Source organism: Pituophis catenifer, unplaced genomic scaffold (genome assembly GCF_029215685.1).
Source record: "Pituophis catenifer annectens isolate HBS135680 unplaced genomic scaffold, rPitCat1.0.hap2 SCAF_1, whole genome shotgun sequence".
Lineage (NCBI taxonomy): Eukaryota > Metazoa > Chordata > Lepidosauria > Squamata > Colubridae > Pituophis > Pituophis catenifer.
This window is the reverse complement of record NW_027256881.1, coordinates 156,201,884-156,273,972: the sequence shown is the minus strand read 5'-3', so window position 1 is coordinate 156,273,972 and position 72,089 is coordinate 156,201,884. Positions and strand designations below refer to the sequence as shown.

The 72,089-nt window shown below is 39.8% G+C and overlaps 2 protein-coding genes across 2 annotated transcripts; one reads left to right on the top strand and one right to left on the bottom strand.

Moving 5' to 3' along the window:
* Nucleotides 1–6,226: 6,226 nt before the first annotated feature.
* On the top strand, nucleotides 6,227–16,881 carry LGALSL (galectin like). Its single transcript, XM_070956538.1, has 5 exons — nucleotides 6,227–6,264; nucleotides 6,871–6,942; nucleotides 7,064–7,152; nucleotides 7,664–7,841; nucleotides 16,738–16,881. The coding sequence occupies exons 1-5, from the start codon at nucleotides 6,232–6,234 to the stop codon at nucleotides 16,879–16,881; spliced, it is 516 nt and encodes a 171-aa protein (XP_070812639.1). The 5' UTR covers nucleotides 6,227–6,231.
* A 29,263-nt stretch (nucleotides 16,882–46,144) lies between these two features.
* Nucleotides 46,145–49,068, bottom strand: MLNR (motilin receptor). The gene is made up of 2 exons (XM_070932936.1): nucleotides 48,258–49,068; nucleotides 46,145–46,428 (listed from the first exon to the last, which is right to left on the bottom strand). Exons 1-2 carry the CDS (start codon nucleotides 49,066–49,068, stop codon nucleotides 46,145–46,147), a joined length of 1,095 nt encoding a protein of 364 aa, XP_070789037.1.
* Nucleotides 49,069–72,089: the final 23,021 nt, after the last annotated feature.

Below are 72,089 nucleotides of genomic sequence, written 5' to 3'. Positions count from 1 at the left end.
ACACAAACTCCAAACCACACACCCCCAGATTCCTATTGTTTCACAATATACAAATTCACAGCTCATCCTGATGCAGGATCATGACTGACTAGAGAGAATATTTCTCTCTTTTAAACAGTAAAACAAGACAGGAGACCAGGAGAAAGCCCACTATGAATCTTGAGGGACCAGATAGGATGGATATAGGTGACCTATTTGGCCAAAGCTCAGCTTTTAGGAAAGAACATTCACAATGCCAATTATGACTCAATAATGGGACCCAGAGGAATACGTAGATTTGATGCTATTTCTTAAAGCAAAAGCAACATTATTCTTTTAAAAAAAATGTACTTTTTTATGAATGAAACAAATGCTTATAGCACTTTTAATTTTGAATAGAATAGAACAGAACAGAACAGAACAGAACAGAACAGAACAGAATAGAATTTGAAAAGAACCTTGGAAATCTTCTAGTGGGTTGGACTCTCCTCCTTGAGCAGGAGACCTTATACCATTTCAGATAAATGGCAACTTCTGAAGATAAGCAATTCCACTGATTAATTATTCTCACTATCAGGAAATTTCTAGATTGGATCTCTACTTAATGTTTTTGTTTGTTTTTGTTTTTGTTTTTTTATTTGTATTCCGCCCTACTCCCGAAGGACTCGGTGGTGAACAGCCACAGGATAAAAAACATAAATACAAAATTTAAAACTGAATAAAATCGAATTAAACAATTTGGCTGAAGACAGATTTAAAACACCCCAATAAATTAAAAACAAATTAAAATTTACATTTTAAAAAGGGAAAAAAGGGAAACAGGCCAGGCCAGCCTGATGGAATAAAAAAGTCTTGAGAGCGCAGCGGAAGGTGCGTAGATCCGGGATCCTCCATATCTCCAGGGGGAGCTCATTCCAGATAGTAGGTGCCCCCACAGAGAAGGCTCTCCCGCTGGGGGCCACCAGTCGACATTGATTGGCCGACGGCACCCGGAGGAGCCCCTCTCTATGAGAGCGTACTGGCCGGTGGGAGGCTACTGGTGGCAGCAGGCGGTTCCGTAAGTAACCAGGTCCTAAGCCATGGAGCGCTCTAAAGGTGGTAACCAAGACCTTGAAGCACACACAGAAGACCACCGGGAGCCAGTGCAGCTCACGCAGGAGAGGTGTTACATGGGAACGCCATGTCGCTTCCATAACCACCCGCGTGGCTGCACTCTGCGCCAGTTGGAGCCTCCGAGTGCACCTAAGGGGAGCACCTGCAGATGGAATAAGTTTCCATCTGTTAATTCTTGTCTTCCTTAGGTGCTTTGGAGAATAGGCTGAGTCCTCTTCTTTATGACAGCCCCTTAGATATTGGAACACTGTTATCGTGTCACCCTGGTCCTTCATTAGATTAGAGTCGAGTGATGGCTAACCTTTTTCGAACTGAGTGCCCAAAGTGCACTCCTCTCCCGTATGCACCCCACACATGCACCCCCTGGGCATGCATGTGCACCACCCACAAGTGCCCCACCCCTGCGCATCCACAGCAGAGACCTGAAGACTAGCTGGCTGGCGGGAGGCATGTGCACATGCGCAGCAGAGCTGAACTGGGGCAACAGAACACGTACCATAGGTTCGCCATCACAGGACTAGACCAGTGGTGAAATCCGAACCGGTTTGCTACCAGTTTGCTGGTCGCGCATGTGGGCTGTGTACCAAACATGCACTGTGTGCACAGTGCGCACAGTGCGCACCAAACATGCGCTGTGCATGTGCGCGCATGCACAGTACTCACCAAAAGGAGGCTTGGGAAGATAAGTAGAAGTGAGGGGGGGATCAGCTGTGGTGCGTGATTTAGCTTCGCTAGAAAGCAGGATTTCCTGCTTTCTAGCAAAACTAAACCCCGCTGCACAGCAGATCGTCGGAAATACCGGTTCGCCCAAACCGAAGCGAACTGGTAGCATTTCATCCCTGGACTAGACATACCCAGTTCCTGCAACTGTTCATCATGAGTTTTAGCCTCCAGTCCCCTAATTATTTTTGTTGCTCTTCTCTGCACTTTGCATTTCTTCTCTGCCCTTATTTGCTTTTATTCTGTTGTAAGCTGCTCAGTTACTTTGATAGTGAGATGGGCAGCATATAAATTTGATGGATGAATGAATGAATTTCACACTCTACTTCATCAGATGGTCTTCCCAACATTAACAGGAATGTTTCTTAGAGGACTATATAACTCTTCATATCTCTATACATAAAATACTGAGAACATATTAAGCACAATATGTTAGCTAAACTTTCTTAAATTTTGTGGACAGGTGACTACATTTTAAAATATGTAGTTTATGTAGGGTTGCCAGGTCTGCTTCCAAAAAATAGCGGACAAGTGGGGGGGGGGGGGTTAAGTAGTAAAATTTTTTTTAAAAAATTACAATTAAATTATATATTTTCTTACAAACATTTTAACACATTAAAATAATCACTTCAAAACTTTACTTAAAATTCAAAACATCAAATATATTATAATAATATGTAAAATATTAAATTACATTTTACTTTACTGTCGTGTGTATTTTTTATTTGACTGCGCAGCTTTGATCAATTCTTTGTGTTTAAGGAATAATTCTTTAATTTCAGTACAACGTTGAGAACTATTAAAAAATATACATAGTTCACTTCGAACTGATGGTACAAGCAGTCGGTTACGTTCATCAGTCCACAAATTTCCCATGACACTGAAAATTCGTTCAACGTTTGCATTTGATACCGGAATTGATGCACAATACTGGAACAGTTTCAATAAACTCGGAGCTGGCTCTTTCTTGAAAAAGTACGTCCACTTATCAAGGGATGAATCGCCCTGCAGATGAACATAAACTTGAACGATTTCTGACACAATTTACAGTAGCCCATCGTATTTGTTCTGTCGGTTTCGTTGTTGGTAATCCATGCAAAAGTAGCTTCCCAGTCTTTGGTGTATTTGCACACTCCTCTCCTTCGTTTTAAAGAATTCGAAATCTCGCCTGTCACTGTCATCACTCGACGCCATTTTAGGTCAGTCGACACAAGCTACAATACATTTTGAAAATGTGAACTGTACATAATTTTATAATATATTTTTATTTTAATCTCATTAATTTTTTGGGAGAATCGAGTTCAATGGATATTCGATCTTTGTCTCATTCTAACTTATGAAAAAAAAGACAAAACGCGATTCTCCTATCCTTATTCTCTTAGACTGTACAGCTTTAGATTACGTACCATTTCATCATAAAGCTTTTGAATAAAAAAAATGTCCACTATTTTGTGAAAAAAAATAGTGAACATAATGTGAAAAAAGCGGACTGTCCGCTCAAATAGTGGACACCTGGCAACCCTAAATTTATGTACCAATTTAAGGTTAATTTGAACTAAGATTAACAAGATTTTCAAGATATGCAAAACAGTTGCACTATTTATTTAAACTCTAAATCAAGGTTTATTGATTCAAATCTTCATCTATTGATCTTAGAATGGATGTTTTATTTTTCTTTCTTAACGTATATGCATAGTAATAGTTGTACAGTTGTTGCAAATTGTACTGGAACAATGCTAATTTGAGTCACAATCTCCACACCATTTTTCAACTCAAAATACCTCCAAAACTACACAGTAATGAAGATACCCAAGTGGGATTTTTTTTTTGTTGATCCTTATAATGTAGATGATTTCTTAGAAATTAATAAATAGTAGCTGTATAAATGTCTCAGATTAAAATATTTTAAAGTTCTCAATAAGACACAGAACAGGCTCTCTGGCATAGGTGACTTTCTCAGACATGGAGTTGGGGAGGGATTAGCAACCTTTTGAGGCCAATGGCCACACCTGAAACATTGGAAACAAATCCCAAATGTTCTCCCCAAAACATCTAGCACAATAAGCATGGCCAACTATCAGTTTTCTATGAGCCAATGTTGTGAGGGTCATTGATGATTTAAAACATTTTTAATCATCTGCATCTTGCTATAACGATTGATCTATCCCTTCTAGCGTCCCAGAAGGTTGTCTATCTACCCCAATTTATTTGTGACTTTCTGCTAGACAAACAGGCACACTTCCAAAGCAATGGGCTACAACCATTACCATCTTTAATTTTGCCTATTTAGTCTGTGTGGGCCTCAGTAAATAAAGTTAATACCACTGCCTGGCACACTGGAACATTCCAGTTTCTCATTTCATTTTTTTAAAAATAAATTCAGGTGGGCAGGGAGGTTGGCAGGTATCTGTGGTCACCAAGTTACCTCTCCATATAGTTTTCCCCAAAGGTCTCACTAGACAGTGAAGTTGAAGGCCCTTTAAATATCCTTATCTTCGAGACCGCCTTCTGCCGCATAGCTCTCAGCGACCGGTAAGATCCCACAGAGTTGGTCTCCTCCGGGTCCCGTCAGCTAAACAATGTCAGCTGGCGGCCTGCGGGGGAGGCCCTTCTCTGTGGCTGCCCCAGCTCTCTGGAACCAGTTACCTCCTGAGATCCGGACCATCCCCACCCTATTGGCCTTCCGAAAAGCGGTGAAGACCTGGCTTTTCCGGCAGGCCTGGGGCCGTTGATCTCACTCTTGTGATCTTGCGAGATCCGGCCATGAATGGTGTGAATGAGTTTTTAATGTTTTTAATGTTTTTTTTTTAATTTTTCAATGTCTTTTTATAATGATTTTTTAAATGTATTGTGAGCTGCCCTGAGTCTTCGGAGAGGGGCGGCATATAAATTTAATTAATTAAATTAAAATTAAATCCTGTTGCTGAGCTATACAAAATGATTGTATAGCTTAAATTGCACAACCAAGGCACGCACTAATGCAAGAATAACCTGCTTTGAGGTGGCAGTATCATTATTTTTACGGTAGTTTCCAAATGTTTGCCAAAGGCGGCAAAAAGTTTGTTCCAGTCTGTCTTCTTGAATGAAAGTTAACCAAAAGGAGTTGTAAAGGTTTTAAACATTTGAAGGGAAAATGAGGTGATTTTAGCAAAAAAAAAAAAAAAAAAGAATTTCCCATAAGAAGCTACTGTGGATAATGCTATCTTTTTTTTAAGGAGCTGAAGTCATTAAATGGCTAATGACTGCATTATCAACAAAGAAAAATAAAACCCCAACAAGTGTGTGTGTGGGGGGAATAAGTACAAATTGCGAAAATAGTATTATATATATATATATTGATATGTAAAAGAATGTATTATAGTTATAATGAACATATTAAGATTAGAAGTTGGAAGATAAAAACTATGTGTAATTGTATTATTATTGTCAGCACTGTGTAAAAATGTATTGATCCCGTCATTACACTGTCCTCAAAATATGTTGGTTGTTAAAAGAAAACTGCAAATAAAACACATACCCCCCCCAAAAAAAAACAAAGAAAAATAAAAGCAATGATTTATTGCCTACTAGTTCTAATTAGTATTCTTTATTATAGTGTATTGTAGTATTCTTACACACATATACTGGCTATTCGTGTGGGATTTTTTTTTAAAGCATAAATTCCAAAACACCCCAGCATTTGAATACGGCGGTAAATCAAATGGAAACTGTAAGGAGGAGAGGAGGAGGAGGTAGATTGACTAGGCATTTCACAGCGATCATCCCAGTGCGTCTTGCAGGCAGGCCCACCCCGTTCTACCAACGGCGGAGCCCAAACTGCGCCCCGCCCGCTCCACCTCCCAGCCAAGCCGGCTCGCTTCCTTAACCGGGTCTATTTAGAACCGCCGCCACCGCTGCCACCTCCGGAGGCCGGCCGGGCTGCATTGTGCCCCCTTCCAGAGCCGGCGGCTTTCCTTTCTCTTCCTGCTTTCCCGCAGCAAAACAGCTCGGAGGCAAAGTACGAACGGAAGAAGCTGCACCAGCCTGAGCTACTGCCGACCCCGCCCGGTTCCTTTCAGCCTTATGCCCTGCACTGGGCTTCCTGAAATCCGGGCCAGGGCTCTCTAAAGTGCCCTTCCACTGCACCGCTTCTGCTGCTGCTGCTGCATCCCCAACTCCGCGCGGCGTGGCCCGCTGGGGGATTTACGGAGAATGCCTCCTGGATCCCGGACTCGGGACAGCCGAGATTAGCTCCCGCCCCCGTCCCTCCCTCTCTGGCTCCCTCCCTCCCTCTCTCCGCTTCCCTGCCAGTTCAGCTCCGGATGCGCCTTGGCCAGCGCTCGGCAGGCACGTCTAAGCCGGGTTCTGCCCTCCTGCAGCTCCCCCTCTTCTTCCTCCTCCAGCCGATCCAGGCTTAGCTCGCTGCACCGTCTCAACAAGATGGCGGGGTCGGTGGCGGAGAGGGACGCGGTGGTAAGTAGCCCTTTCCTAAATTCTTCGCGGCTCCCGGGCGGCAAGGTGAGAGCCGGGCGGTTTCAGGTGGGTCGGTGGCGCCTGGTTCTTGTGGGCTCTCGCCGTGATCCCGCCTAGCGACGGATTCGACCTGGGAGAGGGGAGCTGCGGACTGGGATCTCGAGAGAAGGAGGGGACCTGTTTGCAGCGGCGTCAAGAAAAACGCCTCGGGGACTGAAAGGCGGTGGGGAGGGCTGGATTTCTTATTCCTTCTCCCTGCCGGTATGTTTGTGTGTTTGGGGGGGGATAAGTCTATTTTGCGTTTTTGTACCTGGATGATCAGGTGTGTGAGATGCCTTGATGGGGAGCGGGGGAGGGGTTCATGGATCTGAGCAGTCAGACATGAATTGTACCTGGAAGACTTTGCTGGGGAATTGGGAGGCAACACCCTTTGTTTTGCGCTGGAGGAAAAAGATGGATTCTCTCTTCAAGACTTGAAATGAAATTGGCGCTCTGTTGCTCAGTCCCCCCCCCCTTTCCCTCTTTCTTCCCCTTTCCATCCGTCCCTGGGCTGAACACAAAGGGTGCCTTCTGTGTCTGAATGTGTTGTTTTGTTTTTGCTTTTAGAAAATAGAGGACAGACTTTTAAACAACTCCTTGGGATCCCCAGTTCAAGCTGAAGTGTATTTTCCACGACTGGTAAAGGATTTGCTTTCCCTCTCTCCCTCTCTTTATTATAATCGGGCCTGATCTGGCCCCCTTCTCCTTCCACTCTGTAATCAGAGGCTACTCATTTTGACTCCCTGCAATCCTTTTCCAGATTGTCCCTTTCTGTGGGCACATCAAAGGAGGAATGAGGCCAGGCAAGAAAGTCGTGGTAATGGGCATCGTGGATCTCAACCCAGAGAGGTAACAAGACACAGGCTCAGCCTGCTTTCCTCTCCTGGCAGGGCTTTTCCATCCCTGTCCATGCATTCCTTCTCTGTCCAAGAACCACGAGAAAAAACTGCGTTCCCACAAGAAGAATGTATCTGCCCAACATCCATCATTCCCGAGGACAGTTATTTTTATCTGTAGTTGTAAATATAGAATGTTGGTTTCTCATTTGACCTATAGGGAGGAGGCAGATATAGATGTAATATTTATTTATAAGGGAAGATTTCTTATAAATGGGTACAAGGAGGGATGCTTCACACATGGTCTCTGGGTAGAGAGTATGTCCTTGGTAGGGGTGAAGGAACTAAATATGTTGAGAAATGGCAGTACAGAAGATACAAGTGGTGTACTTGAAACCTAAACAACATCAACTATAATTACTGTTGGCAACGCTATCTAGAAAGACATTTGTTTATACATAGGCTGCATCTTGGATTTCATTGCTGCTTTTGGGTGAGTGAGGAGATATTCTTGCTTTTTACAGTTTTGACATCAGTCTTACATGTGGAGATTCAGAAGACCCTCCTGCGGATATAGCAATCGAACTGAAAGCCTTATTTTCAGATAAACAGTTCCTCAGGAATTCCTGCATATCTGGAGAATGGGGAGAAGAACAGTCATCTCTTCCATATTTCCCATTTATCCCTGACCAGCCCTTCAGGGTGAGTACTGAGAGTTTATTGACTAACCACTGACACTGTTGACACTGATGTAACTTTGATGGTTTTGTTCTGGGTGTGTTTCAGTGCTAATTTTTGCCCTCTAAATAACACTGTATGTAGACTTCATATCTGTAGGAATGTAATATTAGGCAAAGACCAAGAATACATTCATTCTGATGGCAATTTGTTCAATCCAGATAGAGGAACATGACAAAAAATAAAAGATGACAATATTTAGAAGCACAAAAAACTTTATTGACATGGTTATTATAAGCATAAATTTAAAACACTGTACAACATGCCATTATTTGAAGTGGTTGCCATATGATTTCTATACTCATTGGTACTGTCTCCATGGCTTTTTGTTTTATTGGGTACGTCTCCCTATTCTCGGTTGAAGTACTTTTCATATATTGCGACTCACTCTCCTAGAGTGAGTTTAGCTTCTTATATCTATAACAGTTATAGCAATAGTGTTTTTTTTAAACATGCTTAATGTATTTTGGTCTTATTCTGTTCTTTTACATCATCTCCTTATAATAAGAGAAAAGGGATGTGATGCAGGTAGTCCTCGACTTAAGACTACAATGGAGCCCAACATTTCTGTTAAGTGAGGCATTTGTTACGTGAGTTTTGCCCCATTTTACGACATTTCTTGCCTACAGTTGTTAAGTGAATCACTGGAGTTGATAAGTTAGTACCACAGTTGTTAAGTGAATCTGGCTTCCCCATTGATTTTGCTTATCAAAAGGTTGCAAAAGGGGATCACATGACTTTGGGACACCGCAACAGTCATAAGTATGAACCAGTTGCAAAAGCATCTGAATTTGGATCACATGATTCTACGGCTGTTACAAAGATTTTAAGTGTGAAAAATGGTCATAAGCCACTTTTTTCAGTGCTATTGTAACTTTGAATGGTCACTAAATGAATTGTAAGTTGACCTATAATATAATCAGATGCACATTCAAATGAAAAGCACTCTTAGACTCTTGACGTAAAGATAATCAACAAAACAAACTATGCTGTCATAGCATTAGATTCAAATGGAAAGATAGATTTTAGAGCTGTCTGTACTTTAAAAAACATTCTCCATTATTCATTCAGTCCTTCCATGATTCTTAGAAAAAGGATGCTTTTGATACAAGAGCAGCATTAAAGTTGCATTGTGAAAATAATTTGACTCATTAAAACAGCTATTTTTTTTCAGGCTCACGCAGAAGCCTTAAAAAATGGAAATAATAAATAGCTTTAATAAATAGCAGGAAAAAAGTCCTATATTCCAATATAAGTCCAATAAATAATAATAATAATAATAATAATAATAATAATAATAATAATAATAATAATAATAATAATAATAATAATATTCATGGTTGTGTGAGGTTATGGAGTTACTAGATTCCTCTCCTCTTTTGACTCCATATATATTCATTGAAGATACCTATAAAACACCAAGAGGAAGAGCATTGGATTCCTCAGATGACACTTCAAAATATTTCAATCAGGTGGTCCAGGAGAATGTTGGGAAATAATCAAGACCATCTGCAGTGGTCCCTTTGTTTTTTTTTGTCCCTGAAAATGTTTGCATTTGTGATTTTCATAAAATAAAGTGCTCCCTTGTAGGGATCTTAAATTAAAACTTAATTTAATGAAACATGCAGTTTGATTACTTACTTACTTTACTTATTTACTTAATTTATTTACTTACCTTAGTTTATTTCTAAAGACCCTGAATGACTTATAGGATATTGTAGGGGAGGGTTAAAGACTTGTAATATAAATTCAGTCCGTAACAATTTGCAAACAATCTGATAAGCCATCATTTAAAACAGGGTGTTAAACTGGCGGCCCGCGGGCTGGATGCATCACACACAGGCCACGCCCACCCCAGTTCAGCAAATGGGGAAAATGTCCCGTGACGGCAATGTGACGCTGCGAGTTTGACACCCGTGATTTAAAGGTCTTATTCATCCCCCAGAGCCCTCCTGTCATATTTTCACAGCTATTCCAAAATAAGGACAGTGTGGTTCAGATATCAGGGGGGAGAGTTTTCCAAAGGAAGGTGTCGTAATGGGACTGGATTCTTTTAAACTGGAGGTGTATTTAGATTTGCAAGGATGGCAATTGATAGAGAAAAAGACAGTGGCGATGTCTATGCTTTCTTTTACTATGTATAGTGAAACTATTTACATAGTAAACATATTTATAACAGGTACATACAACACAGTCCTGGCTTTTGCTGGTTGTCAAATCCTAATCTGTCTCCCAGAGATTATTCTCTAATTCTCCTGCTAACTGTTTCACTTCCTCCCTCTTCATTCTATATCCCTCCCTCCCATTTCTGGTCTTATTAAAGAAAGTGAAAAGAAAAGAATGGGCGTGAATCCTTCTGCATCCATCTGGCTGATCACCTTCTCCCCTCTTGTGGGGAGAACCCCATCAGGGTGTTTTGCCCAGTCCTTCCCCAGAAATCAGAATTTTTCAAACAGTAGCTGCTTCCCTGCTTCTTGGTTGAAGGTGTCATCTCGCTGGGGCTTTCCTTCCCTTTCTCCAAAGATGCCACCATGGATTTCTCTTCTCTCTCACTGGCCATAGATCGAGAACTGTTCTATGTCTTTATGTAACTTCACTCTTCACCTTTTCTCTCCAGCCACTCCTGTTTTGCATGTTCTTTTTCTCCCTTCTCTCTTTCTCCAATTTTGGATCAGAACAAAATTGAATGTCCCCTAGCAACTGAGGAGGTGGATGTCCCTCTAGGACTCTAGTCCCAACACCAGGCTGGGCCAATGGAACTGCAGTCTCTGCATCTCCCCACAGGTCAGCTCAACAGCCCTTAAGAATTGAGCTTCTCCCTTTTTCTTTCTTCATTTGCTGACTCTCACCAATACAATAGCAGCCTTAGCCGGCCACTAAAAACTATATGCCGTACAAGGCTATCACTGAGAAGATTTGACTATATGTTTCCTCCTTGGTTGGACCATAAGCAAGTCACCTCTAGACGTTAGTAGACAGGCAAATTCAACCGTGAGTTGTGTAAGGTTTTAAAGTGATGTTGAATTGCATTCAGAAGCTAAGTGGCATCCAGTAAAATTCCTATAAAGATAACAATAGCACTAGCAATAGACTTAGATTTATATACCGCTTTACAGTGTTTTACAGCCCTCACTAAGCAGTTTACAGAGACAGCATATTGCCCCCAACAATTTGGGTCCTCATTTTACCCACCTCGGAAGGATGGAAGGCTGAGTCAACCTTGAGCCTGGTGGGATTTAAACTGCCAAATTGCAGGCAGCTGACAATCAGCAGAAGTAGCCTGCAGTACTGCACTCTAATCACTGCGCCACAGGTCTTAGGTAGGCCTCACCTTACAACCACCACTGAGTCCAAAATTTCTGTTTCTAAATGAGACAGTTAAGTGAGTTTTTCCCCATTTTACGACCTTTCTTGCCATAATTGTTATTGAATTACTGCAGTTGTTAAGTTAAGAACATAGTTGTTAAGTGAATCTGGCTTCCCCATTGACTTTGCTTGTCAGAAGGTTGCAAAAGGGGATCACATGACAAAGCCCAACTTTGTCATGGTATCTACCTGCTGTTCAAACATGGACTGCTAGTATAAAAGGATCTCCAGGGTGTAAACACAATCCCACCCAGGGCCAAAGATAGACTACATCCAATCTCAGTCAGATTTTTGATCCATATTCACTCTGTCTTACTGAGGTTCAATGTTAGTCTGATTTTCTCATCCAGATGCTGACAGCCTCTAAAGTACTGGGCTTGTTGTGATGGAATATTTAACTGGGTATCACCTGTGTATTGATGATGCCTCGCTCTGTTCTAACCTCTTCAGAAGCTTCACATAGTTATTCAACAGCATTGACCTTATATCTCAATTCTGATGATCGCATACTGATCTCTCCTCTCAAGTTGACTGGAAGGACATTCATTCCTAGATGACTTACTGGGCTGGAATGAGAAGAGAAAAAATAATGGTGTTTTTTAGACAACTTTTTAAAATTTTCTTATGTATCTCATATATTTATTTTACAGTACTCCCCTGGGGGACTCTGCTCTGTAGGATAATGATGAGAAACAGTGCCATATAAGGAACAACACTGGAAAATAGAAACCCATGCTATTAAAAGTTTATACTTTACAAACTGGGCTTTAATTCCTTTGTGAATAGTGCATTTTGGGATTATGTGATTCCTTGTCTGTTGGTGGAGGTCATTTAGATCTATTTATATATAAAATGCATTGCTTTGTTTTTAGTAAGTACTCAGTGGAAACTTGAGAGAAACCAACATTTTAATGATAGTTTTCAATGTTTTTTATTGCTGTTTTTATACTTTTTAAAAGATGGGAGGAAGAAAAACTAGTTTAAAATACAGGGTAAGTGGTATGCACAGATTTGAAATTAGCTCAGAATAGCTATCAGAACCAAACAAGTCCTGCATTAATTTCCAATGATTGTATGCAGGGGTGAAATGCTACCAGTTTGCTCTAGTTCGGGCAAACTGGTAGTGATAAAAACTACTGATTCGGGCGAATCAGTAGTTTAAAAAGCTACCAGGTCGAGAGAATCGGTAGTTTAAAAAAGCTACCAGTGCGAGAGAATCGGTAGTTAAAAACAATGATCCAGCGATCAGCTGTGCCACGCGGTTTAGTTTTGCTAGAAAGCAGGAAATCTTGCTTTCTAGCGAAGTAAACCGCGCGGCACAACTGATCTGGCCCCTCCCCCCGCTATTCTACTTACCTTCCCAAGCCTCCTTTTGGCACATACTGTGCATGCGCATGCAGAGGGCGTTTGGTGCGCATGCATGGCCAGGAAACCAGTAGTAAACTGATTGTATGGATTTCTTCAGTAATGTCACTATTATCCTAAGAGCCAAATTGCATTTGCTTTGCAACACTGGTTTTAGGACATGAACACAATATATTGTTTAAGGAGTCAAGAGCAAAAGAGGGCATCATTTAGCATTAGTCAGTCTTTAGTATGCTCTCAAGGGAGCTGGAATGACAAGGAGCCCAAACAAATAGAATCAAGAAATCCAATCACAGTCAAAGCGTAAATCTGAAACATTGCCAATAAGTACCAAATCCAACATTAAAAAGGCAAAGAATTAGCTCAAGTGGACAAGCAAAACTGTTGGGAAAAGAGCCCTAAAGTGGAATTAGTGGGTTGTTATTTTTAAAAATATGCCCATTTATTCATTTTATTAATCACTTTATCAGTTGGCAGAAGACCCTGCCACAGAGCCTTTGATGCTGATCCCAGTAGCCATCCAGGGTTGCCATTAAGAATGAAGTTCCTTTGGTATAAAGTCAAAAAGATTTGTAGCTTAAAACTAGAGTATTCAATTTGATTTGTTGGGAGTAAACAGTGTAGCTCTTTGAAAAGTGCCAAGTGTACCCTATTACATGGGCCATTGAATAATCTTGTTATAATAAAGTGTTAAACAACCTTCAAGGGTAGCCCCATAGATAGCTCATTTTTTATAATTAAGATGGTGGTTCTCAAACATTTTAGTCTCAGGACTCCTTTAATTCTTAAAAATGATCACAGAGAACTTTGGTTTACACGCATGATATTTTTTGATGTTTACTATATTGGAAAACTAAGTAATTTAAAAATATTATTTAACTTTGTGAAACCCCTGAAGGGGTCTTAACCAGGCCATGCCATAAGAACCACTAATTTAAGCAAAATATCATTTGGATTTGAGAACTGGATTTTGTTGTCTTGTAGTTGTAGAAATGAATATAATTCCTTGTATATGTTTGGTATAGTATTCTGTGAATCATAACACTCCTGGCAATGATCAGTGATGGTATTTTCAGCAAGTGATTATTGTCTTCAATGGGCTTCCCCAATTATAGGATATAATATAGGGCAGTGATGGCTAACTTTTTGCTGTCACGTGCCAAAAATGGGGGTCACACGGGGGGGTCATGCGCATGCGTGCCCATACCCATAATTCAATGCCCCCCGCCCCCTCGCTTTTGGCACACGACGGCAAAAAGATTACTGGTGGGCCCGGTAGGCCCATTTTTCACCCTCCCCAGGCTCTAGAGGCTTTCTTAGAGCCTGGGGAGAGTGAAAATGGCCTTCACAACCCCTCCAGAGGCCGGAAACGGACCATTTCCAGACTTTCAGTGGGTCCGGAAAGCCCGAAAATCAGCAGGCTGGCATGCTGGAGCTGAGCTAGGGCAACACTCATGTGCCCACAGATATGTCTCTGCATGCCATAGGTTCACCATCACGGATATAGGACATCTTCCAGATCTATTGGATGATAGTTGCTGTAATCCCCAACAATATGATCATTGATAGTCTACTCCAGCATGTTAGATCATTGATGGTCTTCACAATTGTACTTGTATCCTAGAGATATTCATTGTCATCAGGCAAGGAAAACTCATTTGTCAGTAAGAAAATTTGGGGAATCATCTTGAGCACTGTTCTAGCTTCTAAAATTTTGTAGGCGTTGAGAAGAAATTTACGAGTTAGATGCAATTGAGGATTTTTTTTCTTTTGTATGGCAAATATTTGCTTTCAAGTAACTTTATATGAATAATGAAGATGAGACCAGAACTTTATTTATGGGTATTTGGAGATCTTTTTTTAAAAAAAGTTTTAAAGACTCTAAATGAAATTTTGCTATCGTCTTCCATTCAAAATGATCACGGTTTAAAAGTGCTTGGTTTTGATTGATTATGCCCATCATCATTGAGTGCTCTCTTTCTTTTTATTCAGTGATACCAGAAGTGAATGTCCTAAATCTTCAAGGTTGTACAGAGTCCCAAGGAATAGACAGCAAAAACATATTACAAATTGTAATAGTTAATGTTACAATAAGGCAAGATTATTAACCACATATAGTAACTATAGTGTAGTCATATCAATATGCTTAATTTTTATTAAATAGAGGCAAAATAAAATGTTTTATTTCTGTCCTGGTAGCAGCCAGTATTTTTGGAAGGAATGAAATCTCCATTAAAGATTTGGGTCCATTATTTTATTTTTATTTTTTAATTTTCATGTTTACACACCATAAGATCTCACAAAGGACATTAATATTTGCTTCTATAGTTACTAAGTACTCATATACATAGGTTTGAATTTAAAGTAGCTGGCATGAAACTGTTTAGAATTGTAGTTATTGCTTCATTGGGTTGTACAAATAAAACCCTTTGTGATTAGTGTGTTAAAGAGTAAAGAAAGTTAATACAGCAGAGCGCTTAAGGTTTTGAACTAGGCTTGGGGAGAAAAAAATCTACCTTTAGACATGAAAGCTAGATGGATGATCAGGTGCTGGATATTCTCTCTCAGTGTAGCAGTGGTGATATTGTAGGGTGAAACCGGATGAAAATCCTAAGTTAGATATACTGTTTTGAGCAGGGGTGGTATTGACTCACCTTCGCTACCGGTTTGCAAATGTGAGCTCGCATGCGACACCCCTGCGCATGCGCAGGACCTTCTGTGCATGCGCAGAGCATCAAAAACTGGACGTGATGACATTCAGGCAGGTGGGTGGAGCCTCCCGCAGCCTCTGCTACCGGTTCACCTGAACTGGATAGAACCAGTTGAATACCACCACTGGTTTTGAGTCCCTGGAAGAATGCAGTATATTAATTTAACAAATCTTCAATGATGTTACCGTGTTTCCCCGAAAATAAGACCCTGTCTTATATTTTTTTGAACCCCGAAATAAGTGCTTAGTCTTATTTTTGGGGAGGTCTTATTATTTTGGGGCGCATGGAGCAAGATGGGGCTCCTCTTGCCGTCTTACCTGATTTCCAGCTCTGTGGTTAAATATTTTCAGGGAGGGCTTATTTTCAGGGGGAGGCTTATTTTAGCGCATGTGCTCAAAAGTCCGATTGGGCTTATTATCAGGGGATGTCTTATTTTCAGGAAAACAGGGTAGTAGCAAAATGATACAATCAGCAAATAAGGCTTTCCTTTTTTCCTCTGCACATGTTACAAGATCTACACAAATTAACTCTGTTTAAGGAGACCATGGGAAACTCTAACCACACCTGTAGAAGTTGACTTGCATGAGGTTGGATGCAGCCCTTTATTTGCATCAATTAGCTATTAGATCCTGTCTTTTAAATACTAAATCAGAGAAAGATTTATATTCACACCACAGATTTCCTTTAAGTGTTCTGAAAATATATATAGTGTTGCTGATGGAAGAATTTTGCAAAAGTTATGGATATGCTTTTCCCATCTAGTTATGGGAGACATTAAGTATTTAGACCTTTGCACACTTATAGTTGCATTAGAAAAAAAAGGCCAGAATATTATCTATAAGGTTCATAATTAACAAGCTGAAGAAGATACCCCAGCTATTCAGTTGTATTTATATCGTATGATCTGCATTGTTATTGTACCATACTGCCTTCTCATCCTCATCTACACCATGCACCCAATGATGCAACAGTACTTTGATTATGTTCTGTTGTTTTACTTTTCCATTTGCTTTAGTTAATTACTGCTTGAGTTAATAACTGGGAAACGATATTTATTCTCTGACTATAAATATGAAACTGAATTTGACTTGGGGGCTTTAGTGACGTCAATTAAAGATTCTGTGAGCAGGGTTTTCTTTTCTCAGCTGCAAATAGCCTTTCAGTTCTCCATGGATCACTGTGTCTTTCTACTTGGATTGCAAAAGAGGCCATCTGTGAGTGATCTAGTCCAAACCACATAGGTCAGGGGATTCTGGGAGTTGAAGTCCACCCATCTTCAAGCTTCCAAGGTTGAGAAACACTGATGGTCAAAGCTATGTAAGATAGATAGTACTTCTTATATCAACACTACTTGTGGGTTCTTAAAATGTTCCTTCCAATTAAAATTGTGGTCCTCAACCATTCTTTATTTCTTGCAGGTTGAAATATTGTGTGAACACCCTCGTTTTAGAATATTCGTGGATGGACACCAGCTTTTTGATTTTTACCATCGCATTGAGAAGTTATCAGCTATTGATACAATAAAGATAAATGGAGACCTCCAGATTACTAAACTTGGTTGACCTAGGTTTTTCAAATTATTATTAAAAAAGAAAAAAAAGATAACCAAAATTTTAGATTCCAAATTGGCTCGGGTTCTGTTAGCCTCTGTCTGAAGAAGCAATGAGAATTTCGTTTGGGACACCCAGCTACCAGACAGGGATCATTATTGTCTTCTCAGCAGCAAAAGACATGTTGATGAATTGAACTATTGTTTATTTGAATGAAGAAAGCACTTAATGATAAATAGATACTGAGCCGTCCTTCTTTTATGGAACTAAAAAGCCTACCCCTGCTGGATAATCACATTATAATGGATCTTGAAAGAGTTACTTCGTTGTCTAAACTGTATAAGCTATTCATCTTCCCAATAAGAGGGCAGGTTTGGAAATCAACTGCTAAATCTATTACAACAGTGACTTTTCTTTTTGCAAATCATCATCATCATCATCATCATCATTAAAAAGTTCTCCTGCACTTAAGGGGGTTAATGTAAGTGTAACACCAATCACAAAATCAGGCCAAATATGGAAGCCATTATTCAACGCCTATAGTTGATTTTATTCAAACCAATAACGAAGGTTCCACAGATGTTAACAGTGCAGTGTTAGCTGGACACTGTGGCAGTGGTCTAGCACACGCTTACCTCCTTCATCCCACAGAATCAAGGGAAGACAGTATACCTAATTACAGGATTGTGGCCACTTGAATTGCCAAGGAAAAAGTAGAAACTGAGTAATGGCTTCTGAATTTAGCCTGCATATTTTAGTCAGGGTATGTGTATAGAATGTAGGTCATTACATGTTTTGCACAATGTAATATTAATACAATCTTTTAAGAGCTTTCCTCTAGTTTATTTATTGGTACTCATTGTGTTAATGTATTAACAGAAAAATCAAAACAATATTATTGAAGCTTTAGAGGGGCAAAGTATAAGCATTCTCAATATACAATGCTTTAGTAACATATCATTTTGGAAATACCTGCTGTTTATCTTAAGGTGGTCGGGGATATTTTTGTGGTGCCCTCACAATGTCACAAAAGATTATTGTCATGTTTTCGCCAGAAATTGCTTTCGGTATGTTGTAATTTTGTTGTAAATGGTACTCAGAATTCACTCCTTCCCTCAGTTAATAAGGATTTCTAATTTGATTGGGATATGCATACACTGCAGTCCTATTATACTCATTATCCAGGAGTAAGCCCCCTTCTGGGCAATGAAATTGATTTCTAAGTAAACATTATAAGAAAGCACTGTTTGAGTTTGAGAATACCATGCATTTTTGCAAACCAATGCCCTTGGTGGCTGCTGTCCTGGTTGAGGGAAGGGATGAAATTCTCAGCTCATCTAAGGACAAAAATTTAGCCCTTATAAATGACCCAATTTATAATTTAATCTAATTTTCCTAATATAGGAATATTGGATGTTCACAAATAGTAGTCTTTATTGAAGAGCATGACTGTGTTATCATTATAATTATACTACAGAATGAGTGAATGAACGCAGTGATTCCCCCCCCCCCCCCCGTTCTTTAGTAATCAGTGCAATTTACACACATGGGACCATATTCACAGTGAACAACAAAGGGTTTATTTGAGTGTTACAGTGTGAAGAAAAAGGTGTATTTGCATTATTTTTAGAATTTGTATTATAGGGACTTTTAAAGACATTTATTATGGAGACTTTTGTAGTATAACTTTTTTTAAAGGCAAAAAAGAGGAACAAAATAATTTATGCTTGAATCATAAAGAAGGTCTGTTTCCATCAATCAGAGCGAGAATCTTCTTATTTAAGATTATATACAAAAGCTTTATTGTGCATCAACTCATCCTATCTGATCTTTGAGTTCATGTCTATAACACAGTTAATGAAGTGGAGCAGTGGTGGGTTGCTACCGGTTCACCCCGGATTGGGTGAACCAGTAGCAGTGGAGGCGGGAGGCTCCGCCCACCCACCCAGACACTTCTGCTCACACAAAGCAAATCAGTAGCGATGGGTTTTGAAACCCGCCCCTGAAGTGGAGGCATTAATTTGTCTCTTAGTCTAGAAGTCTGTAGAAAAAACATGGCTTCCATTATTGACCCCAGAAAGAGTCATTAGTTGTGTGCACTCCCTCTATGTTGGGTTATAGTGATATAATGTGTTGCAGAAGGGATCAACCTAAATGGCTTGAAGTTTAAGAAATACTGGAAATGCATCACCTCCAGTCTAATTGCATGGTCCTCTAAAAGTAGTAGCATGACTTTGTGGCACTCTTTGGCACAAAATAGCTATAGCTGATGAAAAATTGCTTGGGAAAGTGGGGAACAGTTGCTCCCTTGTCTTTAAGAGGTGGGAAATGGTTCCAAAAGATTCCTTCAGGATTCACTGCAGCCAAAGGAAGTAACACAAAGTAACTAAAGCCACAGGGTCTTCACTTCACAAAATTAACTCCCACCCTAGGGAGTTAATTTTGCTTAATATCAGTGAAACTTATTTTGTTGTTGTTAAAATGTGTTATGAAATTCATTCACTGATGGATGTAGGATTTATTTCTCCAAAAAATATACCTAGCAGTCATGCCATAAGACTACCTTAGACACATTTATTTAGGACAGGCCAATTAGATGTGAAACTAATTCCCAAATAATCTTAAATAGAAGCAGAATATGACATGTTTTAGTCTTTAAAATAGAGCTGATTGTTTTCATTGGGAAAGAGGAGCCACTCCTGACAAATTCTGGCTAGGATTGGAAAACATGTTAAAGCCACAATATTTGATATACTTAAATATTAAACCTATTTATTTAGACAAAGAATATACAATATTGTTAAAATAGCATATTACTTCTGAGTTAATATAATTTGCAAAAAATCTGCATATTCTTGGGTAATTTATCCATTGCATGCTTCTTTAAACAAATACTGCACATCGGGGTGAAAACCATACCACAAGATGAGTGGCATATAAATTTGATCAATAAAATAACATTCTGACTGAAGTTGGACTCAAGCTGCTATCGGGTCCAGCAACATGATGAACAGTCTGCAAACTGGTTTACAAGTCAGAATTCCTGAAGCTGCATGAAACTGTAATCACAGTTTTAAGTATGCGAATTTTCACTTCAAAATAAATGATTGGATCATACAATAGAATCCTACTTCTCTATGTAGATTCTCCAGAAATTTTCACATTTTACTTTCCTATGCTCGGTATGCTTTTATTTCTGTCTCTGCTTGTTATTCTTGGTTATTTGACCCTCAAAAGTCCATCTATGAAAATAATTGACATCCCCTGAGTTTTTGCAAGATTGTTTTGCCATCATAGTTAGGCCTTTGAAGATTCATTACATACAGCAACACTAAAATGTGCTACTGGAAGAAGCTTAACTTTGAATACCTTGATTTATTCCAAAGTAATATCATGCCCTCAATTGGTGTTGGGGGACTAGGTTGGAAAGGACTGATTATTTTCAGGTTACAGTTTCCACTACTACTTCCCAGTAACTTCTTTTGAGTCCGTTTATATGTCATGTTCTCTTTGTATTTCTATTGGATTCTGTGTGGGATTTTTACCAGGATTTATACCATCTATCTATATATATTGTTAAATTGTGCCATTTTTAATGTCTTAAACATTAAAAAAATATTTCTATATAATACAAAAGAGAACATGCAAGAAAGATATTCTTGAAAATAAAAGCCAAACAGAGAGGAAATTATTTTATTTATATGTTTGGATTATTTTTTTCTACCATATATCAATATGCAGGCAGGCTAATGAACTCTTGACCGATTGATCTCTAAGGTTTTAAAACTGGAATTTTTTTTCCTGATTTCAACTAAATCCTTAGATTATGGTGATGAAAATGCCATAATTTTTTTCCAGGTGAAATATCTAGTAACTTTTAGTTTTATCACTTCACCGCAAAGAATTGGGAATCTCTAGCTTTCTAGATGTTGCTGAACTAATTTTCAACATCTTAGTTGTGCTATCTGTAACTAAATAGCGGGGGAGGTTCGCACGTGCACATGCCCACACTCATAATTCTATGCGCCCCGCACATGCACACACAACCCCCCCTCCTGGCACGCGATGGCGATATAGGAGGCTGGAGGCTGGGGACAGCAAAAAAGTCACTTCCTGTCCAACTAGAAGTTGGGAAACAGGCCATTGAGGGCCTCCGAGGGAGTAAGGAAGGCTGTTTTCGCCCTCCCCAGACTCATAGAGAGGATCTGGAGCCAGGTGAGAAAGAAAACGGGCCTTCCCTCTCCCAGGCCCTCCGGAGGCAGGAAACAGCCTGTTTCCCTGCTTCTGGTAGGCTCAGAAGGCCCGAAAATCAGCTGACCCCCAGAGCTGAGCTCGCGTGCCCATTGATATGGCAACGCATGCCACCTGTGGCATGCGTGCCATAGGTTCGCTATCACGGTCCTGTAGAATCAACAGTATTGTCTGATTGGATATGCATATGATTATTCGGCTCAGTTCCATGATAGATTTCTGAATTCACTAGTGGTGAATCCTGAAGAGGATACTAAATATCAAGTTGACTTAAAATATTGGAAATTTGATTTTTGGTGATAACAGAAAGATCTATGTATTTTACAACCTGAGGGGTTGGTGGTTCTATCTAGGTTTTTATTTTGGCAGCTCTTGGCTACTTATGAATTTGGCCTGCCTTAACTAATCAATTTAAATCCTTAAGTATCTTTTCCAATGTACATGAGATTCTTCTATATCTGGTTATGCTATGTGGTGATTGGTCATGATATCCATAACTGAGCCAAAGAGAGCATAGAGAGAATACACCAGACACCTCTTTCTGTATCATGCTGCTTCTTGTTTTAGAACAGGGCTCTCCAACCTTGGCAACTTTGTGGACTTCAATTCCCAGAGTTCCTCAGTCAGCAAAGCTGGCTGAGGAATTCTGGGAGTTGAAGTTCACAGGTCTTAAAGTTGCCAAGGTTGGAGACCCCTGTTTTAGAAGGCATGCTGATCCATCTGAAAGAGGACTGCAGTATTTGTTTGAGGGGTCTTTGGTGCTCTCTGAAGTTGGTTGTTTTCTTGAAAGATGTTTCATTACCCAAACTAGGTAAAATGCTCTGAGCAGTGATGATGTTACCTAGTTTGGGTAATGAAACGTCTGCTAGAAAACAACCAAATTCAGAGAGCACCAAAGATCATTTCAATCGTGAGTTATAAATATTCTCCTTTATTGATTTGATTGGTTGATTTATGTGCTGCCCATCTCATCTAGAAGTGGCCCATAAATCTTTAACTTTTTAAGTTTTAAGTTGCTTTATTCCTGGTCAGGTTTTTGAGGCACTGAGATGATGGTATCACTTGAAGAATCTATTAGACCAGAGGTGAGTTTCAGCAGGTTCTGACCAGTTCTGGAGAAACGGTAGCGGAAATTTTGAGTAGCTGAACCGGTAGTAAAAATTCTGACTGGCCCCGTCCCCATCTATTCTGTCTCCCAAGTCCCAACTGATCGGGAGGAAATGGGGATTTTGCAGTAACCTTCCCCTGGAGTGGAGAGGGAATGGAGATTTTACAGTATCCTTCCCCTGGAGTGGGGTGGGAATGGAGATTTTGCAGTATCCTTCCCCTGCCATGCCCACCAAGCCACGTCCACAGAACCGGTAGTAAAAAAAATTTGAAACCCACCACTGTATTAGACCCTGACTATTTTGCTTAGAGAATATTTGCTCTCCAGCTTAATTAAGCTAACACTATGTTTATACTTGCCTGAAACCATTTTTCTTTTTTTTACTATGGTAGCTCTTCAAAGAAAAAGAATCGTAGAATCTTACTCATCTATCTTCCTAAACTTAGAATCTAAAAGGCATAAGGAAAAAAGGACAAGGAGGAAAGAGAAAAACAAACTATTTCAAACAATTTTTCCCTCAAATCACAATTATGCTAATTTAACAACATTTTTAAAAAATAAAATGTAATGGCAAGATAGTCTTAAACCAGTAGTAGTCAAGATAGTTCCTACTCTGTAATACTACAAACCCATTCAGCCTAGTATTATATGTAAGAACAGAGAGGTCAGTTTTTCAGTCAGTTTTCTATGCAGCACAGGGAACAGAATAAAGCACAACTCAGACTTCAGTATGTAATGGTACACGGATACTGAAGTATTGCTCAGGTAAGAGTGACAATTTCCTTTTAACATATATGCAGTTGAAAGAGGTTGGGGCTTAACACTTTGTATCATGTTGGTTGAGCTCTCACAATATACTCTATCAGGCACTACACTATTGCTTAACGCATTGTAAGCCGCCCTGAGTCTCCGGAGAAGGGCAGCATATAAATCAAATTTTTTAAAAAAAACAACCTAACCTGTCTTTGAGTTTGCCCCATATACTGAACCATAGACTAGCCAAATGGGTTTGGTTTGCATAATATACGTAGATTGAAAAAGTAAACAAACTTTTACTATGCAGCTGCTGCTGCTATGGCTGTAACATCCATGTACAGTAAATATAGGACTGCTATACAGTATAGTACTGGGGCTGCATATATCAGCCCCAACCTGGTGGCAAACTGGGATTTTCTGTATCTCTGTTGACATCTAGTGGTTCTCCAAAGAATTGCAGTCCATATACAACACTGAATTGTGGAGAGAGCACAGCTGCTATATATGTACTGTACAATAGAAACTCCAGCTGGACTGTGCGCTAGGGTAAATACTGTGAACTTTTTCTGATGAATTTTTTTTCTGAAACTGAGCTCATGGTGGGATGCATTGCAGTAGAATGATTCCATTCCCATTTGCTGGGTATGGCCAAGTACTCTTTTTAAGTATATACATATACAGTACATACACATACACATATGCATATGCATATACATATACATGAGTAATAATTGAAAAAAGTACAAGAAAGTAATAGGAAATATAATTTTTTTTAAAAAAGGAGAAGAAAGGCAACTTCCAGTCTTAACAGCAGTTACACCCACCTCCCAGGTTGAAATATAATTTCCTTCTTTCCATAGTCTACCCTTTCTAATAATCAAACCTATAAATCACAAGCTCATTTTTTTGTCTTTTTTCAGTAAAGGCCCATAAGGGTTTCCCAGTCACTAATAAATATAATGATTATCCTTTTGCTAATCAAGTCAATTTTACCATCTGTCACTTCTAATTCTGTCACCTTCACCAGCCATTCCTCCTTTGTGGGTATTTCAGAATCTTTCCATTTTTGTGCATATAATAATCTCCTAACAATTATCATATATAAAAACATTTCCCACAACTCTTTGCTAATTGTCTATCCGCCTTGATTTTAAATATTTGTTTCGGCTTGTTAATGAGTATCTATCTTGGCTTGTAGTAGTTATGTTATTTTCACACTTTACTAAAGTACATCATCAAGAAACCAATCTGGGATATAAAAAGTAGAGGCCAAGAATAAGAGAAGGAGGATTATTGGATTTGTTCAGTCACAAAATCTATTAGCATTAGCTTGGGTAACCCTCTGTCACTTAGTTAATCTTGCTGTTAAATCAAGAACAAAACCAACACTTGGTATGTCTAAAAGTACTGAATAATTTTCTAGCAGTAATCAATAGTAATTTATAATCATTCGTAACCTATTGTATCTGAAGGTGTGTGCTAGGCTAACTTAATTTCAAAATTAATGGATCTAGAAACCACAGAATATTAATTCTAAGCTTTTAATAACCCATGGGTAGCCACTATGATTGCTCTCTATCAAGGAAAAGGCACATACTGTATATGGAAATCAGTGTTCTCAGGATGCAAAAGGACATAAGTAGAAGCTTGCATAACATCATCTCAGTTGTGAGTGATTTTCTTTCCTTTAGGACAGTGTCTTCACCCAAGGAATTACAGTACATCACCCCATGAATTATGAGCGTTCTTGGTCAGCACATGTAGGGAGGGGCATTTTACCCTTTAGTTCAATGTTAGAATAATGATGCTGCTTCCCTATTTGTATAATGCTGACTGCTGGAAGATGCAAACTTAAGAGCAGTTGCCTGAAAGTACAAGTTGTCTGCCAGTTGGTGCCTAATGGGGGGAGACTTAGAATAGAATAGAATAGAAATAATAGAAATAGAAATAAAAATAATAGAAATAGAATTCTTTATTGGCCAAGTGTGATTGGACACACAAGGAATTTGTCTTGGTGAATATGCTTTCAGCGTACATAAAAGAAAAGATACATTCGTCAATAATCATAAGGTACAACACTTAATGATAGTCATAGGGTACAAATAAACAATCAAATCATACTAGGAAACAATCAATACAAATCGTAAAGATACAAGCAACGAAGTTACAGTCATGCAATCATAAGTGGTAGAAGATGGGTGATAGAAATGATGAGAAGACTAATAGAAATAGTAATGCAGACTTAGTGAATAGTTTGACAATGTTGAGGGAATTATTTGTTTAGCAGAGTGATGAAGTTCGGGGAAAATCTGTTATTGTGTCTAGTTGTTTTGGTGTGCAGTGCTCTATAGCGTCGTTTTGAGGGTAGGAGTTGAAACAATTCATGTCCAGGATGCGAGGGGTCAGTAAATATTTTCACAGCCCTCTTTTTGACTCATGCAGTATACAGGTCCTCAATGGAAGGCAGGTTTGTAGTAATTGTGTTTTCTGCAGTTCTAATTATCCTCTGAAATCTGTGTCTGTCTTGTTGGGTTGAGAACCAAACCAGACAGTTATAGAGGTGCAGATGACAGACTCAATAATTCCTCTGTAGAACTTGCAATGGTTCCTGCTTCCAATTGCTATCCTAACCCAATGATTACCTGTAAAGAATAGATACTTCTAAAGCACTATCCTTTTCATTCATTAACCTGCTTAGGACATTAGAAAAGTTCAACTTTAGCACTTCTTGCAAATAAATTTGAGACATTTGGAATACCTTTTGTGCCTTATTATAATTAATGATAGAAGGGACACAGTGGCTCAGTGGCTAAAAGAGCCTTGATAGTATAGTGGTTTAGTGCACCCTGTTATTAATACAGCTGCCTGCAATTTCTGCTGGTTCGAATCTCTCCAAGGCTCAAGGTTGACTCAGCCTTCCATCCTTTCTAAGGTAGGTGAAATGAGGACCCAGTTTGTGGGGGCAATAAGCTGACTTTGTATAAAATATACAAAAGAATGAAGGCTATTGCTTAACGCATTGTAAGCCACCCTGAGTCTCCGGAGAAGGGCGGCATATAAATCAAATAAAAAAAAAATGCTGAACTTGTTGATTGAAAGGTCGGCAGTTCAGTGGTTCAAATCCCTAGTGCCGCATAATGGAGTGAGCTCCCGTTACTTGTCCCAGTTCCTGCCAACCTAGCAGTTCGAAAGTACGTAAAAAATGCAAGTAGAAAAATAGGGAACACCTTTGGTGGGGAGGTAACAGCATTCCGTGCGCCTTTGCCATTTAGTCATGCCGGCCACATGACCAGGGAGATGTCTTTGGACAGTGCTGGCTCCTCGACTTTGAAACGGAGATGAGCACCACCCCCTAGAATCAGGAACGACTAGCACATATGTGCGAGGGGAACCGTTACCTTTATAATTAATGATATGTGAGTTCTAGTCCTGCCTAAGGCATGAAGGCCAAATCAGTTACTCCCTCTCTGCCCAACCATCTCACAGTGTTATTGTTGTGGGCGAAAAAGGGGACGAGAGAGTATTAAGTTGTCTGTAAAAATAATAATAAAGGAGGGATAAAAACAAATAAAAATAATAATACAGTTGTACTATCTAAAATCAGGGTGCTCATGTCATATAGCTGACAATAGGCCTAATTTTGTTTCATGTTTGCCACCGATATTCTTTGTGCTCTAGGCAGCTGGGGTTATTTTCATAATACTTCATAATCATTGACCCCCCCCTTCTCTACATTAAAAAAAAACGATAGAACTGCCTAAGATTTGATTCTGTGATTTAACTGATATATATTAGCAAAGGTTTTTATTAATATAATTTAAGTCATTTTGATATAATTTAAATCAGGTACTTCTGGAATAGTCATTTGAATTGTAGTGTCTGCACCTTTTGCTGTGATTTTCAGATTGCTTTTCCTGCTATTTATGGGACTTCCCAAGATCCAATCAAGGAATTCCCTGAGAAAAGGTTTTGTTGGTCTTTCCCTGAAATGTACAGGCTGAATAGGATGGTCTAGACTCTAGAGAGCCTTTCTTGATTCTGATGATCTCCAGGGGTTTTGGGTTATATCACGCTCACCAGCTTGGTCATTGGCTGGGGAAGATAGTTTCACATGAATCAAAAGTCTGCTGTAGAATGTGCCATAATGTATAAGGAATTCTTCAGAATATTTCTTAATTTAAAAATTCCTGGAAGATTAGGAAGTTTAGTGTTATGAAACTGAAAAGTGTTTGGTTTGTATATGTGTGTATATGTCCAAAGAGTTTCATTCAGTTCTGGCCTTGTGTTCTTCTGTGGGGCTTTGATTGGAGATCTTTGCTCCTTATCTAGTAAATTGGATTCCCTTAGACTAAAGAAATTGAAGGCATTTTTGGTTATTGAAAAATATATACCGGTATTCATCATCTTTAGCTTTACCTCATTTTTCTGATGTCACATTTAGATGAATGTAGTTGAAGATAGATTGAGTAGTTAATGAACTTTCAAATCTATTAAGAAAATGCCTCAGAGGTTTTCATTAAAATTAATTGAACCAAAACCAAAAGCAAAAAAGTAAAAAAAAAGAGGTGCCTCACATGCTTTATTGTCTTATAACTCTTGATGAACCATACAATTAAAGTAATAAAGTGTGTCTCATGTTAAATTTAGCAATATGCGCAAAACAATATCATGAACTCTCATTCTGCTGCAAGTCTTCTGAAGGTTCTATTGCTACATCACTCATTACAGATTTTGAAAGTTGCACAAAAATCTTATTAACAGCTACCTTCATTCCTACAAGGTAGAAAAAATGGTGATTTTTTTGTATTACGTGCTTACAGCAACCTTCCCCAAATGGTTGCCTTTAATTATGTTGGATTACAGTTCCCATAGGCATGCTAGCTGTTAGTGATAGGTTTTTTTAGTTATCACGAGGGCACAGGTTGGGAGAAAGCTGTTTTACTGCAATAAATTGAAATGGATGTAATTCAACAATTAATTACCTAAAACTTGCGCTGGAAACAATAATTATGGAGCTCAGACAAAATTTGTCTCAATTTAAACTTCAGCAGAATGGCAAGATTTTGCTGTTGCAATAATCTGAATTGATAGTTAAATAGTATCAGTTTAGGAGATCCTTCAATTAAAGTTGAAGGCTCATGACGTCAGGGGCCATACTCCTAAGCAGGAACTTGTCAAAATCACTTTCCCATCTGTGGTACTTTATGTACTTTCTATCTCCATAACTTCAGCTGTGTTCCTGGTGAGTATGGCAGTTTTCACACACACACTCCCAAAAAAAATTGCAATTCAGAATTGCCTTTAAAGATAATATGCAGTAACAGAGGACCCAAATGCTTCGGTAGAGAGAGACTCTGCAGCTTCATTGAGAAAGAGAATGACTGCAGAAGGCCCCATTGCAAATCTTGCCATAGCCACAAACTAACCAGAGACTTTAGGCAAGGCACAAGGCATTGTTTATTCTTTTGGTTTTTGGCTTGCTCCATATGTGTAATGGGAGAAATTTGCCTTGAACAGATTATATAAAACAGGGATTTCTTTCTCCATTTGAGGGCCTCAGATGTGATTTCTCAAAAAGTCTAGGACAACTTGTCATGGACAACTCAACGCAAGACAACTCGCCATGGGAAAATTCAATACTGTATTAATCGTTTCATTCAGGTACTTTTATGGGTGTTTGTCAAAATTATTGTAACTCTTGTATTTCTGGATTGACTTTCTTTATTTTATTATTATTGGCCACATTTCCATCAGAATTAATTTAATTTTTGTATTTGTTGAATTGTCCCATGGCAAGTTGGGCATGGCAAGTTGCCCCATTCTGCTCCCAAATGGGGTAGCAACTCAGATGCGGATGGAGGAAGTACCTTTTATTTCTTTCTCTCTGACAAGCTCTTCTCTCCCTGCCCCTGCCCATGTACCTCCCTCTCGGCTGGCCAGAGGAAGGGAACATCTATTTAATAGGCAACACCTATTTAATTTATTACATTAAACTCCACCAGAGGAGTTTTGCCCTGCGGCCAATTAGGCTGCAGCCTACATGTGTTCTGAGCTGGATTGCCATATCTGACCTGCCTGCAGACTCATCTGCAAGCCAAATATCAAAGGAAACAAGTGTGTGTGTGTGTGTGTGTGTGTGTGTGTGTGTGTGTCCATACATCCATACCAAGGGTGGGTTCTACTTACCTTTACTACCAGTTCGCATTGTGCCCGCGCGTGAGCATGCACAGATCCCCTATGATGATGTCCGGGTCAGTGGACGGAGCCTCCCGCCGATTTTACTACCAGTTCTTGCAAACCAGTCCGAACCAGGGGCAACCCACCACTGATCCATACACATCCATATAAACACACACACACACACACACACACACACACACACACACACACACACACACAGAGTATATATTCTTTTGAGAGAGGGCACCAGAATTTCATTTTCATGTGTGCCATTGTCTACACAGAAAAGCGACAATAAATATTATCATATGATCATATCAAATATCATCCCATGTCCATTTTTTGGCAGACAAAAACAAAACAAAAAGACCAGAAATATCATATAGTGAGAAATTCTTTAGAATAGTTTTGTCAATGTTACATTTCAACCACAACTGAATGCCAAGCAATGAAAATCAGGTAAGGGAGGTACATAGTTGTAGAATAACAACTAAAAATAATTGATTGATGTACCTTCCATTTATAAAGGGAATTTTAAAAACCTGCAAGCTAATAATAACACTGTTCTCTGAACTGCCACCAACAGAACAAGTGAGTATGTTTCCCTCCATAACTGATATGCAATCCTGAGATTCCCAGCTTACACTTTATGGTAGAAGAAAGTCTCTACAAGCCCCTTAGGAAACCTGAGGCACTAGCCATGATGACACAATGGCTAGAATGCAGTGTTTCAGGCTAACTCTGCTTACTGTCAGGAGTTTGATTCCTTTGATCCTGAAGGGCTCAAATTTGACTCAGCTTTCCATCCTTCCAAGGTTGGTAAAATGAGGACCCAGATTGTTGGGGGCAATATGCTGACTCTGTAAACCGCTCAAAGAGCATAATGTCTCTGACTCTGAACATATTTCAAGTTCTCCCCAAGTGATCTCATCCTCCTCTTATGTGTTCACATACCCAGATAGGGATTATAATGCATGTAATTTATGCAGAATCACAGCCTGGTTTTTCATCAAGGAATAATTCTAGAAAGATAGAGTATCTTCTTCTCCATGGCATTCTCCAATCTATAGTGATTAAAAATTTTCTGTTTACAGCCTGCTTCCTAAAGCCACATATGAGACTGGTTTCATTTTCAGATTAGTTTTAACAACCCTTTAGTTATACTGTGAGGGCCCACACTTTGGTTTAGATCCCCCAACTCTATCCAAAGCAGGGGTGAAATCCAAAAATTTTCCCAACCAGTTCTGTGGGTCTTGCTTGGTAGGAGTGGCGTGGCTTGGTGGGTGTGGCTTGGTGGGCATGACAGGGGAAGGGTACTGCAAAATCTCCATCTCCACCCCACACCAGGGGAAGGATACTGCAAAATCCCCATTCCCTCCCCTTCTGGGGGAAGGATATTGCAAAATCTCCATTCCCATCTCACTCTATGGCCAGCCAGAGGTGGTATTTGCCGGTTCTCCGAACTACTCAAAATTTCCGCTACTGGTTCTCCAGAACCTGATAGAACCTGCTGGATTTCACCCGTGATTCTAACCAGTAGTGGGTTCCACTTACCTTCGCTACCAGTTCGGAACTGGGAGCGCTCACTTGTGCACGGCCCTTCTGTGCACACACAGAACCTCCTGCACATGTGCAGAGCGTCCGTGATGACATCCGGGTGGGTGGGCGGAGCTTCCCGCCGCCACCACTACTGGTTCGCCTGAACTGGGGCAAACCAGTAGAAACCCACCACTGATTCTAACTCTCAAAAGAATTGATAAGGCATGGTCCAGACTTGTGGATTATTTGCATGGCTTCCATTTAAACACACATCATAGAAATTAAACAGGTTCATATTAAGAACTGTTGCAGGACACTGAACTTCATTACAGGAACTATGTCAAAGAACAGTCACAGATGAACTCAGAATCTAAAATAACAGAGCTGGAAGGGAGCTTGGAGGTCTTCTAATCCAACATCCTGCTCGAGAAGGAGACCCTATACCATGAAATGATAAATTAAGGAATGAATACGAAGTAAGTTTCAAAGACCAACTCTTTAACTGTTTCATTAATCTAATAGTAACCACTTGATTAAACTTTATATCAGGCCTTTGGGGTGCTGAGCAACCAGGTTACCTCCTACTACTGCACTTTATTACTGCAGCTCTCCAGAGGAAAACAGACTGGGAACTTGCTGTGCTCACGATGTTATATCTATGCAAAGGTTTAGAATGACAACTTGCGCTAAAAATGAGAACTCTGGTTGCACCTTTCCTGACTAACAAATTGTCTTAAAAGGCATAAACTAAATTCATAAAATGAAGGACAGCTGAACATTGTACATGATCTTTCTTTTTTTTTCTTTTTTCTTTTTTCTTTCTCCCTCTCTCTCTCTCTCTCTCTCTCTCTTAAAAAATATTTTATTAATTTTCTGATAAACACAAAACCAAAAAACATACATACAAAAGTACAAAAAAAGATTACAAAGATACAAAAAAAGAAAGAAAAAAAAGAACATTTTTAATGCAGAACTGTGTCCATTTACAAAACTCTCACTCTCTCTCTCTCTCTCTCACACACACACACAGACACACACATACATACACAGACACACACACACGCGCGTGCGCGCGCACACACACACACTTTTTGGATTGATTGTACAAAATTCAAAAGAGCCTTGATAGTACAGTGGTTTAGTGCACCCTGTCATTAACACAGCTGCCTGCAATTTCTGCTGGTTCGAATCTCTCCAAGGCTCAAGGTTGACTCAGCCTTCCATCCTTTCTAAGGTAGGTGAAATGAGGACCCAGTTTGTGGGGGCAATAAGCTGACTTTGTATAAAATATACAAAAGAATGAAGGCTATTGCTTAACGCATTGTAAGCCGCCCTGAGTCTCCGGAGAAGGGCAGCATATAAATCAAATTAAAAAAAAAAAAAAATCAGACTTTTCACCTGGATCTCTCCTGTAAACCAGTGATGAAATCCAAATTTTTTTGCTACCTGTTCTGTGGGCGTGGCTTGGTGGGTGTGGTGTGGCTTGGTGGGCATAGCAGGGAAAGGATACCGCAAAATCTCTATTCCCACCCCACTCCAGGGGAAGGATACTGCAAAATCTCCATTCCCTCCCCTCCTAGGGGAAGGATATTGCAAACCATTACCAGTTCTCCAGAACCTGTCAGAGCCTGCTGGATTTCACCCCTGCCTGTACCCCTTCATCCCTGGGCAATTGTGGTAGCCAACAAATGCTATATGCACCCATAAATAGAACTTGTCTTGATCTGTGACACAACCCCAGGGCTTCTTCCAGGTTTGTGTGTACTTCTATAGCTGAAAGTACAAAGACATTAGATGACAACAATTTCCTTCATGTCTTGATGAACTTTTCCCTACATGTAAAATTTGGTAGTAACTGTGGTCTCAAAACAACGGATGTATATAAAAGATAAACATTTAACATCTTTGAATTTTCCCCTCAAAACTACTATGGTGGTTTTTGAATTGATCTTCCTACCTTAGGCTGTCTAAAAATGTACTAAATCTCTCTTCCATATGTATAGCAACAATTACTCCATAAATAATTTTTTCTCCTTATCTTGAATTATATTGCCCAGTAGAATGACTGTATGTCATTTCCATGAGCTGAAATATGTACCTGTTCAGGAAATCAGGTATTTGATTATCAGTACTTTGTACAAAACTCAGAAGAAAGGAACGGTGCAAGTCTGTTTACTGTATTTTTTTTAATCATTGTGTTATCAACTTTATTGTTTTCTTTTATCCAATGTACCAGTGGTAACTAAGAAATGGAACCCTCTCTGTTTGTTAAATTGTTAAAAGATAGCAAACAGAAACGGTCTTAGAAATTGAGACTTTGAGTGCAACAGACAAGTTACAAACCCTTATATTAAATACGCAGCGAGGAAAATTCATTCATTCATAATCTTCTCTGTTCACATATCATCTATTGATGCTGGTAGGAAAGGCCACATGACAAAGGCTGATTTATCTGGTGTACAGAAAAGGCTCCAGGGTTTTATAAGTCAGAGTAAATTCTGTGGGTCAACTGGGGAAATCTGGCTTCATCGGATTCAGAGCATGTGCATCTTTTTGACCACTTGAAAAAAAAAATACCACAGAACTTGTCTATTAACTTTGAAATGTGAATGGTGGGGGAAAACTAATTAAAATAAGCAAGGAGTACACTGAAATACTGTATTGCTGAAAAGTCACGTTCAGTATACCTTTACATTTCTTGTGAGAACATGGTAAGCAGCACTGACTTAAAATGGAATAGCTGTGCCAGTTTCTATGTGGCCTCCCAGAGGCACTGGATTACAATTTCCATTATCCACAATCAACATGCCTAAAGGGAAGGTTCATGTTGGGCAAAACTTTCAGAATTATCAAGCAACCTACTATATATTCCACATAGTCAGTTAACTTTTTACACCCAAAATAGTGTTCTGTTTAGTGAGACATGGAGAAAATATTCTTGCATACATGATCTGCTTAGCATGCCTAAGGTGGTTTGTCTTTAAACTGTAAAAAATGGTATTAAATCTCCTGATGTATTTTAACTTAACTGATTTAGCGAGCAGCTTTTATATCTGCTTTGCACTAGGACAAATATCCTAAAATTACTGTCAGAATGCTTTGGGAAGATGAAATGTTTCTGTTTGCCATTATTAATATCAGACTTGTATACATTTATTCTTTTGCAGAGATTGACCAGGTTATGCTGCATGAAGTATGGTGGATGGATTACTGATGGATTATGCCATATTTCGCATTAGAAAATAGACGGGGATACAATCCCTATTGTTTAATAGGTCAGAGTAGTTTTCAAAGTCAACAGAGTTGGCATTAAGATCAGCTGCAGATTTGTTGTTGTTAATGGTGAAGTCTTGTCCGACCGATCGCAACCCCATGGACAATATTCCTCCAGGCCTTCCTGTCCTCTACTATTGTCTGGAGTCCCTTTAAACTCACGCCTACTGCTTCAGTGACTCCATCCAGCCACCTCATTCTCTGTCATCCCGTTCTTCTTTTGCCCTCAATCTTTCCCAGCATTAGGCTCTTCTCCAGTGAGTCCTTCCTTCTCATTAGGTGGCCAAAGTATTTGAGTTTCATCTTCAGGATCTGGCCTTCTAAAGAGCAGTCAGGGTTGATCTCCTCTAGGACTGACCGGTTTGATCACCTTGCAGTCCAAGGGACTCACAGGAGTCTTCTCCAGCACCATAGTTCAAAGGCCTCAATTCTTTGGCGCTCAGCCTTTCTTATGGTCCAACTTTCACAGCCATACATTGCAACTGGGAAAACCATGGCCTTGACTATACACACTTTTGTTGCCAGGGTGATGTCTCTGCTTTTTAGTATGTTGTCTAGATTTGCCATGGCTTTCCTCCCCAGGATCAAGTGTCTTTTAATTTCTTGGCTGCAGTCCCCATCTGCGGTGATCTTGGAGCCCAGGGAAATAAAATCTGCCACTACCTCCATTTCTTCCCCATCTATTTGCCAGGAATTGAGAGAGCCGGATGCCATGATCTTAGTTTTCTTAATGTTGTGTTTCAAGCCAACTTTTGCACTCTCCTTCACCTGCATCAAGAGCCTCTTTAGTTCCTCTTCATTTTCTGCCATTAAAGTGGTATCATCTGCATATCTGAGGTTGTTGATATTTCTCCCAGCAATCTTAATTCCAACTTTTGATTCATCTAGCCCCGCCTTTCTCATGATGTGCTCTGCATATAAGTTAAATAGGCAGAGCAAAAATATACAGCTTTGCCAGACTCTTTTCCCAATTTTGAACCAATCAGTGGTTCTGTGACCAGTTCTCACTGTTGCTTCTTGACCCACATATAGGTTTCTCAAGAGACAAATAAGATGGTCTGGTACTCCCATCTCTTTAAGAACTTGCCACAATTTGTTGTGATCCACACAATCAAAGGCTTTAGCATAGTCATTGAAGCAGCTGCAAATTAGTTCTTACATTTGCATCATTGCAACACTATTGTTTATATGTATTAACTGCTGTTATGGTCTGGTGGCTATTTGAAAATAAACATGTAGCTATTACATAGGACTTGAAAGTTGAAACTGAGCTAAGATTGTCGTTTTAGCCGGGAGAGGGGAGTACAAATGGTGACCTCTTCATTTATTTATTTTTCTTTAAAAAAACAAACAAACTTCATTTGATAGACATTGGAATTTGAGAAATGCCTGATTTAAAGCCCCTGGCTTGATTTTTTTGATGAAGTGAGCCTGAAAAAAATGGAAGTGCATTGTAGTGTAAGCAGCAGAATTTATGATTTATGGTGAATTTTGATGATAGAGGTAGTCAGTGCTTGTATGACCATTGTGTAGTTTTATACCCAGACCAGTTTAGATTTAGGTTGATGAAAAGGTAAATATTTTAAAGTATTGATAGGATTTTGATTGATGGGGCCTTTACTGATAAGCCCAACTAAGAGATATCAATATATCACGGGTAAAAAAAAGGCTTTATAGACAGGAGGTAAGAAAGCTTTGATCTTCTATGATTTCCCAGTGAAGATAGCTGTCTTAACATGATGAAAGGAGAAAGACAGTTTCTGAATCCCATATTGGTGAGGATTGGCCAGGTTTACTGTCAGGAAGACATTTTGTGTTTTTCTCCATCTCTTCTAAAATAGACATTACAGGAGATCTGTCAGTTTAGGAAATATTCTCAAAAACTGTTCACAGCCCTAAATTCTGAAACTAATCCCTAAGACACTTGAGCCCCCTAAAGGCACCTCGAACATCTAATCCAGTGGTGTAATCCAAATTTTTTTACTACCGGTTCTGTGAGCGTAGCTTGGTGGGCCTGCAGGGGAAGGATACTGCAAAATCTCCATTCCCAGCCCACTCCTGGGGGAAAGATACTGCAAAATCTCCATTCCCTCCCCACTCCTGGGGAAGGATATTGCAAAATCTCCATTCCCACCCCACTCTGGGGCCAGCCAGAGGTGGTATTTGCTGGTTCTCCGAACTCCTCAAAATTTCCGCTACCGGTTCTCTGAACTCCTCAAAATTTCAGCTACTGGTTCTCCAGAACCTGTCAGAACCTGCTGGATTTCACCCCGATCTAATCCTATGCAAAAAGAGGGTATGGATGGATGTATATGGGGTTTGCTTGGGTAATCCCTCAATGGGCAATTCAAAAAGATAAAAGCATATGTATAATCTCATTGTCACCATGTTCCAACATGCAGCACTATGTCTTCTATTAACTATATTGATAGAATAGTGTCAGGAAGATCAAGAGGTAAACAGGTTATTTTAAATGTACATAGACTAAAGATTCTTCTTCAAATTTCAATTCAGCAATACTACTTATTTGTTCTGTACTTCTATGATGTATAAAAAAAATCCAGCACATAATCACATGTTTATGATCTTATGCAGTATGCAACGGATTGCGGATTGAAGCCATCCAATTTTTCCCAGAAAGAACAATCCAGTGATGTAGGTCGGGCTGAGAGTAGCGGTCCCAGAGTTATCCTGTGCACTTAGTATAATGGGACAGTAAGGGAGCAATCATCCACACAACCTACTTGTAGTGAGGAAAATGCTCTTCTTCTTTCTGAGATGTTCTGTTATTGGTTCTTGTCTGGTTGGCAGGAGAGGTCCTGTTTAAGAGGATCTAAGCATAGGAACCTAGATCTTTGTTCTTTAAGTAAAGCTTACCTTGGAGTTTAAGGCCCAATGGAAACATTATCCCCTTGTAGGACAGGGGATAGTACAGTATAGTACAGTCTTACCTTATAGTACAGTCTTACCTTACTGCTCTGAAACTCATCAAATTTGGTACTTGACGCATTTTGACATGAACATTTTGTCCCGGTATTCATTGTTTGTTTTGTACTCAACACACAAGCTATAACTTGGTGTCAGTTACCTCGTGATTCGCTACCCTTTCCAGCCAAAACAAAGGATCATGCATTAGTCACATGGTAACTAATGGTTGTCCTGTGCATATCTCCTTGCTTCTATGGTCATTTTGTGTATTTTTGTGCCTTTTTTTTTCTCATCATGGGTCTTTAGTTTGGGAACGCATTAAATTTATTTACATTATTCCTTATGGGAAAAATGTGTTTGGTACTTGTCATCTTGGGTACTTGTCACACCTCCTAGAACCAATTAACAAGTACCGAGGTTCCACTGTACCTGGTTCTCAGATAACTTCTTTCAATTGGATTAAATCCTGTTTCTGTTTTCAGTCCCTAGCTTTGTTCTTTACTTTTGTTATTGGCATCTTCTTCTGGGAAACTCATTTGACCATAAGCAAATGACTTAGCAACCTAGCCTAAATTATATAGGCTATTAAAAAACTATGTAAATTTAGTTATTATCTGTTTGCATGGTAAAATATTTTTTAAAAATGGAATGCAAAAGGTCTTATAGCTTCCCACCAATCCTGTATAACAGATAATAAATGAACATAGAAATATATTTCTTTTAGTCAAGCTAGGAAGTACTTCATATTATTGGATTTCTAGACAACTTTTTAAGTCACCTTTTCCTGTCTCTGCTGCATTAAAGCAGCTACATATCTCTCTTTCAAATCTTTGTAGTGTTTCATATATTTTTGCCCTTTTTCCTGAGTCCTATGCCCTTCTTGTTCACATAACTGTCCCATATTGAATCCAATTATCCTTTTGTCTCATTGGACACTGTAATGGAAAGCAGTTCTCGCCAAATGCATTCCAGCTTGTTTGTTTCTCCTCCTCCTCCTCCTCCTTTTTCCCCCCTGCACTCATAAACTAGTCTGCAAGCTATCAATTTTGAAAAGTTATCAGCTAAAGGATGTATAGCTGTGCAGTTTTACATATTTTATTGGCCCCCAAAACTAGGTGCATTTTCTTTTTAAAAAACAAAAAGATCAATAACCAGTATAGAATACAATTTGTCATGTCATTTACTTACTGGACTGATTCATAGAAACAATATATGAAAGAAAAGTGGATGGATTTACAAGGAATGTGAAGATGAAGAAGGTCAAATAGAATGGAGTTGGTGAAATCCTCAAAAAGAAAAAAGGTAAGAAGTTTAAATAAGAAAAGGCAATGAATGAAGTTTATTTATTTATTTATTTATTTATTTATTTATTTATTTATTTATTTATTTATTTATTTATTTTTATATGCCGCCCTTCTCCAGAGACTCAGGGCGGCTTACAATGCGTTAAGCAATAGCCTTCATACTTTTGTATATTTTATACAAAGTCAGCTTATTGCCCCCACAAACCGGGTCCTCATTTTACCCACCTTAGAAAGGATGGAAGGCTGAGTCGACCTTGAGCCTGGTGAGAATTGAACTCGCAGTAATTGCAGGCAGCTGGATGTTAAATGCTGCCTTAGTAGGAGGCATTAACCTCCTACGCCACCCAGGCTCCTACAGTTGGATACAAACATGATGAAAACAACAATACTTCACTAAATTATGAGAGCCTGTTTGGTGTAGTGATGAAGGTGCTGGCCTAGAAACCAGGAGATGGCAAGTTCTAGGCCATGAATATCAGCTGGGGGAATTTGGGCCTGTCACTTTTTCTCAGTTCAAGCCACCTCACAGGGTTGTTGTTTGGGGGGAATAGGTATCAGGAATATTAGGTCTGTTCACTGCCTTGAGTTGATCAAAGTATTTGAAAGGTGGAATAAAAATGTAATAATAATAATAACTCAATTTGCTAGATAGTCTTATCATTTCAAGCCTTTAATTTCTTTAGCTTATTATTCCTTTCTTTCTGTGCTTTGTTTAATATTGCTTATCAGAAAGGGAATAGCATGATACATGTGCTTTTAAGCTATAGTAGTTGAGTATTCTTATGATCTAAATTTTGTCATGAGCCTGACGTGATTAGTGAGGGGAAGGAGGTACCAAAGGATACATCAATTTTTTCCCCTCCTATTCTTGGGTTCTCATGATGTCCCTAGAGCTTATTGATTAATCAGATAAGGCGTATAAGCATTTGACTGTTTCCCCAGATACTCAAAGAATAAACTGCTTTACACAGGGCAGTGACTGACTCTATTGTAGCCAACCAAGAATAAACACTGCTGGAGAGAATGCTATCAATCCCCCACTGCTCTCATAATGTAAAGATAAGAACCTTACCATGATAATGAACAGTTCTTTCAACCTTCTGAAAGTGACAATATTATATCTAAATAGATTTGTGAAAGTAATTTGGATTTACAACATGTTTGGGGTCAGTTTCTATAGAAATGTTAGGCATTTTTATCAGGCAAAGTCAGACAAGGACATGAGCAACATTTTTAAATTGACCAAACTAAATACCAGCTATACAATATTAATGTACTAAAGGAAAAAAAAATCCTGTGACAATTTGGACTTCATATATATTAATGTATTTGAGAGTTTTATATTAATGTATTAATGTATTTGGACTTTGAGGGGTTCTGATTGTGCTTTGAAGATATCGTCTTGTCCTTAAAGTTTTTTAATAAAACTTTACTGAATATAGTTCTGAAATTTAAAGAAGTGTCTCAGTAGTTACAGTATAATATATGGCTATCTCACTACCCTATTTACGTAATTTCAGGTTACTGGGTTTCCCTGTTGTGTGAATTGATTGTTTTCTGAAGTAGGTCACTTGCAAGGCTCCCTGAGTTGATTTACAGCTCCAGAATCCTATGTCAGAAATTATGAACATATTTCCATATTGTCCAGAAATGCAGTGGATTCTTGCACATTTGCCATTCATTGAGCCACTGTGACAATTGAAATTCTCTCTTATATTAGCACCAACATTTGTATTGCACATTAATAATAATAGCAGACCTTGCAGGGGAGTGAATGTGATCAGGCGGCATGATAATGCTCCCCCCCACACCATTTAATGAAATTAAAAGAAGACTGAATGGACATTTCTGTAGTTTTAATTGCATTATCAGAAATACCAGGGAACCCAAAAAAAGCACTATGGCCAAATCTTTTGTGGACTACAATCTAATTGTCAGATAGGGCAAAGATGTTACAATTAGTCACATTAAACATAGGGCTGCATTAACAAGTCAACTGAACCATAACTTTTCTCAGTCTTTTCACAGAAGACTTTTAAAAAGGCATGGTGGTTTTAGAGTGGTACTGTGTTCACACCCCTTCATATTCCCAAATAATATCTTCTTTGACATCATTTAGATAGGTGCCATGGCTGGGGCAAAGGATAGGAAATATCAAGTTGAGGGAGAAATGAAAAACTATGCAGATCCTGCTCATTATTTACACATAGAAACCACATAGACATATATTCTCCATGATGATCTGTCCTCAAATCTCCCAATGGTACACTCATTGCCACTGTAACTGACCTCTTCTTCTCTTTCCTTCTACCTTTCCCAACATTAAAACCTTTTCCAGAGAGCTGGATCTTTGCATAATGTGTCCAAGTAGGATAATTTATTTGGTCATCTGGTCATTTATGCCTCAAATGAGAATTCTGGATTGATTTGTTTGATGACCCATTAGATTGTTTGTTTGGTTGTCCACTGAATTCTCAGGTGTCTTCTCCAACACCAAGTTCAAATGCATTGATACTTTCCCTGCTTCTTCAAAGTCCAACTATTGCTTCCCCAGAATGTCACAGGAAATACCGTGACTTATATCATTCTGATCTTTGTAACTGCAAACACATCGCAGCATTTGAGTATCTTTATTTTGTTTTATATTTTATTTTATTAATTAGATTTTTATCCCATCTTTATTATTTTAGAAGTAACTCAAGGCAGAAAACATATATACTTCTTCCTCCTCCTATTTTCCTCACAACAACAACCTTGTGAGGTGTGCTGGGATAAGAGAGTGATTGGGCAAAGATCACCCAGCCAGTATTCATGGCTAAGGGAGAACTAGAACTCATAGTTTCTTGATTTCTAGCCTGGAGCCATTACCACCAGACCAAACTGGCTTCTCTTCTCTTCTCTTCTCTTCTCTTCTCTTCTCTTCTCTTCTCTTCTCTTCTCTTCTCTTCTCTTCTCTTCTCTTCTCTTCTCTTCTCTTCTCTTCTCTTCTCTTCCCTTCCCTTCCCTTCCCTTCCCTTCTCTTCTCTTCTCTTCTCTTCTCTTCTCTTCTCTTCTCCATAACCTTCATGTTTGCTCTACCTAATATTAATCTACAGCATATTTCTTGATAGCTTGCTTGCACAAAGTAGCTATTGGCAAAATGTGTGTCTGTGTGTATCTTTATGTATAGGCATGAAAACTGCCCAGTCTACGCTGGGAAATGTCCTGAGAACCTTTTCATGGAATTTAAGAGTCTGAATACAACTGATTATTTCTTGAAATGTAGGAGAGAAGATGGATATCTTTGAAAGGCGATAGACATGTAAATGTTTACACCCCCTTATACATGGGCCAGTTCAGAAATTGTTTTATAGGCATGGAAGTTGTCTCTTTGAGTGCAATATACTATGCAGTTATATATCATGTAATGTGAGCAGAGAAATTGTAATTATTGGAGGCAAATGTGTTTTTTGGGAAAACATAAATGACAACTCATATAGGCACAACATATGTTTTTGCTCTGTTTGCACAACATTAAACTAATTCCCCATTGTAATTTTTTTTACTGCAGGGATAATCTCCCCTTCCTGGTTCCAGCACTGAATAAACATACAGAAACTATGTGGAAAAGGACTTCTTTAGAACTTCTCTCTCTCCCTTCCCTCTTATCATATAGGGAGAGTGGGAAAAAGATAGAAAGGAATGGAGCTAAGGCATTTTAAACTGATACTCAGGCAAACTGGGTGTGTTTTAATGGGAGAATCTGAAGGATGTTTATCTCCAATAAAAGAGAATATTGGTAGCTCAGGATTGAACTGTGAGTCCTTGGTGCTCTCTGAGCTTGGTTGTTTGCTTGAAGACAACCGACTAGGTAACAATGCCAAATGTTTATCTGTCTTCAAAATCAAATGTTTACATGCTTTGATGAATAGTCAGTGTAGCAAATAGCTGAGGTTTTGCAGGATGCAATTTACTTGTCAAAATTAAGTTGTCCTGAGGAGTAGTTGAAAAGCCAAAGGCTAGTGTCATTTTTCCATTAAGTCAGAAAGTAGAGATTAAAGTCTGATCCAATGGGAAATGGTAATTACTTTGTGAGAATTATCTGGGCAGGCCCTATGAATTAATCATATAATGTTGTATTCTTTCCTTCTCCAGTCAGCTGGTTTAACATGGTATTCTCCAGTCCTTAATGTCCATGTAAAGTAAAAACAAACCATGTTATGGTTTAGTGAATGCCAAAGTCAGGTTTTTTTGGTCAGGAGTTGTAATCCAAGAAATCTGGAGTGCATCAATTTGAGGAACTTTTCAGCTGTTCCTAGGGAGTTACATCTAGATTAGAGTGTAACATCCAAGTAATGCCATCAAAAACCCAAGAATATGTGGCGGTGGAGAAATATATATTTCAGAGAAAACATGGAAAAGACTCTTCTTCTCAGCATCCTCCTTTTTCCTGCTATGTCTCTGTGATGTTGTCTTCATTTGCTTTTAGCTATATTGGTATAACAGTAGTGTTGCTTCTTAAGCAGCTCACATTTTTAGGTGGGTATAATCTCATGCTCGTTTACCTAGCATTCTAGTTATGGTGAAGTCAGGTAACTCTTGTAGCTGGGATCAGCCCAGCAGCACTTCTTGGCCACTTATTGATACATTTTCTCTTCTCCCTCTTTTATTTTTTCTCTTCTCCTTCCCCCTGATTTTTTCTAGCTCTAAAATAAGCAAATCTGAAGGAAGAAATATGGGAAACTATAGGCCAACTACCTATTTTACGTACAGTGACCTCCAGACCTGGAGAGATAGCACTTAAAGAGGCAGAGTTAGTTCCTTCAGAGGCCCAGATCACCAATCAGGATGGTGATTGGCCCAAGCCACCAATCACACCTAGAAAGAGGTCAGGTGTCAGTGACCACAAAGTGGACAATAGGCAACTTCAGTTGTACTGCATCATCAGAATATCCCTAATGGTAGTTTCCATGGTGCTGCTGGAACCTTTCCTTATTACAGAGACCACAAGCACATTTTTATTATTAAAGTGAGATACTTCATTTTCAGGTGATGGATAATGACAGGTCCCCTCTTCTACAATCTGCATGTGGTAGAGCAGTTTAGATGGGTCAGCTACCAATTTAAACTCACCCTCTCCCCAAGCCCCATCTCCCATCACCATCTTGATGGATAGATGGTTTCCCATCAACTAATGACATCCAGAAGGAGGAAGAGCAGCAAAGTCAGTGAATTTGACCAATCATTTTGGTTAAGGTGCCCTCCACACCCAAAATCAGGACTCCATAATTTGATAGAAAGTCAGAACAGAGACAATAGGATTCTTTTCACTGTAGAAGATGTGACATTTTATTTACAGTTGCTTTAAAACATCTATACCATTTTTTTTTTCTGGAGATTTTTCTTTTAGATAAGACCATGGAAATAATAAAACATAGGTAAAGAAACACTTTGGACAGGAGTAATGAGCAAATTAGTCAAGGAAATGACAAATAGCTTGTGAGTTTTAATCCCTTCAAGTATTTTGACCAATTACAATAGCGGACCAGCTGGCAGGAAACTAGACAAGCCTTGAAACACAAAGCGACATATTTGTTGTATTAAGCAACTTGTTGAAATGTACACAGAAGCAATGGATTTGATTTTTTTTTTTTAGCAAAGCAGCCAGATAACACGGACTGTTAACTGTCTAGATAAGTCTATTTGAAGAAAACATTAAGCATGCCTTTCTTAGGGCAAATAGCCTGCCCCATTCCAAATTCATTTGCTATGACAGGTTAAGGCATAGAAATTATTGAGATTCTTGATTTCTCCCACAAAGAGAAATAATCAATAGCAACTGAAAAAAAAACCCACCCTGATGTTTAAATTTTATATTTGGTTTTGAATATCTTGTTTATTTTCTGTAGGTCAGTCTTATATTTATGCAAAGAATAGCTAGATATCTGAAACAATGAACATATCAACATATCATACACAAATATTTGCTGGCTATAGCATGTTGAGACAAATAGGCACATTTTATACTGTTATTTCATATATTCTACTTTAATATATTATTTTAGATTAGTTTTTAATCTGATTACAAATTCAGGAATAATATACAATGATAACCTATGTTAATAATTTTGAATGCTTCTTTCCAGTTGGGGAGAGCCTACTTTAAGGCATCACATTTAAAACATTTTCTTAGCTGAAACTAGAATTAGCTTTATTTGCAGATTTTTTTGCAGAATTTTATTAGTTACAAAAATATGGTGTTGTTTCGATGAAGAAAGACGCGTAGGCAGGAAGATGGTTCACGGGAAGGCCCCTTGGTGGGAAGGCACCTTGTGGAAGGCACACTGACCCCATTCAAAAGGCTCCCTTTTATTGTCATTTTACAACTATCATGGCAAAACATTAATCAACGTTTACATGTACTGATTGGCTAAAGAAGGCTCGTGAATTCCATATGGACTCCTCGTGTTTCCCTCATGTTCTTCCTGTGACAAACAATGTCTACGTGCTGGGTCCCCATGCCTTGCATATCTGAGATAGGGTCTCTGCCAGACATCCTGTCTTTACATTTCTGATGAGATTAGGACTTTGTGTTGACATTGTTTACTCAGTGTGGTTTGCCAACAACTGAGATCACACCATCTCCACATATGGGACCGATCCAGACTCAAAATCAGTGAGTCTTATGCATGGCTAATCCAAATCCCCTTCAGTGTCTCTATTTTAATTTTGACTCAATCTCGATCTTAACCTATTCCTTTTTATACTTTGTTCATGCTACTCATTTTTTGTGCTTGTAGATATTATGTTACAGAGTCAATATCACAAATGGAAATATTGGTGGTGCTAATCTGATTGTTGAAGAGTTGTGTAGTAACCAAAATGCTTTTGTAAAGACTAAGCTTAGTATTATTTCCAAATTCACTATTAGCCCATACAAAGACATAGTAGCTAAATTGATAATTCAACCAATATATCAGCTGGATCAAAGAAAAACTATTTTTCAATAACAGCATCTGGAGATTCTAGATGAAAGTTAAAATTCATGAATCTAAGAAAAAGGAGCTAGCTATGAAAATTTTCTCAAGACTTCACCAATTTTCTTTATTCAACAGAAGCAGAAGCTGAATAATTGATGTATGGTTAGGTACTTGAAGACATCCAAGCGTGTTTATTAAAATGATTAAGCAAATTTAACACATTTCATATGATTTTTATAATAACTCACATGTGGCAATGTAGCTATGAATTACCAAATTGAAAACCCAGCTACAAAAGTACTGAATCATTCTGACACTGGCTAAAATAAATAAACCAAAAGCATTACAGTACTGTCTAGTCTAATTTATAAACATACTATAGGTTACACAAAAATATAGGCTGCTATTTTTATACTCAGGCTTTTTGTCCAACTCATAGATCTCTAGTCCCAGCTGCAGTACAGTAACCCTCCAGAGGCTACAGGTGAATCTTTTAAAATTATTTTGCTAGAACTGCGGCGGAGAATTGAAAATTGGATCTTTTATATCTCATATATCAAATGATGGGCTATCCCATATCCCATAGCTAACAGAGCTTTTAAATGATCTCAAGTCTGCCTTCTTCACCAATGGCTAAACTCAAGCTGACATTTTTGCAGAGCTGTCAAACTATAGGAAAGCCCTTGCCTGCCAATCAAAGTCAGTATGTGGCTTCTAATACTGGTTTACAAGCATTAGTTTGCAGGAAAGACCAGGTGGCAATTATACTATACATAGGGAGGAGACAGTATCTTTCTCAGCTAGTCCAAATAGCCCTAGTGATAATTTGGTTTCACCAGCACTAGCCCAGTCTTACATTTCACAGAGCTATGCTGGGAAGCATTAACTATAATCTGCCCTTCATTTCACACATCTGCCAAAAAGCAATCAGTGAAAGCAGTGGGAGAAAGGGTCCTAGGAATCATCTCGTTTTTAAATTATCCAGTAATCTCTAGGTAACCAGCTGTTTCTCTAGTAATAGTTGAAGCCCGTTCTGGTCGCTTTTTGGTTACCAGCAACTTGTACAATGCTGCCCTGTATTTCTTTGAGACAAGATTGTAAAGGATTGGGTTGATAGTAGCACTCAGGTAGAAAAGCTGCAACGCAAAAACATTAAAATACTGTGAGAAGAGCATCATCTTGAAGTTCTTTGGGTTGATGTACATGATCCGGCCAACATGGAAGGGCAACCAGCAAATGAGGAATGCCAGAACCAGGATAACTGCAAGTGGGTAAAAAGAAGGAAATAAGATGACCTATTGACCTGGTGCAGTTACGCCTAAGACATGATTAGGAGCTTTTGGAGTGGATTGATACTCACATTTGCTTTGAAATATAGATAGGGTAAATCAGAAATCAGAAAGCAACAGCTTTTCATCTGAATAGGAATTATTTGAGGCATTCAACAACAAGTGCCTTGATAAAATAAACATACCATTGACTCTTTATTGTTTAGTCCAGCTAATATAAAAATATATATGTGAATTTGGATAATAGATGGGGGAGAAGAGGCTTCAACTCAATCCTGGCAAGGTGTTTTCGGAACCTCGATTCCAGAGGTTTTATATCTTTAGCTCTGTGTGGGGATACAGTCAAAGATGATGTGCGATTTGAAGGTCCTCCTGGATTCAAGAGGGCCTTTGCAGAAATTCATATTGTGCACCAATTGTACCCATTATTGGTCTTGCTTCAGGGGACTCATGCTTTAGTCACCTCACATTTGGATCACTGTAATGAACTGTACATAGAGGTCCCCTTGAAGAACATTTAGAAAATGCACGTGCCAGAGGCAGATTTAGCATTTCTCATTACACCCATGTGATGAGAATATATGAGCATATCATTACACCCACGGTGAGAATAATATCTGGAACCCTTAAATCCACACCACTCTCATGGCTCCATGTTCTTTCTAACTCTTTCTAAGTTGATCTCAGGCGACAACAGCAGACAGTCCAAGAGTGGAATAAGGTAAACATGTCATCGACTGCTAGAGATCTTCCAAAAGATAAAATGTGAATGTGTGTTTGGGGGGAGATTTCAAACTTTTGCTTTTCACTGGGTGTAATTCCAGGGTTTGGTCAGAGCCGGAATTACACCTAGACCTTGCCAGTTTGATATGTTCCTAATAAAAAGATTTGATGGAATATGGTTGCCTTGGATTATTCAATCAGGGAACATATTACTTGGAAGCTTGACATTTAGACTTTCTAGATCAAGATGCAGTTTATGAGACTAAAAATATCACCTGCATGTTTGCTTGGTCCCCATGCTCAACTTCAGTTTATGTAAGTAATGACAATGGCATGAGTTCTCTCTCATTCAACGGAATTGGCTCTGGGACCTCTTGTACTTTGAAAACTGAAATATTCCCATGAGCCCACAGCTTTCTGTGTTCTGAGATTCTGAGGAAATGTTACATCCCCACAGAAGTCTGCATTTGAGGGAATGAGCAAGAAAATTTTCTTCAGGATAAATTTTCTTCTTTTTAAGGGGAAAAAAAATTCTGGGACTGGAGTGCCATACAGCTCCCTGGGCTACACAACCCTGATTACTTGTTTACACTCATTAGAATAGAGGTCTTCAAATTTAGCAGCTTTAAGACTTATGGAGCTGGTTGGAGAATTCCGGGAGTTGAAGTCCACAAGTCTTAAAGCTGCCAAGTTTGAAGACCTCTGCATTAGACGCAAGAATGATTAGCTAGACATTTTGTAGGATAACCCTGGATAATACTTGGAACTAGATCTTCCTCACTCAGTACTTTTGGACTCCACAGAGCATCCCCATAGTTATTTATTATACACCAAGATTTTTGGGTTTCCATCAGTTCTGGAGCTCTGATAAGTGGTATAGTAGATTGGGAGGGTTTTAGATTGTCAACCTCTGCTACAGAATCCCTAACAATCGAAATATGCTATGAATCCAAAGGTTTCCTCATTCTGAATAATGGGGCTGGGGGAATTTCTTTGATAAAGGTAAAGGGTGGACAGGACATTGGAGCACTAAGATAATGTTTCCATCCCCATTTTAAGATATCCTCCACTTACTTACCCAACATACGCACTGTTTGCTGATGGTTCCGGTATGAAGCCACACCAAGATGTGCTTTGCCAACACGCAGTAGTTCTCTAGCAATCAAGCCATGGAGAATGTAGAGACAGAAGAAGGGGAGGATGAAGTAGCTGGTGGTGACCCAGAGCATTGTCTCCAACAGCCCTGTCTGTTGGGCGTACAGAGTAGGGCCACATTCACGGCTGAAATCATCATCACTGGAAAAGTTGCCAGCCTGTCGGACTCCCACAAGGAATAGGTAAGGTGCAGCAGAGAGCAGTGCCACGGCCCAAAGCACTACCAGCAGGGCTTTTACCCGCTGTTGGGTCACCAGGACTTTAGCCCGCAGTGGGAAGCAAATGGCCAGATAGCGCTCAGCTGTCAGGGCTGTTAGATGCAGGATGGAACAGTAGGCACATGCCTCACTTGACCAGTGCCACACACGGCACAGCACAGTACCCAGCACCCATGGCTGGGAGCGCCACAAACGGTACAGATCCATGGGTAGACCCAGGAGGAGCATCAACAGGTCAGAGACAGCCAAACTGCCCAGATATAAACTGGTAGTGTTGTGTAGCTCTTGGGAGCAGCTTGTAACAATCACAGTCAAGACATTGCCACCTACACCCAGCACCAGCAAGACCAAGCAAACAGCTGTCACTGGGATGAGAATGCACGTGGGCAGCAGTGGGCAGAGGTACTTGTTGCAGGGTGGAAGGGCCCAGATTTCAATGTCCCGTTCTTGACACACAGCTAGACTGCTGCCGTTGGTCAAACCCATGTTGCAGGCAGCACTGCAACTGGTCCCCATGCTGCTATTACAGAACATTTGGAGCACCTCTTGACGCAAGATGTGAATTCCCTTCTAAGGCATCGGAAAGAGGTTCCTGCTTTCCTTGATCTGATGTGTTTTTCTGTTCTGCTTTTTCCTTCTTTCCTCTCTTGGTCTCACTTTGTACTGCCGCTTTCAGCAAAATCCCTGGAGTTGCTGCCCCTTTGCCTGTGGAGTGAAATGAAGTGCCAATGTTCCAATCCCAGTCTGACGGATATCCATGGTTACTAACTCCTCCCAAATAGACAGCAAATAAGAAATCAATGTTTTTTATTTGCTCCAAGTTGAGCCTCATTCTTTCATATCAGCAACAGAAGCAGCTGTTGAAAAGCAAAAAAAGATCCCCCTCCTCAACCCAAAGTACAAAATAGCTCCTAAGATGTGAAAGAGAAAAGATCCCCCAAAATAGGAGTACCTAAAGGAGAGATTCTTGGATCCCTGCAAGAGATCAGATTTAATACAGAGTATGCTTGTGACTTCATCAGAGACTTGACATCTTATTCTCAACTGACTGGTATGTCTATGGAAATTCTCAGTCATCCAGGTCCCAAGGTGATTTTCTTAAAAGGTCACTGGACTTTCTTTGTTTTTGCTTGAAGACGTTTTGCAGAACTAAAAAAGCTTCTTGGATGAGAAGCGAAACGTCTTCAAACAAAAGCAAGGAAAGTCCAGCAGCCTTTTGAAAAAAGCACCTTTGGGGCAACTGACTAATATGTATACCTGAGTTTTGTTTTGTTTTTTTGTTTGATTTATATGCCACCCTTCTCCGGAGACTCAGGGCGGTTTACAGTGCGTTAAGCAATAGCCTTCATACTTTTGTACATTTATACAAAGTCAGCTTATTGCCCCCACAATCCAGGTCCTCATTTTACCTACCTTAGAAAGGATGGAAGGCTGAGTCGACCTTGAGCCTGGTGAGATTTGAACTTGCAGTAATTGCAGGGAGTTGGTGTTACTTAACAGTTAATAACTGTGCTTTAGTCTGCTGCGCCACCAGGTTCTGGTTTATGGGAAATGGGGAGGAATTGTAAACAGCTTAGCTTGTGTGTAAAAAGCACAATGTGTGTGACTAGAAAATTACAGTGTATGAAAGATAAACACTAATTGCTAAGGCAGATGTTTCAGTTTTGCTGTGTACTTTTGCACTTTACAGTGTGCGAAGATACCTACCATGAGAATAAGACCCTGTGTTATATTTTTTTGAACCCTAAAATAAGCGCTTGGCCTTATTGCCATGCACTCAAAAGCCCGATCGGGTTTATTATCAGGGGATGTCTTATTTTGGGGAAAACAGGGTATATCTGAGATGAACTACAGCGATAACATTTCTTGATAAGTTTTGATGCATACATTTCACACTTTTTGTTGAAGAACAGCTATTTAATCAGATAATTTTATTTTCAGGGAGACTAAATATTCTCCTGCTGATTCCTGAAAATTGATGTTACTACTAAGTGATGGTACATATGTCCATTTTACTTTGGGGTATAGTGACTGGCTAGGATCATACATCATGTTAATTTATTATGTGGTGGTTATGGTTGTTTTTACTGGGAGTAAATCATAAATTCAAATATTGTCAACTATGGTTTATTGATAGTTACAGTGACAGTGAACTAGGCCAAGATCTTATTTTAAAAAATCATTGAAGCAAAAATGATTGTGGGCTTTACCCACTTGCAATCACATATCCAGGCACCCTGCCTTCGCTCTTATCTCTGAGATAGGTTTGACTCACCCTTGGCTGTAATGATTCCACTCTTATTCCTACACCATGCAAAGACAGTCTTAAAGGGTTTATAATCCATTACCTTAGAAACAAGGCCAGTATTTAGCAGTTCTTCTCAGAAAACAGAGGCTGCATAGGAATTTGTGGGGATCAGAAATTATTTCTTTAAATTTGTTATGGCTGCCCACACCGATAGACTCTGAGTTGCTTACATAATCTAAAAAAACAGTCAAAACATTTAAAACATAAAAATAAACAACATAAACTGGGACCAGAGCCAGTTATCACTTAAGGACTCAAGATGAGTTAATAGATCTTCAATGCATACATTCCGTTGACAGTTGCAAAACAAAATGGCAGCTCAGAGTTGAAACTCCGAGGCTAGGAGGGAGATGTTTCGACATTTTCAAGAGTGTGGGGGTCAATTAACCATCCACAGACCCCCCTCCCAGCAAGCTGAGGTATTTTCAGTTCAATAGAGCTGTGGATGGAGCCCAAGGATAAAACCCGAGCCGAGCCCGAAGATCAGCTGTTTGTCAGTAAAAAGACTGAGAGCAGTGGGGAGAATGTCAACATCAAAGCCTGGCTGTCATGACCGGGTCAACCACTGAGTCTAATACAGCTGATGAAATGGTTGGCGAGACGGTGGCAACAGCGACTCCAGATAGGGTGTTGATAATGATGCCTGGGCTAATAGGCACTGCATATAGCAACACGGCGGCGATGATGTCTATGGCAAGGGGGGTTACCACAATGGCGAGGGGAATGGCACTAATGGCAGCAACGGCGACGGCAACACCAGGAGGCTGCAAGGAAGCCCTCGTTGTTAATAGAGGAGAGGGCAATGCTGCAAAGGCTATAAATGTTAGGATCCCTTCAACCTCTAGGGATCTGTTGCATTCCTCTTTCTTGAAACTCTGAGGACTTATTAAACTAATTGAACTAAGTAGCCTGAGCAAGGTGATGGATAGGGACTGAGGATTACAAACAGGAGATGATGACTTACTCTCCCCCTCAACTGTCCCTCTCTCCTTTATCAGATCTAGATCTATTACGACCACTCAGCGTTAACTTGCAATCTTAGATCAATCTGCAGCTTTATTTACCACCTATTCCCCAAGATTACCCTGATTATTTAACCCTAAATACTTTGTCCAGTGGCTCTGCCTTACTTTTTTGATCTAATCCTTGGCCATCGCTGGTATCAGGACTGGAAGAGATACAGACATTGAGAGTCTTGGATTATGGGGAGATAGACCACCTTCTCTTTGTTTGTTTCAAATGGTTTGGTCGCTGTGAGAGGACGTCCCTTTGAAACCTCTACCCCCACCTCCTTTGGATGGACTTACTACAACCACAAGACTTCCCATCGTCGTGAGAGGGAGATGATGTTCCGATGTATTGACATTTGTAACATACTGGTCTCCCTTTTACATCTATTTCCTCCCTTATTTTAAATTACCTGTCTTAACCATCTCTAACACTCTTAGAAGAAAATGATCCTTCATCTCCTTCAACTCGCTCCTATCTTTGATGTATTCAACTGCGGAGCTCCTTGCACTGCGAGATTCCCCCCTCTCGCATGTCTGGCCCTCTCAGTTATCAAGGGCCGCCCTTGAGGACGGGTTTTGGAACCCTGAGAGGTGGTTTGCAAAAAACCGACGGCTTTGGGGTTTTTTAGATAAATCTTTAAGTTCTATTTTAAGGGGTTCTGGGAGGGATTGTGGGAATGGATCTGGGGGGATCCATAAATCCACTGAAAGGGGTAATGGGTCTGATAATCATGGTGGGGAGGATGGGGACAGAAATCTGACAAGGATGCAGGGGGATGAAGCGATGGGCATTAGTATAGTAAGTGGGAAGGGCAGATATGACGGCTGCAGGGGGCCATATTATGTTTCGGGAGTGCGCACTCGATGTTTACGAGCGATTGCCCACTCCGACCCCCAAAGCACTGCTCGTTTCCCGGGTTGTTCAGAGTCTCAGACTCTGGGTCTACGGCTGATGTTATGTAATGCCAGGTCAGTGGTAAATAAAGCCCCCCTCATTCGTGATCTTATTTCAGAGGGGGGTGCTGACCTGGCAGGGATTAGGAGACCTGGTTAGGCCAGGAGGGAGGAGTTCCCCTTGTGGAAATGTGCCCGCCAGGTTTCCGTGCATTCCATCAGCCAAGGACTCAGGGAAGGGGTGGGGGAGTGGCAGCAATCATTAGAGAAAGTCTTTGCCCGAGGGAGGCCACTGTTCCTCAGATAGACGGATGTGAGTCCCTCCTTGTGAAGTGGGGTCGGGGGATTCAGATGGGCCTACTGATTGCGTACCTGGCTCCCTGCCACGTAACAGCGGTCCTGCCTGAGCTGCTCAACATTATAGCCGGGGTGGCGGTGGAAACCCCCAGACTTATTTTTATGGGGGATTTTAACCTGCCATCCGCTGGTGAGATGTCAGAGATGGCTCGGGAGTTCATGGCTTCCATGACGGCCATGGATCTGACCCAGGTAGTTCAAGGCCTCACCCACTTGGGGAATCACACTCTGGACTTGATTTTTGTCTCTGATCAGTGGCTGAATGATCTAAGAATAGGGGATATAGACATCAAGCCCTTGTCGTGGTCTGATCATTCTCTCCTTCACATGGACTTTCAAGTCACTTCCACCCACCGCAGGGAGACGGAACCAACCAAATGGTTCCGTCCCAGGCACCTGATGGACCCCGAAAGGTTCCTGATGGAGCTTGGGCCATTTCCTGAGATTCTGGCTCACAACTCGACTGAGGACCTGGTGGTCGCCTGGGACAGGGCGGCTACTGGGGCCTTGGACCGCGTTGTGCCTTTGCGGCCTCTGACCCGATGCCAATCTCGTCTAGCTCCTTGGTTTTCCGAGGAGCTGAGCGAGATGAAGCATCGGAAAAGACGCCTGGAGAGCGATTGGAGGACAAGCCGATCTGAATCTGACCGAACACAGGTGAGATCTTATATTAAGACCTACCTAGTGACGATAAGAGCGGCGAAGTCTAGCTACTTCTCCGCTCTTATTGCATCTGCAGAGAACTGCCCAGCTGCACTGTTTAGGGTGACCCGCTCCCTACTTCAGGTGGGGGTACGGGAAGATCCCTTAAAGGGTCGAGCTGAGGATTTTGTACAATTCCTGCATGATAAAGTTGCTCAGATTCGGGAAGGCCTGGACTCCGATTGGGTAGATCCAGGGGAGGAAACGGGGGCAGGTCTTGAGAGCGCTATCTGGGAAGAGTTTGACTCTGTGGCTCCTGAGGATGTGGACAGGATTCTGGGCAAGCTTAACGCTGCCACATGTTTATTGGACCCGTGTCCCTCCTGGATGGTACTGGCCTCCTGGGAGGTTACACGAGGCTGGCTCCAGGGGATTATAAATGCTTCTCTGAGTGAGGGTGTCTTTCCCGCCGCCTTGAAAGAGGTGGTTGTGAAGCCCCTCCTCAAGAAGCCTTCCCTGGACCCGGCTATATTATCAAATTATCGTCCAGTCTCCAATCTTCGCTTTGTGGCGAAAGTTGTTGAGAATGTGGTGGCGCAACAACTACCCCGATACCTGGATGAAGTTGTCTATCTGGATCCGTTCCAGTCGGGCTTCAGGTCACGATACAGCATGGAAACGGCATTGGTCACATTGGTGGATGATCTCTGGAGGGCTCGGGACAGAGGTTGCTCCTCTATCCTGGTCCTATTAGATCTCTCAGCGGCTTTTGATACCATCGACCATGGTATCTTACTGCACCGGCTGGAGGGGTTAGGAATAGGGGGCACCATGCTTCGGTGGTTCTCCTCCTTCCTCTCTGACCGTTCGCAGTTTGTGTTGGCAGGGGGGCAGAGGTCAACGTCGAGGCACCTTATTTGTGGGGTGCCGCAAGGGTCAGTCCTCTCACCCCTTCTGTTCAACATTTATGTAACACCACTAGGCGAGATCATCCGTGGTTTTGGGGTGAGTGTTCATCAGTATGCTGATGACACACAGCTATACATCTCCACCCAAGACCACCCCAATGATGCCCTTGCTGTGATGTCCCGTTGCCTGGAGGCCGTGCGGATCTGGATGGGGAGAAACAAGCTCAGACTCAACCCCTCCAAGACCGAGTGGCTGTGGCTTCCGGCGTCCAGGTATAGTCAGCTAGTACCATCACTGACAATAGGGGATGAGATCTTGCTCCCCACAGAGAGGGCCCGCAACTTGGGTGTCCTCCTGGATTCACGGTTATCTTTAGAAGATCATTTGACATCCGTGGCCAGGGGTGCCTTTTATCAGGTTCGCCTGATCCACCGGTTGCGTCCCTTTCTGGATCGGGACGCCTTGCGCACGGTCATTCATGCCCTAGTTACCTCCCGTATGGACTACTGTAATGCTCTCTACATGGGGCTCCCCTTGAAAAGCACCTGGAGGCTCCAACTGGTCCAGAACGTAGCCGCGCGGGTGATTATGGGCGCAGCTCGTTATGCCCATGTAACACCTCTCCTACGCGAGCTGCACTGGCTCCCGGTGGTCTTCCGGGTGCGATTCAAGGTGTTAGTTATCACCTTTAAAGCGCTCCATGGCTTAGGACCTGGGTACCTACAAGACCGTCTTTTGCCACCAATAGCCTCCCACCGACCAGTTCGTTCTCACAGGGAGGGACTACTCAGGGTACCGTCAGTCAAATTATGTCGACTGGCGACTCCCAGGGGGAGGGTCTTCTCTGAGGGGGCTCCAACCCTTTGGAATGAACTGCCCCCGGAGATACAGAATATCCCTGATCTCCGTGCTTTCCGCCGTGCCCTCAAGACCCTGATGTTCCAACAGGCGGGGCTAAACATACGAATATGTGAATGATTTTTTAAATGTTATCTAATTCTGGGTTTTATTTGATTGACCAAACTAAGTAATAATTTTAATTAGCAATTTTATGATGTTTGTGTGTCTATATTTTTCTTGACTGTACACCGCCTTGAGTCCTACGGGAGAAAGGCGGTATAGAAATATAATAAATAAATAAATAAATAAATAAATGCATCCCAAGAGAGAGACTCTTGATATGATATGTGTTCCAGCTACAGCAGCAGAAAACTGTAGCTGATGTTTGATTGCATATCAGTTGGATATATTGGAAGCCAGTCATGCGAGCAAGTTCGTAATAGGAATTATTAGGGTTTTTTTTAATAGTGTAGGCTGAGATGGGAAAGAGGTGGCATTTTGATTTATTGTGGAACTGTTTTTGTCACTTGAGTCTTTTTCATGGGTAGTTCTTCCTAGAGCAGCGGTTCTCAACCTGGGGGTCGCGACCCCTTTGGGGGTCGAACAGCCATTTCACAGGGGTCGCCAAAGCCCTCTCTTGCCTTCACTCACCCTCACTCTCTGCTCTGTTGGATCGCCGGCTGTTCACTTACCCCACCCACTCCCAATCTATTGCTGCCTCCTGAGTTCCAGCTGATGGCTAGAGGAAAAAAAAACTGTTTAAATTCTTGCCGCGGGGCTTCAAAGGGCCGCCTTATAGCCAGTGGTGGATTCTGCTGGTTCTAGGGGGTTCGGCTGAACCGTTTGTTAAATTGCTGGTTTGCCCTGCCCCTCCGCACCACTATTTATTGCCAATAAATAGTGGTGGGCGAGGGGCGGGCGAACCAGCAATTTAACAAATGGTTCGGTGTTTTTTTGTAATTTTATTGGCCCGCGGAGCTTCAGCATAGGCTAATTAGCCCTTGATTAGATCGGCTCCCGACTCTCAGCTGATTTGCTCTCAGCTGTTTTGCTCAGGGCTCTGCTGCTTGCTGGAGCAGATTTTTTTTCCCTAGCTATGCTGAAAAACAAAACTGAAAGTAAAGCAGGCTGTTGGCTTTGCTGTTGCTGCAATGTTGGAAAATTAGGCAGGCAGATTTCTTTTCTTTTTCCTCACCAAAAAAGGTAGGTGCAAACAATGGGAAATTTAGGGAGAAAGAGGAAAGTTCAAGATTTTAAAACACAAAAGAAAAAAAGCTCTATTTAACTAGGGAATTGTAATAATTGAGATACTATTAATTATATATTGTGTGTGTTGAAAGCAGAAATAGTTAAGTTGTGGTTTGGAGGAATATGGGGAAATTATTTGGTTTATTATTATTGGTAAATATAATTAATAGATTTGTAAGAAATTGGATTGCATGGAAATAATTGGAATATTCATGTTCATATTGATTAATATACAAAAAAGGTAGTTATATAACTAATTGATTTATATTAAAATGTTGAATTTATATTAAACAACTGTAATATTACGTAATTAACCAATGTGAGGATGGATATAAAAATAGATGACAATGGGAAGGGGTATAATATAGAATAGAAGGGAAAAATTGAATTTGATTAAGATTAGAGATGAGGATGAAGAGTAATATTGGTTTTTTTAAAAAAATAGATGAGGAATAAATATGGCAAAAAGGAAATATAGAAATTGTAAATTTAATTGAAATGACTAAACGCTGTTTAAATTTGTGAACCGGCCAAATACTCTGTTCAAAGAAAATACATTGTATGTTTGTATGTGTGTTTCTAATTATTGTTATTTATTCATATTTGTTCTCTTTTATTCTTTAAAGTTTAACAATTCATTCTTTATCTTAGTATCTTTATATTTGTTTGGGGTTGGCTTTCTTCCCTTTCATCTTTTTTATTGTACAGCAATCTTTCTCCTCAAACCTACCACCTCTCTCTTTTCTTTCCTTCTTACTTTCTCTTCCTCCCCTTCTTCTTCTCCTCCCTACTTCCTCTTCCTTTCTCCTTCTCCTCCTCTCTTCCTCCCTCTCTTACCCTCACTCCTACTCTAATTACCCTTCCCTTCCTTCATCCCTCTCTATTGCTGTATCCTTTTATGCATATGGACTACTCAGAGGGCTGAAAAAGTTATTTCTGACTGGTCCTCACACTTTTGACCGGTCCTCGAACTTACGACTGTCCTCACATTTTACGTTTTTGCCCTATCTTGTCACCATGGTGAAGAGAAGCAGTTGTGAAATGAGTGACATGGTTGTTAAGAATGCTACAATAATTTAAAGTTGATCTTAGGTTAAAAAAGAAATTTTCTTTTGGAAATTTAAGGTTATATACATTAATGTTATTCTGTGGAGGTGATTGTATTGGTATTCAAGACATGATTAATTTTTATTAAGGATATGATTTGTTTGGTTTTGAAATTTTTTTATTTATAACTGGATGTTTCAACTGTTATATAAACGTGATTAAGGATATATGGTTATGATTGGAGGATTATATCTAAAAATTACTTTAAGTAATGGATTAAAAGAGAAACTTTCTTTTGGATGTTAAATTTAAGGTTATAGATTTCTCAATATATTTTCAAGGGCTTTAAATTGTTTGTTTATTATTGAATTAACTGGGATTAACTACCTTTAAGCAAGAAAAGTTATATTTTGTTTTGAACAAGGAGAGTTAAAGTACAAGTGATAGTTAAATCTATAGATAGCTAGTTTGTGGGGTTTTTTATTAAGGTTTGTTAAATGTTTTTACCCTGCATTTGTTCTGGGAAGTCCGGGGAGGGGCGTGGTGGTTGGAATAGGAGGGGGGAAGGGAGGGGGGGATATATATATATATATGATTGATTTTTTGTTTATGATGTATGCTGACTATGAAATAAAAAGTTTTTTTTAAAAAAAAAAAAGAATGCTACAATGGGCATAAATGATGACCAGTCATAAGTGCGAAGACTGGTCAAAAGTGCGAGGACCTGTCAGAAATCACTTTTTTCAGCCCTCTGGATAGTCCTTTTGTGCATATGGACTACTCAGAGGGCTGAAAAAGTTATTTTTGACTGGTCCTTGCACTTTTCACCAGTCCTCGAACTTACAACTGTCCTCACATTTTACATTTTTGCCCTATCTTGTCACCATGGTGAAGAGAAGCAGTTGTGAAATAAGTGACACGGTTGTTAAGAATGCTACAATGGGCATAAATGATGACCAGTCATAAGTGCGAAGACCGGTCAAAAGTGCGAGGACCTATCAGAAATGACTTTTTTCAGCCCTCTGGGTAGTCCTTTTGTGTACATGGACTACTCAGAGGGCTGAAAAAGTTATTTTTGACTGGTCCTCGCACTTTTGACCAGATCTCGAATTTACGACTATCCTCATATTTTACGTTTTTTGCCCTATCTTATCACCATGATGAAAAGAAGCAGTTGTGAAATGAGTGACACAGTTGTTAAGAATGCTGCACGGGCATAAATGTGAGGATGGTCATAAGTGTGAGGACCAGTCAAAAGTGCGAGGACCTGTCAGAAATGACTTTTTTCAGCCCTCTGAGTAGTCCCTATACACATAGCCACGGCCACCCGGTCACATGACCAGCTAGCCACGCCCACCCGGTCACATGACCTCCAAGCCATGCCCACAAAATAAGCCACACCCACAGAATTGGTAGTAAAAAAATTTAGAACCCACCCCTGGATGGGGGTCATCACAACATGAGGAACTGTATTAAAGGGTCGCGGCATTAGGAAGGTTGAGAACCACTGCCCTAGAGTTTTAGGGGCATATTTTAGATGGTGCAGTTTGTAAATAATGCCTGAAAGTGGAAGCATCTAGCCAAATGTGGCTGAGTTTGGAAACCGAGGTTAGATCTATCCAGTACTTGGATAAAGATTAGCAGGAGATACCAAGGCTGATAACAATATACAGAACTCCACAAACCACATTCCCTTCTTGCCAATTTGATCAAAGAAGAGGGAGAGAGAAGTCCCCTATGTCATAATTAAATATTATCACTCCTATGACAGCCACGCAAATTTCCAAATAAATACATACAAAAATATTAATAAACTCATAATTCCCATAGGTTCTGGACAAAATAACTACAACAGCCAGAGGAGGAGCCTTTTCTATAGAGCCACACTTCACTGTCCCCATGTAAAATATTTCTTAAACCACCAAATCCATTAATGAATCAATAGAAGTACACAACACAGAAATAATCAGCACTTAGGCCTTGCTGACTGGTGCAGTAGGAATTCTGTGGAATCTAGCACACACAGTCTATAATATTTGGAATTAACTAATGGGAAATGATATCAGGATGATGGTCTTTCTGATTTATCTCCTGAATAGGTGTAATTGCAAGTCAGCTTGAGAGTGAAATATGCAGTCACTTATTAGACAACACAAGAGTATAGTTATACTGGATCAGGTCTGGTGCTATTCTATCACTGACTTTCAGTGGGGTTGAACTTCCCCATTGAGCACTCAGGCACAATCAGAGGTTCTCCTGGAATCTTGGTTCCTGCTTGAAGAACAGCTGTAGCCATGAGGGACTTTGCATGGGTATACCTGGTGCGCCATTTGTATGCTTTCCTAGATCAGGAGGCTCTTCAGACAGTCACTCATACTCTAATCACTTCACAATTTGATTTCTGTAATATATCCCATTCAGAATTTAGCAGTTACAGCTGGTCTAGAATATAGTGATGAGGGCACATGATGCACAAATCATTCCATGCTTTGTGAACTGAATTGGAAATCAGTTGGCTTTGGATGGGATTTCAGATGCTTATAATTCACCTTGCAGGCCATTCAAAACCTGGTTTAAGGATTGCCTATCTCCAATGACTCTGCCTATCCAGTATGGTGCAGCAGGGTGGTTCTTCTCCAGCTCCCATTAACTAAAGAATGTAATCTTGTGGGACCCAGGGAGTACACCTATTTTGTTCTAATTACTGCTTTCTTGAAATGATCTCTGCCTAAAAATTTGTGTGGCTCCCATCCTTATGTCATTTAGGAAACTATTGAAGACCAGGCTGTTCTCACAGGCCTTGGGTGATTATGAGCCCTCTTTTGTCCTTTAGTCTGTTTTGTTTTAAATATTTTGATCTTTTGGTTAGTTGTATATTTTATATGCTTCCTATCAGCCATGCTAGCATGATCAATAGTCATGAGAGTTGCAACAGAAGGGACATACTGTACAAGGTATTCCAGACTGTTATCTGTAACCTTGTTATATAAACGTCTGGACAACAAGAAAAAGGCAGTCTGCTTAACTTCTTGAAAATATGAGGGCAACCTATTTCAACGAAATTTGTGCCAAAGCCCAGTTTTAACAGAAGGAAAAAATTCCTGAGACAGGTTCCTGGAGTATCTTAATCAAGCATGGACATTTGTCCATAGCTGGATGTCAGATTGGAATTATATTAAAAAGAAGTCATGCTGTATGCTCTATGTGGGGAGATAATTGGCATTTACACCTTTTTGTCACATGAATTAGGATGATCCCTTCTGCCTGTCCAGGTAAGCCCAGTATGGCCAGATGGTAATGCATGTGGTAGAATGCCCTGAAATCTGTCAGAGCTTAAAAGATTGAGATCCCCTGCTTTCCTTACTGCTTATGATTCCCTGTAGACACTGATCCCTTTACAAAAGTTTAGAATGATTTGCTCAAGAATTTAAAATGCTCTTGAGCATTATATTACTTAAATAGTATTAAAATAATTTAAAAGTATTTAAAATAATACTATTTTACTAAAATAGTAAAATACTATTATCTTTGCTAAGGAAAATTTATATTTTTCTGAGAATCTACTTCAAACCTATCAGAAAGGATGGGGTTCACAATACTGGAACATTTTGAAATAAATTGTATTTGGCTTTAATGTAAATAATTTTGGAGGTGCATATGATGTTGCTACAATTAAAATATGTTTTCCTTTGAAGCTAAGTGAAATAATTACAATTGATTTTTTGTCTGGAAAAAATATGCTAAAGCATAACTATCATTGCTTTAAGCATGATTTTGTCCTTGCTTGACAGAAAATATTTCTCTCTATTAAATGGCAAATTGTTTACAAACATCAACTGGATCTGAAGAATGTATTTTTGCTCTTTTTTGTAATAGTAATTTCCTTTGCAAGATTTATTCTTTTATACAGTTTGCATAATTTCTTTTTCAAGATTTTATTTCATTCGGTTCATTATAACTTTCTATGTATGTACGATAATCAAGTGTTAATGTATATGACTTTTGTATTGTATTTCATAAAAGTTCAGCAAAGGCCCTTCTTTTCAGAATAAATATATAAGAGCCAGACCTACTATCCACATTAAAGAAAGAATAAATGAAATCTTCTACAATTTGACTGTGAAAGGTCTGCAAAATGTGTTTGCTTTATAAAAACTGGTGAGCAGGTAATGGTGAAAGCTTTAAATTTGAGAACCTCTGTCACTGATTTCTTTCCTGCACCTCCATGATCCAGCTAAACTCATTAGCATGTTCTCTTCATCTAAGATGGAAAAAAAAAAGTGCTGGCCAGCTGATTTTCAGGCCTTCTGGGCCCACCAGAAGTAGGGAAACAGGCTGTTTCCTCCCTCCGGAGGACCTGGGGGGGGTGGCCTACCGTGCCATCGCATGCCAGGAGCGTGGGGAGCATGGGAGGTTAACGCACACGGGGGCAGGGTGCATAGAATTATGGGTGGGCACGCACGCGCATGACCCTCCCAACTCCTGGCACGCAATGGCAAAAAAGGTTAGCCATCACTGGTTTAGCACTTTGGGGACAGATGGATTCATTCAGAATTCTTAGAGCACATTTAAGCCACCAAATGGCTTAAGACACTTTTTATTTTTTCAGTACGGATGAGAAAAAGAAAGAGGTAGGAAACCCCCACGAAAACATACATTTTTATCTTACTTAGCAAAATTATTCTTTCAATGTGCATTCTGGTCACGAACTACTGACATTTAAATTAATTCACAATTGGAAAAGGGGGGGAATTAATCAAATAAACTAGCATACACAGTCCACATATCTAAACAGCTCTCCAAAATATAAAAAGCTTGTTCAGGTAGGAAAGGTGATATTTGAGATTGTTCTTGCTCATAGGAGGTTTACGTGCTGAGAAGTCAGCAGTCATAGTGTTATTGATCACAAAATCATCATTTATCAAAAGGCAACTGAAAAAGTTGTTCCCTGACAGAGTTCTAGCCCCGCTTCAAGTGCCTTTGCCCTTCTAACTTACCTTTGCCTATTACCTGTTCAGGTAAGTATCTTTCTAAACAAATTACTGAGCAGACATAATGAATTGTTTTTATTTTCTAAGAAGACTTCTAGCATTTTCAATTACACATCATAAAATCCCTTCTCTCTTTCTTACAATTTTCTTTTTGCTGCAACCTTGTGTCTTTCCTGCATTTCTCTCCATACTACTTCCTACTGAGTGAGCATCAAGTCAGATGTCAGAGTGTGACACAGAAGTCACATCCCATCCAGTCATTATAATTGTTAGAGATTTGGGCTAATGAGACAGAACACAGTGAATGAAATAATGTCAGTCACACTGTGGTGATTCCCAAACGGTCCTCTTGCCAGTAGACATTTGCCATACTTCTGAAGTGTAAAGATCCAGCAAATCAGCTTAGAACAGGGCTGTCAAACTCCCAGCTCGTGGGCTGGATGCATCACGCACTGGCCACACCCATGTTCGATTTAATGAAGGGGGAAAAAGTCCCGATAAGTCATGTGATGCTATCGTGACAACGTGAGTTTGACGCCCCTGGCTTAGAAGACTAGCTAAAAGAGGCTAAAAGACCTAGTGGTTACAGCACCAAGCTAGAAACCAGGAGACTGTGAGTTCTAGTCCCATCTTAGCCATGAAAGTTAGCTGGATGACCTTAGGCCAGTCACTGTCCCTCAACCCACCTCAGAGGGTAGTTGCTATGGGGAAAACAGGAGAAAGGGGTATTAGATATGTTTGCCACCTCGATTTGTTTATAAAAAATAAATGTAGAATATAGATAATTGTAAATAAAACATAAAATGATAGACAAACTCAAGGGAAAAAAATAGTCCTTCAAATTTCCTTCTTGGTTTCAGGGTTTTTTTTTTATATAGTTTGCCATTTGCACTTGGGAGAGGTTGCAAAACAGATTTTGCAGATTGTTTATTTCTCAGTAACAAAAATATATTACTGCTAATATTGGGGACAAAAAAAATTGCAGTTCAAGCTCCACATGCAATCCTCAACGTAATTTTTAAAGCCTTCTGCAATCAACTCAGATCTCTAGTTAGAGCTCCGAGTCATCTCTCCGTGGTCAACTGCTTTAAACTTTTCAATATTAGTTTCATACTACTTGTTTCCCCTTGTTCAGCACAATCTTTTTGATTAGAAAAAAAAACATTCCTGTCCACAGACTCAATCCTAGCAGTCCTGGTCAATCCTAGCAGGAAGAGGGAAACACAGACGATCTTCCAGATGTTGCTAAACTGCTACTTCCAGCAATTTGCACTGAAGTTGAATTGGCTGAGGATGCTGGGAATTACAATTCAGGGACATCTGAAGGATTCTTGGTTCCTTCAGAAGCTCTTAAAATAACTGGAGTAGACAGCTACATTCGCACAATCTGCTGTCTTGGTAGAAACCTATGAACTTTACTCAAGAAGAAATTCTGAGAATAAAGAAAAAATGACTCAAAATAATAAGTAAGGAACGGAGATCATCTTAAAGGTAACGAAATGAACCATCTGAGGTTTAATCATCATGTCTTAGAAGAACTTGTAACTTTGTCAAATATCAAGAGAGCAACTTTTAGAATTAGGCATTGAGTCATTATTTGCTTCTGTGGTTTATGTTTGTGTATTTTATGTATGTGGTTTTTTGCGCCAATCCCACAGATGACATTCAGAAAGAAGTGTCTTATGTCTCTGTGTTTTCAAATATCTTTCAGAGGAATCATTGCCATCCCTAGAAAAACCAGGAAGTAGTGCTCCATGCCATGTTTTGCTAGATTCACCATACTTTTTGTGGCAATGGTGTTCACAATTTGGGTTATCCAGTTGTTTCTTTATCCAAATATTTAGATACACATTTTTATTCTTGTTTTAGTGTACCTGGAAATTGTTAGTATAAACTGTAATTTTGAAAGCCTATATTTTATAAAAGTTCAATTAAAGTTTCAGGGCCCCTAGTGCTTAGAGGGAACAATTTCCTTACAAGAAGATCAGTGACATTCGTTTAAATAAACTGAGCTTCATCTGTTTTCTTTCGGTTTTAGGGAACTACTTTTGTGGCATTCGATTTCCTAGTCAGACTTTCACATGATCAATATCACCATTCCCAAACATAATACTCATTGTCAGAGCTATCTGACAATGGCCTGTATCCCAGACTGCAGCCATTGCAGGAAAAGGCAAAGTTGATCTGCACCCCTTCCATCCAACCAATGAGGGAGCACAGAATTCAGTCATCTGAATGCCATAGAGACTTGGAAGTACAGTGGTTTAAAGCACCCTGTTATTAACACAGCTGCCTGCAATTACTGCAGGTTCGAATCTTACCAGGCTCAAGGTTGACTCAGCCTTCCATCCTTTCTAAGGTAGGTTAAATGAGGACCCAGTTTGTGGGGGCAATAAGCTGACTTTGTATAAATATACAAAAGTATGAAGGCTATTGCTTAATGCATTGTAAGCCGCCCTGAGTCTCCGGAGAAGGGCGGCATATAAATCAAATTAAAAAAAAAAATCTGCTAGTAACCTGCCACTCCTCACTGATCCTCCCCCTTGCTATCTTTGCTCACGAGAAAGAAAAAGCAGCCATTTTAGCTATGAAAAGACTCACAGCCAAGAAGATGGACAAAAGCAGAGGGCAGCTTTGCAATCGAAAGATGAAGATTACTTAAAATCCCCACCAGTGGGAAAGGTACAGCCTCTTGAAACTGAAAACAGTTAAGTTTGGGACTTTTGCACTATGAGTTTTTGGAAGCTGAGACACATTTTTAAAAAAATATCAAATAGGTCAACTTGGCTGCTCACTAGGAAATGTTAGCGTGAGAACCCAGAGGCTGTATTCCCACCAGGGCAGAGATTGGATTTGATAGTTATCACTTTCTTCTTTCTTTCCTGTAGCCAAAAAGCCTGTGGCAAATTATGGGCCTCCCACAAACATCTCTTTTAGAGTTGGGAGCTATTCTGAGGAATGAGAAATGAGAAATAGTCCTACAATAGTTGTACTGAGGCTGCAAAAGTCCAGATGATCGCTAGAAGTGGAGAAAACTCTACATCTGGATGTTTTTCAGATCACATATGATAGCCTTACATCATGGGAACAATGCCAAAGCCTCATATGGAAGTGTCTCATTTGTCCTTCTTGTGTCCACTGATCTACACACACACACCTCACTCCATCTCTTTGCCTAGTGGGACAAAAAGGATACATCAGTCCTGCCTGTCATCAACCATATGAGCTCGTATTGAAAGCTCATCATGCAAATTTTGCCTCTCAACATTGGTATAGCTGGGCCAATTTCCAGGGCCCTGCAGCAAAATGGCAAACATTTGAGGCAACTTGCCCAGACCAAGTGTAAACCTGGGTTGGCATGGGCATATCAGACCTTACCTTTCTCTTTCAAAAATATTTTACGGCAAGATTAAGCAAAACATGTATAATTATATTATTATGGTTCATTGGATAATCAATTGTATGTTTAAATTGGACGTGGCATTTTCATCCACCTACCAAGTCCTTCCCAAGGACTTGAGATAGGTAGATGTTACTATTTGATGATGTTAAGAATATCATTGCAGGTAGAGTAAAACTGCCAAATAAAACCACCTTTTGCAATTAACTGATGTTGATTTTCTCAATGCTGATGGTATTTAAATAGTGCTCCAGATGTTTTGGGATGACACTATTCTCCAGTTCTTTCTCTTCTATTCTGCTATCTCTGGGTATAGCAACATCCACTATCCAGATTTTCTGGCTTTCTTATCAACAATAGTTAAACTTGGGGTATTATGTGACAGGTGCTTGTCTGTTTGAACTCTAAACTCTTAGAACCACTTTAATTTCTTCATTCTTTAGTACTTTGTTTAGTTCTTGTTTACAAGCAAATGATATTTCTTGCAAATACCCCAATGCACCATTGTGGCTACTTTATCATCCCCTGCACAGTCTATGTCAGAGGTGTCAAACACAAGGCCTGTGGGCCAGATCCGGCCCATGGGGTACTTAAATCTGGCCCATGGGGCCAGCCTGGAAATAGCAAAGGGCCAACCCACGATGCCTCTGGCAGCCAAAATGGGGTGCTGGGACCCCCCATGCCCCGTTCTGGCCAACAGAGTGCTGCAGGAGGCCATGCAGGCTGAAAATGGGGCTCCGGGAGGCCATGGGCCGGCAGTTGGGAGCCACGGAAGGCGAGGTGCCTCCTCCCCAGGCCCCCATCCATTTCCCCCCCGACAGCCAGACAAACCTAGGCAAAAAGCCAGCCAGGAGATGAGTGGCTGGGAGGAGAGGGGCAAGGAGCGGATGATGAGCCAATGGTGGGATCAGCCGGTTCGCTAAACTGCATAAAAAGTTAGGTATCAGTTTGGGTGAACCGGCACGAACTGGCAGAATCCTACCATTGGCTTTCCCCTTTCAGAAATACTGGGATTATAACTCCCACCTCTACTTTGTGAAGAATGAAATTTGGTAATGTCCTAAAAACTATGACCATTTAGGAAATCTTGAGTTTGTGGTCTTAACCTATCTGGAGAAAATCTCATTGTGATAACTGGCGAACATATTCCATAGCACAGAGCCCCTTTGAATCAGCTACCTGGAAGAATTTTCCAGGTGATACCTAAGGTATCAGTATTTCTGCAAATCTCAGACACTGGAGTATTTTATGATTACTATAATATTTGTCTTACTAGCAATAAACATTAATCCTTTGGAATTAATGGAAAATGATAGAATAATCTCATGAATGTTGTTTCCTAGATATATTTGTGTTGATTAGGTGAGATGACGCATCTCCAATACATAGCTTGATATTAATGTTTTTTTAGTATAATTAGAGTCCTAATAATATTACAGATGAGAAAACAATATTACAAGCATCCTGTGGAGAGGAAAGTCTAATCAAATAGTACATGTTAATTAAATGATACATTATATAAATGAAGCCATAAAAGTCTTCTTGACTTTGCTTCACAAATATTTGTCAAATGCCTTCTAATAATAGCTAAACTGTTAGAAGGTACTTCATAGAGAAGGGTGATCCAAATGAGTAGTAAGGACTTGCAATCTAGATATTTCACAGAGAAAGGAATTGGGGCTGTCCATAGGAGGCTTAAAAAGTCAAATTTTCTTTCATTTATCAATTTAGCCAACATGTTCACATTTCTCTATGATTTCCCATCCAATTTCTAAGCAGTTATGACCTTATTTAGCCTTATTGAACCAATATTAATCAAACAGGTGCTATCTTTATTCAGAGCAGCGAAAGTGCCACAAAACAGCATTCAAACTTTTGACTTTCAAGAGCTCTTCAATAGGCAAACTGGTTAGAAAAAAAGGCAGAGCGTTAAAAGAAAAGGGAAAGAGCTCTGTCCATATAAAATAACATTTTTGAAGAAATTGTGTCTGTTTTGACATTCAAATTGGGTCTTTGAGGTCTCCCAAAGATTGTTGGAACAATACTATGTCAGCAAAGGCATGTTTCTTGGTCACAATCAATGTCACTGTTTAATTGAAGAGACCTAGAATGCAAACTGTATAGGTTCTTACCTTGGAAGAAAACAAGAATAAACACTATTGTTTTAATATCGGGAAAGCCAAATCATAACATGGATGAACTCAGTGGTGGGATTCAAATAATTTAACAACCGGTTCTTCCAGTGACTGGCTGAGGGGGGGGGCATGGCTGGGGTATGTGTCATGTGACTGAATTTTTAAGAATTTTTTTAAAAAATTAAGAATTAGAGCCGCGGGGAGGCAAGGCATACAGATCTCTGTCTCCCTCTAGAACTGGCCTTGGAAATGCCTATCCTCTGCCTCCTCCTCCCCACCACAATCGGACTCCCTTTCTTCCAGCGCTCGTGCAGGAAACCTGGGAGCTTAGTGGTAGCATGTTCCATGCTTTTCACTCCAAGCAGCCCAGACTGGAAAACACATGGCTGGGGCAGAGCAGTCTTCCTTAAGAAGCCCATGGATGGCTTCTGGACAGTCGGCTTCAGCCAGAGCTGGGCTCGCCTCCCACCCTCCACCCTGCAGCGCCTACTAAGTGCAACCCGCAGGAGAAACAGCTGCCACACTCTACAGGCACCGTCCACTGCCACTGCCTCATTACCTACCCGCTGGCCTAAATGCTGCTGCTGTTACCAGGGGCGAGTGGGGTAGAGTTGCATTGTGGCTCCTTGTTGTAATGGGCTTCAGGAGGAGGAGGGAACCCCATCTCCCCCATTGTGAAGCATGCTAAATTTCACTGTGCTGTGCAAGGCGCTGAGTGAGCAGTGGACAGGGAGCAGTGGGAGGCAGCTGGGTGAGGAGAGATCGGCGAAGGAAGGCTCACCAAGCAGGGAGCTGGGCCGTGTGGGAGGCTGCGGCAAGGGCAGGCAAGCGGGCTTGGCTGTGGGGGCCGTGTTGTCGAGGCAAGCGAGCAAGCCAGGGAGCAGCAGCAGCTATAGTGGTGGGATTATCCAGTTCTCCAAACTGCACAAAAAGTTAACCAGTTTGCCCAAACCAGTGCAAACCGGCTGAATCCCACCTCTGGATGAACTTCACTAACTAGAGAATCATTGTAAGCTTAATTTTGACTATGTGAGCTTAAGATTTGATGAAACTCTCATCTGTTTAAAAAAACCAACTTCAAAGCACTCTTAGATTGTGGCTTGATGTACAAAAGGAGATCTCTTAAAAATAAAGAGGAAAAGAATATTCTATTTATTCCCTGTTTAATTAAAACTGCACCTTTGTTTCTTAAGGAAAAAGATTTGAGTTATATGACTTCATAGAAACAGAAGCCCAAAGGATGATGCATACTGTACATCACCCATAGAAATAGTTAATATATTATTTTCCGGTTTCAATGAAAAACTCTTAAGCAGTTTATAATAAACCACAATAAAATATAGTAATAACTTGCTAAAGTATTTTAAAAAGTAAAAATCTATGTTTCCTTTACTGGACTTTTGCTGACAAAGAATTAATGCTGTTTTGGATTTTGATTTTTAGTTAAGAGGTGAGCTACAGGGCAGAGTTTATGTTATAGTTGAGAAGCTATTAAAATTGTTTTTACCTGCTGAGATGAAAGGGGAAGATACTTCTACTTTTCCTTTCTTTTTTGTCTTTTACATTTTTATTTTTTGATATTTTTTGTAGTTTGCATTAGCTTTTATTCTCCATTTATAATTCTTCATAAAATTATTTGGAAAAAAATAAAATTCCATAATTGCATTTATACATTATTATTTTCTTTATTAGTATTTCTAAATTACTTCCATCATAGGTTTCTAGGCATCTTATAGAATAACACAGATATACTCTGTGTCATATAATTTTAAATTTATTAAAATTATATGACAAGTATAATAATATATATTATCAACATACCGTAAATAATAATAGTATCATAAAACCATAGCATACTATCAAGCAGCTACCTCTGTATTATATTGATCATTTTTGTAAACTATATTGCATTACATCCTCAATTAGTAGAAAATTTACAGCATCCAATCATTAGAGGTAGCTATCAGTACTTTGTCAGAATTAACAATGTATTAACTGAATAAGCACCCACTAACAGAAAAATGCTTGTGCAAGCCCATGTATTTTCAGCTGACACCTTATATGCTTAAAACCACAAATCCCAGCTCACCTCAATGGAAGAGAATTCCATATGGTAGAACAGCATCTTCTGATCCGCTTCCAAGTAAGCTTTAGTAAGCTTTTGAATAGCAAGGAAGACATCCTCCAGACTATGCACTGAATGGATAGAGTCTTTTATAGAGAGCCAATTTCTCTCTATGAAAGAAGATAGCTGATAATCGGTTCAAATCTGCCAAATGAACATCTCATTCATTTTGTTCAGAGAATGCCTTATTTTCAAGTAATCTTCAATAATCTTGCTTCTGCTTTTGGTACAATACCAAACCAATGGACCAGAATTAAGAGGAGCTTTTGGTTGGACATTGAACACTTTTCTACAAACCTTTTTCTAAAATTTACTAAAATGAACTTTAGGAACAAAGTGGACTTCCAGTTGACATCACGGCACTATCAGATGCGAAAAGTGAGGCTCCGTGAACTCGCACCGAATCCCTTCGTTGGAGGGCCCCATAAGGGGCTAAGGTCACCCTGTAGGTGTGATGAAGAGTGGAGGTGAGCCCTGCAGGTTGCAGAGAGTGGTGGCTCTCCTGCTTGATCCAGGCCTAATTCCCTCTCAGCTGACAACGAAGAGGAGTGGCAGCCATTATGGCTGCTGTGAAGCTGGGGCATCTGAAAAAACAAAGACTGTGCTGGAGAAGTGTATGAACAGTGACTGGAATTGGGTAAGGTAATTTTTTTTTTCTACTTGAAACCTACCCTAAAGAAAATAAATTCTGGAAAAGGGACTCTTTGAAGAGTTTATTTAAGTGACAAACAATTACAGAAAGAAAAAGCATAGACCCGAAAGAAAAGGATATTAACAAGACATTGCTAAATTTTTAATTTTTGGATTTTTAATTTTTATTGGCAATAAGGCATTTTAAAATGCTGGAATTACTTGTCAGAATTTTGATTATTTGTTTGAATAAATAGAAACAGAACTTGTTAGAGTCTATGCAATGTTGAAGTTAAGATGAAGGTGCCATCTACTGGTAAATGGAATACATTACATCCTTACAACCTTGAGAAAAATACTGATAAGACAGAGGAGAAAGTGGAAATAACACCTGGAGGACTGCTGTGCTATCTATTGCTTTATACTTATTTATTCCATGACTACTGGAGCTCTAATGTTGAAAATACAGAAGGCATCTAAGTAAAGTGACTTTTAAATATCAGGAATTCGATTGAATTTATAGCGGGGATTTAAGGAGACATTTGGAAATTTTCCTGGATTACCTAAAAAGAGCTAAATTGACTAACTGTGGGACATAAAGAACCATATTACTATATTTCTGGAGGAGCAATACCAGGACTGAGTGAATGATTTCCCAATTTGACTTTTTGAGAGCAAAAATAATTGAGACGCTGGGACAGTGATAGAACATTGACAGATTACTGAGCAATATTTGGATTTATCAAAAAAGAAGGCAAGATGTTTCAGCAGAGAGAAATAAGTGGGTTGCAAAAAGAATTGGTGGCAATGTTTCAAAGCATTCAGGATACTTTGACAAGGAACCACAGGGAGATAATGGACTTAATGAATAACATAAATGGGAAGTTAGAAACTGCTCCACAAGGGATAATGAATAATGATCAAAACACAAGAAATAGGGGGAATATTAGTATGCATATTTTTATATAATATATTAGCAGTAATAGCTAGATATAAAGATT

Excerpts from the sequence above, each read along its gene's own strand:
- LGALSL (XM_070956538.1), top strand. The coding sequence starts at position 6,232 with ATGGCGGGGTCGGTGGCGGAGAGGGACGCGGTG. Across the intron at positions 6,943-7,063 it reads AAGTGTATTTTCCACGACTG|ATTGTCCCTTTCTGTGGGCA; the intron begins GTAAAGGATTTG and ends ATCCTTTTCCAG. Across the intron at positions 7,842-16,737 it reads TCCCTGACCAGCCCTTCAGG|GTTGAAATATTGTGTGAACA; the intron begins GTGAGTACTGAG and ends TATTTCTTGCAG.
- MLNR (XM_070932936.1), bottom strand. The coding sequence starts at position 49,068 with ATGGGGACCAGTTGCAGTGCTGCCTGCAACATGGGTTTGACCAACGGC. Across the intron at positions 46,429-48,257 it reads GCAAACAGTGCGTATGTTGG|TTATCCTGGTTCTGGCATTC; the intron begins GTAAGTAAGTGG and ends ACCCACTTGCAG.